Source organism: Malaclemys terrapin, chromosome 7 (genome assembly GCF_027887155.1).
Source record: "Malaclemys terrapin pileata isolate rMalTer1 chromosome 7, rMalTer1.hap1, whole genome shotgun sequence".
Classification (NCBI taxonomy): Eukaryota; Metazoa; Chordata; order Testudines; family Emydidae; genus Malaclemys; species Malaclemys terrapin.
Window position 1 is genome coordinate 35,066,081 of NC_071511.1, and position 72,089 is coordinate 35,138,169.

At 43.1% G+C, this 72,089-nt stretch overlaps 1 protein-coding gene across 4 annotated transcripts; it reads left to right on the top strand.

Annotated features, from left to right (window-relative positions):
* The first annotated feature begins 3,113 nt into the window (after window positions 1–3,113).
* PTPDC1 (protein tyrosine phosphatase domain containing 1) lies at window positions 3,114–46,695 on the top strand. Of its 4 annotated transcripts, none has more exons than XM_054036224.1 (11): window positions 3,114–3,183; window positions 4,134–4,214; window positions 27,834–27,926; window positions 31,180–31,351; window positions 32,153–32,233; window positions 32,457–32,575; window positions 33,358–33,495; window positions 35,699–36,903; window positions 38,327–38,512; window positions 41,657–41,767; window positions 45,985–46,695. In XM_054036224.1, exons 3-11 carry the CDS (start codon window positions 27,842–27,844, stop codon window positions 46,099–46,101), a joined length of 2,214 nt encoding a protein of 737 aa, XP_053892199.1. In that variant the 5' UTR covers window positions 3,114–3,183; window positions 4,134–4,214; window positions 27,834–27,841; the 3' UTR covers window positions 46,102–46,695. The 4 variants fall into 4 exon arrangements, with proteins under 4 accessions (XP_053892199.1, XP_053892201.1, XP_053892200.1 ...); XM_054036225.1 differs by having other exon boundaries at window positions 3,131–3,183; window positions 4,138–4,214; XM_054036226.1 differs by lacking the exon at window positions 38,327–38,512.
* The last annotated feature ends 25,394 nt before the right edge of the window (window positions 46,696–72,089 follow it).

Here is a 72,089-nt window from a genome sequence, read left to right on the forward strand (position 1 = left end):
TAAAAAGGCAATGTACTTACAGTGGTACAGTCAGTCAGTACTTAAAGGGGCAATCTACATCTCTCTCTCTCTCTCTCACACAGGGTGTGTGTCTCTGTCTGCCATGCTATCTCCCCTTCCTCCATTCATGCTGCCTTGTAGAGTGTGAGGCTACATTAACAACGTGTTAACCCTTGAGGGCTCAGCCGAATGCTAGTTCATCATTTAGCAGTGAAGCATTCCCTGGGAAATATTCCACCCTCTTCCACCCTCTAACTCAGGGGTTGGCAACCTTTCAGAAGTGGTGTGCTGAGTCTTCATTTATTCACTCTAATTTAAGGTTTTGTGTGCCAGTAATACATTTTAAGGTTTTTAGAAGGTCTCTTTCTATAAGTCTATAATATATAACTAAACTATTATTGTATGTAAAGTAAATAAAGTTTTTAAAATGTTTAAGAAGCTTCATGTAAAATTAAATTAAAATGCAGAGCCCCCCTCCCCCCTCCCTGCGACTGGCAGGGCTGCCCAGAGGATTCAGGGGGCCTGGGGCAAAGCAATTTTGGGGGGCCCTTCCCTAAAAAAAATTGCGATACTATAGAATACTATATTCTCATGGGGGCCCCTACGGGGCCCAGGGCCTGGGGAAATTTGCCCCACTTGCCCCCCACCCGGGCGGCACTGCCAACTGGTGGCCAGGACTCGGGCAATGTGAGTGCCACTGAAAATCAGCTCGTGCGCCGCCTTCGGCACGTGTGCCAGAGGTTGCCTGCTCTAACTTCACCACCTCAACCAAGCTTCACAATCATCATTGCTGTGTACAGTATTGTTTGTTTAAAACTTATACTGTGTGTGTGTGTGTGTGTGTGTGTGTATGTGTATATATATATATAAAATATAGTTTTTTGCCTGGTGAAAAAAATATCCCTGGAACCTAACCCCCCCTATTTACATTAATTCTTATGGGGCAATTGGATTAGCTTAACATCGTTTTGCTTAAAGTCGCATTTTTCAGGAACATAACTACAACGTTAAGCAAAGAGTTACTGTAGGTTTCTCCTGGTTGACAGCAGGCATTGATAGGGTAACCATGCATCCCTGGAAATAAATCTGAAGTGTCCCTGTTTTCAGGCCTTGTCCTGGTGTCCCTTTTATTAAAATAAAGTTTTGTCACAATTTTTGTAACCCTGCACTCTGCTCACCTGAAGCAGCCACTAGCCCAGTGGTGGCCAACCTGTGGCCCGCATGCAGCCCATCAGGGTAAACTGATTGCAGGCCACGAGACATTTTGCGGACATTGACTGTCCGTAGGCACAGCCCCCCCCCAGCTCCCAGTGGCCGCGGTTTGCCGTTCCCGGCCAATGGGAGCTGTGGGAAGCGGCAGCCAGCACATCCCTGCGGCCTGCCGCTTCCCGTAGCTACCGTTGGCCCGAAACGGCGAACCGTGGCCACTAGGAGCTGAGGGTGCTATGCCCGCGGACGGTCAATGTCTGCAAAATGTCTCGCGGCCTGCAATCAGCTTACCCTGATGGGCTGCAAGTTGCCCATCACTGCACTAGCCAGTGGGGACCTATACATACTTGGGATCACCCCTTCATCCCCAATTGGTATGTTGCTACACTGCCCTCTTCTGCACTGCAAGAACTCCCAGGAAGCTCCTACTCTGAACAAATCCTCAAACCAATCCTCTCATGAACATAAGGTGGTAGACAAGGTAAGGGACAGGGAACAGCTTGGCTGAGAAGAACACTCTGCTCTCTTCCCCAGCTGCCATAACTCTCTTGTGCAAAAACCTCAAGGGCCACCACTAAAAAACACACCCTCCCACTGGTGTCCAACTTAAAAACCTGCCTGTTCTGTGCATTAATCATATTAGTAAATTGAGGAAAACTCACAGGGACTTTCTCACTCTGTATGTTTCAGCCATCAAGTTGTGCTTGCTTGTGAATATTTAATAATGCACCTGAGGCCCTCAGATCCTTATCCTGCCCTTACTTGAGCCAATCAGAAAATTCTCATTAAGTATAATGGGAAGACAATTGCCTGCAAGATTCAAATGTGACTGGCTACTGGCTCAAGATGTTACAGACTGAAATAGCTCCATAGAGCCGAAGTTATTCATTTGATTGTATTTTTATCTCAATAGTTAATTGAGATTCTCCATGTTGTGACACAGAACATGTATAAGAGAGAGTCTATAGTTAAGGCACTAGCCAAGTTCAATTCCCTACTTCACCACAGACTTCCTATATAACCTTGAGCAAGTCACTTAGCCTCTCTGTGCCCCAGTTGTCCATCTGTTAAAAAAGGGGACAATATTACTTCCCTACCTCACAGGGGTGTTGTAAGGATAAAGATTATGAAACACTTCCGAGATCTACTCATAAAAAAGTACTCTATGAAAGCTAGGTATGATTATAACCACCTTCAAAATAATTGTGATTGAAAGTATAAAGGCTGTACGGCAAAAATTAGTCAAAGCAAAAGAAACAAACAGAAACTGTTAGGTAAATCAATACATTTTCAGTGTAATTATTAGAACTACCTGTTGTTGGGGCAGTATTTTATGCAAAGATGGTATGTTTGCGGATGGTGTGTGAATACATCAAAAAATTCTGGCTACCACATCTTCTTTTGTTATAGACAGTGTGGGAGAAAGCGGGTGGACTGCAAACACAAATCTTGTGCAAACTGGCCCCAGCAGTGAAGTGCAGGATTTAGGAATACCCCTTATGTGAATAATGTTGCTTTTTGATTAAACGGGAAGTTCAGAAGAGCAAGTGATCCAGTACGTCAGGGAAAACTCTGGTTTTCTTGTCTCTGGATATAGAAAAATCCATGGGGCCAGACCTGCCCTCATCCTCCACCCCTATATCCCCACCTTCACCCCAGTCCTGTCTGCCCCCCATGCTCCACCACCGCTTCCACCCTTTCACCCCAGTCCTGCCTGCCCCCCATGCTCCACCACTTCCCCCCCCAGTCCTGCCCCCCACGGTACAGCATCGCCCCATCACCCCCAGCCCTGCCCCGCGGTATCTCACTAGTCCCATACGCAGGTGTCCCTGGTCGGCGCATGCGCATTCCCCGCCTCCGGCCGGCTAGCGGCCCACCCCCACACGGCCCGAAGGCGGGGCCGCGCCCCCTACCCAGCCCCAAGCGGGGCGGCCCGGGCCCGCCTCGGAGCGGAGCAGCGGGAGCGGTAGCAAGGTGGGTCTGTTGCCCTCGCCGCCCCCTCCCTGTCGGCCGCCATCGGGACCTATCCCCCCCCAGCTGCCCCAGCCCCTCCCCAACCCCGCCCCCCGCGGCTCCCCTCATCCCAGGCCTAGCGCCAGCTCCACCCCCCAGCTGAGCCTCCTGGACCCCGGCCCCGCCCTTCTCCCCCCCCAGCTCCCCGGCAGCGGGGGGCAGCATCTTGTGGCTGCTCCCAGCCCACGAGCTAGCGCTCAGGCGGCAGAACCAGCCACCCACCCTCTGCCCCAGGCTGCCCTTATGCCCAGGGAAGCCCCAGCCTGTGTGGGCAGGGAGGCGTGTACACCGGGGTGCTGTGGGCATCCAAAGCATTTGGTGATAAAAAGCCAGGGCCAAGCCATCTCCCTTCCCTTCCCCTGGTGCTAGGAGCCCAGCCTGGCAGGCAGGGTACTTATCCCAAGCCTGACTTGTCAAATCATTCCCTGTACATCCGCCTCCCGGGGAGGGGGATTGTGTGTCTCTCTTTAGACAGGCAGTGGGAAGGATTCACCCAGCTGTCCATCAGCCCCCCAGCCTGCCGTGACAGAGTTTGTGGGGTTTGGAATCGAACACGCGCACAGGTGCACACACATACGCACTTGCCTGCATAGGGACAGTGTATGAGCGCCCGGACTTGTGGGCACATTCATGCAGACACGCTCACACAGATGGAGCCTGATAAATTAGCCAGTCATTGACCAGTTGCTTTATTGGGCCAAGCTGGGGAAAGTCTGGTATTAGAAAGCAATATAATAGATTTTTTTTTCCATTTCTAGATTTAAGGATTCACAGAAGTGACATGAAAAAGATCTGTTAGGGCCCATCTAATTAAACTTTGACTCCTTGGACAGTCTTGTTTTAAACATCCTAAATGTGTGCCTGTGTGTATATAAGTGTAATTCGAGGTTTTGTTATTGTTCTGTGCCCAGAAAGGCAGAGATCGGCAAGAAGAATGTGCTTGATATTCCACTTCCTAGGGAAGCTGCTGGGCTTTGCTCTTCATAGTTGAGGTAAGGAGATGGGTTCAAGAGCATTTTGGTTGGTGAAGGGTATTCAGCACCAGCAAAAAGCATTAAAGAGCAGTTACATCCAGGAAAGTGACTTTAGATGTGCCGTTGTGCAGCTCCATGCTTATCTCAGTGACATCAAGAGCAAATGTACTCAATGGCTATGTTAAAAGATTAATTTTGACTTCTGGCACTGTTAATTCCACCTGGGCTTCTAAAAACAAACTGTACTTTGTGGCTGGCAACTCATTACCAGGAATAACCATTTTTCAGCTGACCTTTCTGAAAGTGGCTGACAATTTTGTTGATGAAGCAAAAGTCATAGTAGGATCCAGCTTATTCTCCCAAGGGCCATAGAGTACTGGCTGGCTCTGTGGGGTTTAACAGGAACACAAACGTTTGTCATTCAAGTTAGCACACACAATGCTGTAGTGAATTAGACACACCCTGAGCAGATCTCTTGGATAAGAAGGCACCACTTTTATATGATTACTTTTCAGTCTATATCTGTACTTTAAATTGAAACCGGCTGTCCTCTTCAAACTCTGACATTTTCATTCCTTCTCTTGGCAGTTAGTTCCTAGAGTTAACCAATACTTATTTTACCCAACTCTTTTTAGAGAAACAACCTTTAGTCCCTTCCTCAGTTGAATTTGAGATGAAGAATATGCCAACATATTTTTCTTTTCATTTTACCTCAGTCCTGATAGTAATTTTTTATACCTAGTTGTTAGACTCTGTTTCTGTTTTTGCCAATAGGCTGATCTTAACACTTTGTTTATTGGATGAACAAATAAATAACAGAGTGATTAGCTTGCATGTTTATGATGTAGAGTTAATTGTTTTTCTTTTGAACAGCTCCCTTGATTATTATTTCTTAGAAGGAACCATCTGTTTTCAGGAGGCCTGCACCTCAGTCAGTGAAATTGGGCACCAAGTCTGTGGAGTAATTAATCCCAAAGTAATACATGTGAAGTAAGCTAAGTGTTTGCAGTTGCTCTTTATTTTGAAGTAATTTTCTCCATCTAGTTTTTGCATCAAGACATATATGGAGGCTCCATGTGTTAGACAGCATGAGAAAAGTAAATGAGAGGGATAATACTTGAGTCTTCAGGGTCTGGCACTGTCAATTTAAGATATAATTAACTAGTTGGTCCTTTCCTATAATTGGATTTCTTGGTTGGCAGCATAAAACCACTTGGATAATATTTCTTCCATCTGTTTTAGTGCAATGTCTAACAATTGTGAAACTGGTTTATTATACTGTATTGGTGACTTTATATAATAGCAAAATATGGTGACGGCTACAAACAATGAAGGATTGATCATGACTGGAAGCTGTAAAGTTTTACAGTAGAATAAATTCTTTGGGTGTTGGGAAGGTGAAGTTTAGTGGGATGATGTATAGAAATTAAAGACTTTTGCATGGTGTGAATAGTGTGCAGGATCATTTTTCAGCTGGGAATATATTCTGGGGGTTTATGGATGAGGAACATTGCTGAAGATTATTATAATGCTATGAACAGTGGAAAAAGCAAAATGATTTTCTTTTAAAAAGACACTTTCAATTCAAATGTCACTCCTGTCTGAAAATGTTTTACCGACAATTGATTCAAGTAACACCTCATGCTATTGCAACTAAAAGATAAAGGATTTTTTTCGGTGTGTGCATTCAACTGCAGAGTTATGCTTCTAGTCAATTTTCTATGTTTTTTCCTACAGAAAAAGAAGTGAGAAGTACTGTAAAGATTGGAAACTGTAATTGTAAAACCACAAAAATTGGCAGGGGAATTTAGGGGCATGTGTAATACCTGAAACTGTTTAACTTTTTTGATAGTGAATAAATTTTCAAGTTTTTAATATTAGCCCAGAATTCTAAAATCAGCAGTTTGAGTCTTTACAGATCTAAAAATATTTCTGTATAACACATTTTAAGCTATAATAATACAGTGAGGCAAGAAAATGTAGTTGAACTTGTTTACTTTGTGCCAGCTAAAAACTGGATGCTAAGCCATCAAGTTATTGGTTCACAGGCTTGTTTGTCCTCTAAGCTATATATAGTATGCTGAACTGCTAACATCTGTTAAGAGAGAGATAACTCAGCTGGTGATAGACATCAGTAAGTAGATCCAGAAAGTGGGATGAGAAATGCAGAGTGCTCAATTGATTTAACTGCTTAGGACTGTAATCACACTTCTTTAAACCATCCACGTAACATTAAAAAAAATTGTGATGTTTATGGCATTTTGTAAATCAGAATATTAAAATTCATGCAATTGCAGAATAGGTTTGCTAATAAAATTGAGATTTGTAAACTCAGGAGAGTTTAAATTTGTAAGATAAATTGTATTCCCAGCATGTCACTTCTCAAGCTGGATTGAGACCAAGTGTACATTGGAGGCCACATATGATACACATTTATGTTTTTTTTTTTAAATGGAAGGAAGGAAGGGGGTTTTACTAGACAATTAACATATAAAATCAATGGAAAGTTAATTGGGCAACTAAATCCTGTGCAAATTAACTTTGGTAGATAGGACTCCAGAGATATACCTTAAAACATCTCATGCCATAACCAGGTCATAAAACTGCAGTGTTATTGCCAACTGAATGAGAACGTAACCTGAAACATACACTTTGGAGCTTTCTTGATTTATAGCATAATACATGGGTTCTCCATTCAGTAAAAGTAATAACGTTTCTTTGTTTCAAGTAGAGTGGCCACAGAATTACAAAGATGCAGGCTGTTTCTCTCTTATTTTACCAAAAATTTAGTGATTTCAAGTCTTTCGCTTCTAAAAGTATGGCCAAACACCACCCTGTGTTTGAGATCAATTACTTTGCCATTGGCAAAAATCCTGATTGTGGAGCCAAATTGTAGATCTCTATTGTATATTCTGCACTCATTTCATATAGGAGATCTGAAGAAGAACAGGTAGTAGAAATATGCAATGTGTACCACAGAAAAGGATTTTCCCCTATTGTATAAATTTATACAAGTCTGTGAGTCCATACACCCACCACGTATTAGTCACTTTCCAAACAGAGGAAGACAGTCCTTGGACTTATACAATGTATAGTGTGTGTCAATCTATTTATTTCTTTATGTATGTATTATGTTTAGGTTTGCTTTCATAGTAGGTGACACTGCAGACTATAGGAACTCCTACACAAGGAATTGTGACTCACTAAGAAAAAACAAATTAAATTATGTGTGATCTAAGGAAGAAGCAAATCAATTAAAAGTTGAAGATAAGCTGCACTGCATTTATATCTTTTTAATTGTTTAATATCTCTAAGTATGCTAATGAATGTTTGGAAGATTTCTTTCCTGGTTTTTATACCTCTTGCAGTACTCAGTCTTAAGGGGGAAAAAAAACCTGCTTCAAGGACAGAAATTCCCTTAATATTTTTCCTGTTCCTCATTAGCGTAGTATGTCTTGAAGGGGGACCAAATCACGTTGTGTCCTCTTAATACTTTGCAAGTATCGTTCTCATACATTCAAACAAAGGATCAGATCATTAAACTCTTTCTGGCCAGGTACAAATGGCTGGAGTGGCATAATGGGGCTCTAAAAGCCTTGTATCTGATTGGAGGATGGGGGGAGGCTTCCCCTGGTGCAGGCATTGTAGAAGATAGCTGTAAGGCTGTCTTCAGAGGCTTCTCTTGCAAATCATGGCATGAGGGTGAGACGGGGCCAAGAGCAGTGTGTCGAGCCCACAGCATAAAGTGCTTTGACTAATAGGGCAGCTCAAGAAGACAGCTTTAATTTAGGTCCCGAGGGATATATCCAAAATGGTTTAGCAGATACAATCTTAAAACTAAAATTCTAGATACAGAAATAAGAAAGCCTTTCAGTTCTCCATTACTTACAGATGTTTGAGTCCCACCCCCTTCCAGCCGTTACTCATCAGCAAATCTCCAATCCAGGTCTTTGTGATGGTACTTTCAGTCCAGTTGAGGCTCTATAATGGCGGTTCCTAATCTTTTACCTATCATGAATCCTTTTTTGGCTATCCATAAACTTGAGAATTCTTCATTTCATAAGAATTTGTTAATATTAACTTGAGTCCCTAGTCACAGTTCTCATCCACCACTATACTGTTGAGATACCTCAGGCTGAAAGTATGTTCTAGGGATTAGCCTCACATAAACCAGATAAAAAGATACTGAGAGGCAGCCCACACAACACATGCTTATTATTGAAAAAATAAAAATAAAAGGCTTTTGCAGGCTGACCAGTTTTTCTGCCTAATAAGTTAACTTGCTATGAGTCTGAGAACTGAGACATTCAGGACAAGATTATGGATTGTTCTAGAGGAACAGAGCCCATTTATTACAGTGTTGAAATAAGTATAATTGTAAATAAAATAAAAGCAATGCATTTTTCACAATTGAGACATTTTCACTGAGTTTGATTTCTTCCATTTTTTCATAATATATCTTGAACCACATATAAAACATATCTCTTCTAAACAACATCAAATGAAAATTTTGGAACTTTTTATTGGAAAAATCTCTGAATTTTATTTCAAGAAGACTCGAACGATTATAATATTTGTACTATCGCATTGAATGTCTGTTGCTGCTGCTAAGACAGTAGCTATTGTACTGAAATTTCTACTTGCTCTCTGAGTTGATTACGTAAGTGTCAGATGGCAGAATTGTGATCTAAGTGAGGGACAGTTAAATGCGAAATGTTTTAGAAATTTCAAGTTGCCAAATGGAGACCTAGGAAGCCAGTACTGTAATTAATCTTAAAGTATTCCTGTCACTTAAATGGTATTATCCCCTTTTATGGATGGGGGAAATTGAGGCAGAGAGGTCAACTGATTTGCCCAGGGCCACAGAGTCAGTTAATGTCAGTGCAAGGATTAGAAGGTGGAAGTTCCTGGCTTTCAAAGGCTATGTCTACACTACACGTCATTAGCAACAGTGTACATGTAGCTACATGCTGCAGTGAAAAGCAAGCTGCATCCACACAGCATTGTGTAGCTACATGTAAGTGAAAGACTCTGGCAGAGGGGATGCAGTGGGGAAAGGCTGAGCCTGCCAGAGCCTGCTTCTCCACTGCCACTGCCTTTCCTGCTGCTGGAGTCTTTCCCTCCGGCAGGGAAGGGCTCCAGCAGTTGGACACTTCAGTGTTAAAACAGCAGTATGGCGAGTAAAGAGCCTTTTTTATGGCTAAAAAAGCTTGGGCGAGTAAAGAGCCATGTAGAGCATATACTCACGTATATACCCACACCCTTTCGGAGTGTCTTTACTCACCTGAGCTTTGCTTCAGATTCAACACTGCTGTTCATACCTGTCCTGGGGGGCTATGCAGATATGTAGACTATACTCTGCTGAAAAAAGCAGAGCGTAGACATACCCAAAATGGGACTCATCTTGCACTGTACTCAGTTCTAGGGCAAGGTGACTGGTGCAGGGTTGAGGGAAGAGTGTGGAACTGCAATGGAGCAGCTGGAGGAGGGAGGTATCTCTTCCTCCCGTCCCCACCCCAGGACCTAGTAGAGACTGAATTTTTGATTAAATGGGGAGGTTTTAGTTGCGACTTTCCTTATGGTTCAGTCCTCATAGCTAAGAACAGATTTCCTAGAATGTGTTCCTCTTACAAGAGTCATTTAGTCACCCTTACCAATCACAAGTTTAAACCATTTGTATACTCATTATGTAGTCACTCAGTACAACTCTCCATCTTTGGAAATCCTTTGAATTTAAATCCTCTCACTATTGTGCTACACCCTCCCATTATATTTACAACATTCCCTTTGGTGACAGCTTTAATTAATAGTGAAGGAAAGGAGAAACCAGAGGAGGGAATATGGGAAGATAGGACTGTCTGTAGAGGGACAGGGAGAATCTTTAAAAAAAGATTGCACTTGATACAAATACAGTTTCAAGTTTTCTATTGTTTCAGATGATACATTTATCCTTTATCACTAAGAATACATGCAATTTCTGAGTGGAATAATACATTTCAGACGGTGTGGTTGGCATGGCCTTTGGTCTTAGGCCACACTAGGCACCTAACGCATGTTTTTAGCTGAGAACTGCATTTTATTGTGTAGTGTGTGTGTTTGTTAGAGTACAGGACTGAGAGTCCAAGCTGGGTTCTCTTTCCTGAGTCCTGACTCTGCCCCTGACTTGCTGTGCCAACATAAACTGGATCCAAAATTAGAAGTTGTAAACAAGCTTTTATAAATCCTAAAACAAATACAAATGTTTCCCCAATATTTGAAATTATAATAAAAACACTTGTTTATAAACAAACACCACCCATGAGTCTAAACATCTCAACATTAGGAACCTGAAAGCAAAGCTGGCTTCATTGCTTTTCATTGCCCAAACAGAGAGAAGCAAAACGTAAATGAAGAGCATAGATTAAATTTCCAAAGCTGACTTGGAGATTTAGACACACAAGTCCCATTAAAATTAATATTAGCTTTGAAAATCTCAAATCTAAAGTGATAAGTAGATTGGATCTTTAGTGTTGTTAGTAATAGATAACGTGTGTTTATAATGCATGATTTTTAAGTTCCCAGTATCCCTTTATCCTCTCTGTTTGACTTTCTCCCTCTTATAAAGCATTTTGACATTCTTAATTAAAGGTACAATGTGAGAACATAATATTAAATGCAGTGCAGTTCCAGTGCAGTGTGTCATATTTTATGCTTTAACACAAGATAACTTGAAAGATCCTGTAAGTACCACAGTATGGCACCAAAAATAGATTTATTTTCAATTAGCTATATTATTAGATCAGAATGACACTTAGAAACTGTGGGGGATACATATCTTAGACATGCCAAGGATATAATGGAGACAACCAGACATTTAAAATAAATCAGACATTCACATTTGTTCAGTTCTCCTTATCTTAGTACATATTTGCATTTTCAGGATAGTTTGAAGCTTTGATTCTCCCTGCTTTACTGCATTATGGAAGTGTGTTAACTGTGGTGTTAACTGTAGTCAGAATTTTTAAACTTGCAGTTGTCCATTGGCCTAAGCAGATAAATTAGTTGTCTGGGGGTCATGGACAGGTGAATGTTAAGCCTCCTGTAATGCAGCCCTAAGACAGCATAGACAGTTCTAGTCACACTAGTTGCCAAACCTCTAGTGACCAGGTCCTGTTCTACTTACCTAAAATGCTTGTTAATGTGGCTGCATGGTTGGGATAGTTCGGTAGAATTTTCCAAAGTGCTTAGGATTCTTTTTTTATTTGTTTTTGTTTAAATGGTAACTGCTGAGTTCTAAAGGCTTCAAGAGTATTAATTCATTTGCCTGTGGCTGTGCATTAATTCTTTGAAAACAGCAAACAATATGGTTAACCCAAAAAATAACTCCTCAGCTGGCTCAAAACCTCCTAGCCCTAATGAAAATAGAAATGAAGTAATAATTGGTTTGAACAACTAGGCGTGACATTGAACCATGGCGCTAGCTAAACTCTGGCAGGTTACTAGGGCAAATGGTTCTTCAACTGAGAATGACCTACTGAGGAATACAAATCTAGGAAATGCTAGAGCAATCCAGCAGGTCATAACTTTTGCAAGTGGATAGAGCAAAAAGCCAAGCTCTCAACTGGGCTCCAGACCACCAAGTCTTGAACTGTACCTGGAAATCAACAGGTAGCCAGTATTAAGTTATGTTATCATTAGGAAAATTAATTATTGAAGTGCTCATTAGCTGTCATTCAAATACTAAAATTTCAAAGTTTCCAAAATGCATCAGTTCTCGCTAAGAAGCTCATCTAAATGTTTAGAAATTACCTTTCTTTGCCTTAAATTCAATTAAAAAAAAATCTCAAACTATTTACTCTGTTTCTTCTGAATTCAACTAAAAAAAACCAGCTTAACTTCCATCCTTTTCCCCCCCCCCCCCCCACAAAACACTCCATAAAGATATGTCATTTATTACCAAGGTTGTGGGTGCTGAGATTTGAAATATCTGACATACATACTATACTAGCAGGTCTCAAACAGTCATGTATAGAGCCACTTCTCTAACAATGGTGAACCATGTGTAGTTAAAACAAGAGGTGGTAGCATTACTCTAGAGAATTTTACTTGTGCTTGTGTCTTCAGTTTTTACTGTTTTCAAGCCTGATCCTGCTGAGCATGTTCAATTCCCAGTAAAGTCAAAGGGGTGACTGAGGGTGCTCAGAACCTGGCAAATTTGGATCCATAAAGTAGTGACAGTCTTGTTAGTTACAGCTAGGGGCCCCATCGTGCAAACACTTAAGTACATGAATAATTTTACTTACCTAAATAGCTTCATTGACTTCTAAGGGACCGCTTAAGTAAATGAAGTTTCTTACATAGTTAAGTGTTTGCAGGATAGGACCCATAGAGACTGATTTTTCAGATGTGCTGAGCTCCCACAGTTCCACCTGAAGTCAATGGGAACTGGAGGTGCTCAGTATTTCTAGAAAATGAATCCCAAAGTGACATACTAAAAAAGCAAGGGGACATGTTATTAATACTTTCTAAAGCGATTATTTTTGAAGTGTGAATATCTGATCTGGTCAGGTTTCTAAACAACAAAAGAATTTGGTTCTTGTATATTAACTATCTATAACTTTTAATTTTTAGAAACTGTTTTGTAGCTAGAATTAAGCACACATTTGAAAGAGCCACAAATACAATTTTGCCACTCAAATAGTTAATACTATTTTTATTATTTATTATATATATGGCATCTCAGTTAACTTACCAAGTTTCTGACCTTAAAGTTCGAAATAATGAGCCTCTTCAAATAGTTTTTTAATGGAATTAGGGTTTACTCTTTAACTGTATTATAGAATGTAGAAAACATGAAAATGAGCACTAATAACTTCCTTAGTTAAAGGCCTTATGATTTTGCCTCTCAGCAATTTATTCTATCATCTGATTTGTCACTACTGTATATAGCACCTTCAGTCCTAAAAATGTATTTTAGTATGCATGTTAATTACAGGGAACATTACAAGGGAACAGAATGAAATTATATGTCCTCCAGAATCTGTCAGTTATAAATAAATTATAAGTATGACTAGGGCAATTATTAGGGCATCCCTCATAGTCTATTAATATACTTCAGTGTTCTTTTGTCTGCAGAAATTTTAGGTACAATATCGAAAGTGATAGTAACAATTTGCCATGTGGTTAAAAACATTTACATTTATTTTTGAGTTATGGATCATTTCATTTAATATTTTTCAGCTACAAAAGGGAAAGGAATTGCAATGACATAGCCAAGAGGTTTAAAAAATACAATTAAAATAACTTCCCCTCCCTCCCCCGGTAAATATCTATTGCTTACTTGGACAGTGAATATTTGCCATTGATATTTCTAAAATAAAAAAATTGACTGGACATTGTAATTAGCCATGAAAAAATACAACTTGAATGCAAATTCAGTTTGTGTACACATCAGTTTTTGTGTTTGCAAAAATAGCATCTGTGAAAAATAGCATCTGCAATTTAAAGTTTGGCCCTATCGCTCTCCTTATATAAATCTTTGCATAAAGGAGCAGCTGAATTTTTTCATCTCTGAATTTTACTAATTCCACGGACGTTAGCCATCATAAACAGTTAAATCTGATCAGAAGAATGTTTCTAAAAACAGATCTAACAATTTAGCTCTGTTACCAACTCAGTGTCTCCTCTGACCAAATGAAGACAGGTCCTTAGCTGACACAATATTTTCCAAGCTTAATTGGGTTGTAGGCTTAACCCTTAGAACAGTTGTATCCGGATCACTTTGCTTGCGTAAATAAAGCAGATCTCCCTATCTCCAAGAAGCTTGTGTGAATATAGGCTACTGTGTTTTTAAGTAAAGGGGATGGGGGCAGAAAGGGGTGTCATGTTATGGTGAACTTTCAACAACTGTTACTTGCATTGCCAGCTTTTTAATAAGAGCTGCAAGAATCAGTGGAAACCTTTTGTATTGTCAACTAATGTTCAATGGTTGAAATTAACTTTGTAAAATACAGCAAAATATTTCCCATACTGTATATTTGCTAGTTGTTTGCTGATTCACTCACCCCAAAAAAATCCATATAGTTAGGCTCTTCCTGCTTTAATTAGGTATGCTGTCTTCAGAAGCACTTGTTTTTTCATTTTGTTGTAGACATATAATGTTTGATCCCGTTAACTTACAGTAGCTATACCTACATTAGTTATATGTAGGCTCCTATGTTAAAATAAGAAAGAAAATATTAAAAGAACAGATGAGATTCCAGAGATTTGAGCATGACATTATTCATTGTGTTTCAAAATTGATTTATTACAGAGTCCTCGTTTAATGTAACTTCATCTGAAATTATCTCTACATTGCCAGCTTTGTGTGCTTCAGTGGTTAACAAGCACATCTTATAAATACCTACCAGAAATGACAAACAGGTTTTGCTGGACAGTAATGGGAGCGAGATGAACAAAAGGAAGAGGAAAAGGATTCTGTTATTAAAATATCAGGTTTAATGTAGCCTGTTTGCCTCAATCCCTTTAAAATTTAAACCAGACACAGAAAGCAGTTTATGGGATGATTATCTGCATAGTCCCTTAGGTATTGCATATGTAGTCTTAGGGGGAAAAATTGATTGTTATTGGCTCCTCCCAGATTACCCTTACAAATCCAATTAACTGTAGTAAAAACTGCAACAACATTTAGGATTCATTTCTATAAACGGGTATTTTCATACAACACGCTACTTGTGCTTTGTCAGATCTGCAGTAATGAAGGGATCAACAGTCACCCAATCTTTTTTCTGGGTAACAGGTAAGGCGTTAAACTGAAAATATTGAAATTGCTTGTTAAAACTAATTTAAAATGAGAAGCTAACTCTCTCCGGTTCTGAGTGTTTGAAATTTGCAAAGGACAGATCTTTATATTCATTTGACATTGCTAAAGTCCAATTTTAAAGCATGTGCACTTGTGAGCATAGTTATATTAAAATTCAGTTGTCTATAGCATTCCAAGCTATAATGACAATCCAATTCACTCTTCTGTATGTAGTTCACCATGTAAATCAGAAAGAGTAGTCTTACTAAACATGAGATGCAAGATTAATAATATGAGTCACCAGTTTTGTTTGTAGAACAGTTAATGTATTCACTTTTACCCTGTTCCTTTATAATTCCCAGTAGTAATTATTGGCTGCCAGCCTGTTCAAGGTAGTTTAAAATAAGGTCTGTAAACTATCGTGCTAGCATTTACTGAAGAAATCTGATAGTGAATTAAATAACACTAATTAAATCAATTGTTAGACCTGTCCATCAGTTTAGCACGAAATTTCTTGCTATTTAATTTATGCCCACCTTCAATTAATACCCAGGGCTGCGACACCTACGCAGTGTTCTGCTGAATTGTATGTAGGCTTGGCAGAATTTGATTTTTATTTTATATAATTTTGTTGGATATTATTGATATTTATTTTTAAGCATTTTTATATATCTTATTGATTTAAATTTTCACAGTTGTGGAAAACTATGAGGAGGGCATCAGAAAATTATTTAATGACAGACATTGAGATTCAAAAAGTTAAAGCTTTATGAACCATGAAGACACATGGTCAACATCACATGTCAAAATATACAAAGTAAATATCCTGTAATTAAATCAACAAATTATATGTGTTTTTACTATTCATTTACTAGTCTATTTGTAATAAGCCTAATTCAAAAGACTAAATCACTGGATTTTAACTCTTAAGTTCTCAAACAGTATTGTTTTTTACTTTGCCTGTTTGCAAAATTCAGTTGTCATCAGTGGAAATATTTTTTGTGTGTGTTTGTACAGTGAAGTTGGTGTTTATCAACATTTACCCATAAACATCTAAACCTTCCAAACCTAATTATATGCTTTTGTTCCTTTTGTATGTTTATGATATACCATAAGCAGCCACAGTCCTGTGTAAACACTGTGCTTAATGATTAAGTCACATTCAGTTCTTACTGAAACAGATGGTGAATGTTGTTTTTCCTTTAAAAAAAAAAAAAAAAGTCCACGGAGGGAGGTACAGAAGTAACATACTTGTCCTAATCCTGTTCCCATTTCAATCACTGGGTGTTTTGCCACAGGTGTAGGATCACCCCACTGTGTAAATGTCATATGGCTAGTCTATATGAAAACAGATGTGTGTTGTTGTTACCTTGACCTCCATTTCTACCCCACCCACCATCTGTTTTTCATCCACCTCTTGTGTCTTGTTGCTAACCTAGTTTGAAAACTCCTTAGGGAATAATATTTTCCCTTTTTAAATTGTCATCACTAGGAATAATGCAACACGGAAATAAAAACATTACTTCTCTGAGCATCTTTACAAATTGTACTAATTTGTATTATTTCTGACAATGATGTTAGGTTGAGTTAGCAATTCTATTATAATTTTTTTTTTTTTTTAGTGACCTGTACATCTGGCTGAAAAGTCTTCTAATTGGCTACTTGTTAGCATATTTAAAAATGTTTTAATGTCAAAAACTCTTGATTGCATATTTGAAAATACCTGATTTAAAAAACTGAATTTTGACAAGTATAATTATTTCTCATATGGTGGAGAAATTGGGTAAAGGGATTTTTTTTTATGATCACGTTACTGTGACTTACTTTTTACCAGTGTAGGTTAAAGAATCATCTAAGGTTACTATAACTCAGGCTTTCTCTACCTTTCTCTTTCTGAGACCCCCTCAACATGCTATAAAAACTCCATAGCCCACCTGTGCCACAACAGCTGTTTTTTCTACATATAAAAGACAGGACCAGCATTAGGGGTAGCAAGTAGAGCAATTGCCCAGAGCCCTACCCCACAGGGGGCCCCGCGAAGCTAAGCTGCTCAGGCTTTGGCTTCAGCCCCAGGTGGCAGCTTTCTGCCCTGGGCCCCAGTGAGTCTAATTTTGGCCCTTCTTGGCGGACCTCCTGAAATCTGCTCGGGCCTCAGACTCCTGGTTGAGAATTGCTGCTATAACTGAAAGAGATTAGAGAAAACAACATTTAGAGATTGGAGAAGAAAACTTTGTGCAGTTTACAGAACTTTGTGTTGTTACTTTCCTTCCTTCCTGTGTTTTGGCAGGTAACGACCTGATCCTACACTTGTCCACATGACTAACTAGACAGGGGAGTAGTCCCATTGACTTCAGTAGGACCAGAGTAATTACTCATGTAAGATGTGTGTTGGCAGGAACGGGCCAGATTTTTTAAAGTATTTAGTGCCTAAAGACGTAGAAAGATGCCTAATGGGATTTTCAAAATGGACTAGGCACCTATCTGCATCTTTAGGCACCTACTTTTAAAATCTGTCCCTTAGATGGTTTTTGCCTATTGTTTATGTATGAAAGACAACAGGGGAAAACACAACCACCTTAAAAAAACAAAAGCAGGAAGATATGAACGTATCCACAAAAACCAGCAGAGGGACTGTGGGAGATATGTAGTGTCTGATACAACTGTTCACTCATTAAGTTGATTAGACTTCAAGTTGGGGGGAGGGATAGTTCAGTGGTTTGAGCATTGGCCTGCTAAACCTAGGGTTGTGAGTTCAATCCTTGAGGGACCACTTAGGGATCTGGGGCAAAAATCAGTACTTGATCCTCTTAGTGAAGGCAGGGGGCTGGACTCAATGACCTTTCAAGGTCCCTTCCAGTTATATGGAGATATACCTATCTCATAGATTATTTATTATTAAGTTCATTATGTCCCTTTTATATTGAGGTTGAAAATACTGAGTTTCTTATACATAGAGATTTTAAAATTGGCTACTAACTATGGCCCTGATATTGTAAGTACATGAGTAGTCTCCCTGAACTCCATGGATTTACTCACATGTACAAAGTTACTCACAAGCATAAGAGTTTGCAGGACAGAGGCCTTTACGTATTAATTTAGTTCAACAAAAATATGATAATGAGCCTTACCATGGGGATACTGTTCATGGCGCAGCTGAGTTGACAGAACTGGAGTCCTTCTATTGTAGAAAACAGAAACTTGTCTGCAAGTTTTGGAAATAGGTTCTGTAAGAAAAGGCAATAATTATTTGTATTTTTATGTTAAATGGCCATATTAATTACTTAAGGGATAGTCTTGTTCTCTCATTTCTTTTAGTCAGTGCAATTCTTTTCTGGGAGCCAGAATGTCAAACTTTATCCGTTTTTCTCTCCCTCATTCTCAGGCAAATACTCTGCACAACAGCCAGCTTGAACAACATCTGGGCGCCAGGCAGACCTCCCAGATAGCAGAGATGAGGGGAGAAGGAATCTTCTTCCACTCAAGGCAGAGTGACAGCAAAGCCAGTCATGGGACCTAGAGGAGTAGCTTCCATTGCCTGTGTGGTCCTTCCTTTCCCCCAACAGACATAGAGGTGGAATCACCAACCTCTTTCCTTAGCCACACGTACTGTTCCTGTTGCAGACTGATAGTTGTAAATAGGGAGTCCTCTTGTCCCCCTGTGCAGTCTCTCTCAATCTTGGGTCCCCCTTCTCTTCCCCCCCGGTGGCACAAAGTAATCACACCACTTCCTCTGCAAGAGAATTGTCTCTCTGCACTAGTGGAGTACCAGACAGGATTTGTCCTATGATGTGTAAGCCAGACTTCTTGTGCTACATGGTTTTGCTGTTGCTAACTTCAGTGACTTGGAAGTACTGAAGAGCATGGAGTGGGAGAATGACAGGCAGCATCTTATTGGATCATTATCCTAAATGGATCCATGCTTTAGAGTATCTACATTCATATGTTTGGACATGCAACATTTTGTGACTGTTACTGAGAAATAGCATTGAGAAGCTTCAAGAGATGCTTTTTCAACGCCTAATGAAAGCCATGGTACTATAAAATGGAAAAAAAAATGCTGCTTACAAAAAATAGTGCCTAAAAGAATACCTGAAGTTCTACTCAAGTTGTTTTTAGTTTCTTCAACAATTCATTTGTTAATAATCCAATTCTATAACAAAAATAACTGGAGGATAAAGAGCTACATTTTGTAGTTTTTTAAAAAGACTCTGTAGGTAGGAACACATTGAATAAATGATTTCAGAGTAATGGTATAAATGAAAAGAGGGAGTCTCACAAGATAGTAAGATATGGTGCAGTGACATGAAGCTAAAAAATTATTCATTTTGGCTAAGTAGTAAGAAAAGTCTTAGCAGCAAGAGAAACTGGGCAGTGAAATAGACTTGCCAAGAAGGTGACCAAACGTCATCAGGGCAGATATTTAAGAATTAGTTCAATAAGGTATTAGTGAGTGGTGGAATTAGCCCTGCAAAATGCTCCATGTAAATTTAAATTAACCTGATGGTTATTTCACTCTCAGCTATTCTAGTTCAATTCCAGATGACGGCTACTCATCTGTTATCAAATACATATTGCCCAAAATCATATAACCCATACTCTGTCAGTTTATTAATCAAAGATAAATCAGCACAATACAGAAAGAAATATACATTATCCAGTCTGGGGAACAGTTTTGTAGCAATCACAGCTTACTTCTCCAGTCTGTGTCTGTTCCAAAGTCTGAACACAATTCTACTTATACATATACACACATACCCTTGTTTATAACAAATAAAAGATTCCACAAATTTCACTGTATTACCAGGCCTTACACATCTTCTATTTAGCCCCATCTATGTTTTGCGAGACATAGAGATAGCTATACCAACCAAACCTTGTACAGATAATCATCCATACCTGGCAGATGGTGCATATTTTGCAAGCCTCAGAACATACATCTTATTTTCTGACAGATTCTACATGTACAAAAACAGAGATTTTAACAGTTTAACTACTAGTAGTTTTTCACAGTAAGCTTAATGAGTACCGTTCATAGTTCTACAACTTTGCATAAACACAAAGCATTCCAATAATGATACATTTTACTTGTTTAGAGTTAGCTACTTAGTTTAGTTGCATTACACACCTTATCCAATTACCCTTGCAATTACCCTTGCAGTTTACATATTTTAATTAATACATTTGTTTGTGAGAGTTGATTTCACAGTCTAAAGTAAAACTCTATTCCTTATGTAGTGAAATTACCACCTGCAGTCTCAGCTCTATAGGATACGTCTACACTGCGTCTGGGAGCAAGCCTCCCAGTCCAGATCCACAGACTTGTGTTAGTGGGGGCTCACTCTAGTGCACTAAAAATAGCTGGGTAGATGTTACAGCTTGGGCTCCCAAGCTTGGGTGGCTGGGCGGGCCTGAGAACCCAGGCTCCAGCTTGAGTTGCAAAGTCTACACAGCAATTTTTAGCATGCTAGTGTGAGCCCCACAAACACAAGTCTGGTCTGGACCTGGGTTGGGAAGTTCACTCCTTGATGCAGCATAGACATGCCCCTAATTTCTCAAGGAGTACTTTTCCACTTCACCTTTGGTCTAGCCCTATAGAGCATAATGGGATTTTGGTTCAGTTCAGTCAACAAAAGTGTAGATCAACATAGTGACCAGCAGGCAGCCAGCAAAAACTTGTGTTCTTTTTATTTGAGGATCAGTTTTCTTCAGGAAGGGGAGAAAATACCTGAAAAATCTATACTGACTGGCAACATGGAACGAGCAATAAAATAATTGTCTTTGGTGCAATATTTCCCTCAGTCTTTGGTATCAGACAGTGTACGACAATTCAGGAGCCATTTGCGTCCCTGGGCAATACTACATTGCTGTTTCCTTCAGTTAGTCAATCGGTGTATACTATTACTGTACTACAGTTCCATTAGCTATGTTATTTATGCAGACTTAATGGCACTGTAATCTGTGGTTGATATGTGGTTAAATACAAGAAGATGGTCGGTCACCTAAGATTCTGTCTGTCTGTCTATCTAAAGATTAAAGACCTCCTGCTTTGCTGTCATGGCAATAGAGGTGTATGTCACATGGATAATGTAGTTAATCTGATTACTGTCATAGAATGATTGCTTCAAGACCTGACTTTTTTAGCTCTGCAAGAGAATTAGGAACATGGTCTAAAATAACATGCTGGTTGTTTGTTTGTTTTTCTCTAGCATGTGCTAGGATTGAACAAATATAATGAACAAACTGGTGAATAAGGCCTTTAAGGAATAAAACTATATTTTAAATGAAAGAAACAGAAAATGCTAATCTCTTTCCAGGAAACGCCTTCAACTTTGATCCTAACTGCTTAAAGAAAACTGCAGCAGCTAAACAGAGAATCACAAGTCCCTTATTCTCTTTCCACTCCCATGGCGTTTATAAGAATCAAGTGAGCAGTTGTTACTCAAGCACTAGTTTTACTTTAGCACTGTCCTTGTTTGTGTAGCAATGCAAAACAAAATCCGTAACCTGAATCAGTTTACTGTATATACTTACAATACTGTAATGTTAAATATTACTTCCTGTTCCAAATCACAACACATTTCCGCACTGTGAGCCACATTTTGCCCTTGTTCCAAAAAGAGCTATTTTTCTATTTAAAGTAAGTCACAATCCCACTTAGCTTGTTTTAAAAAATAAATGCAGACTGAGTATTGCTCATATTACTAAATTCAGAATAGCTGTCATGTAGTAAATACAGCATACTCATGTTTGAAATGAAATGCTACAGCACTCCTAAAACAAAGAAAATATTGAAGTCCATGGCACTGCTCAAATGGGAAAGAGCAGTAGGATTGGTCTGGGTTCTGGAAAGGAATTTCAGGGATGTCCAATTCCTAGGCAAAAAAATTCCTGGGCAAATCAACCAACTCTTATCGCTGTATTATTTAGAAAGAGCTCATTAGCCTTCTGCAATTCTGTAGCTACACAATTTTCTGCAATACTGCTTTTTCTTAAAATAAAAGAGATCCCCTCAAACTTAACTGAAGTTAATTCTTAAAAAAATATGAAATAGTTTTGGAAAACACATCTTCTCCTGAGTACTTCTGCCAATTTTTGCGGTTTTACCACCACATCTTTGTTTTTTATTAATTTATTTTACCATATTATATAAACGAACAACACAAAATTGAATGTATGGTAAATGTGCATACACAAAGTACTGTTATGCACTCCCCTCAAACAAAAAAACATATTTTCCTTTAACCTCATTCAGTTACTGTACTTTCATATGTTAATTGTAACAAAAGTAAGTACAAATTTTCAGACAGAAAACTTTCACAAATATGATTAACTTGACAGTGTCCCTGTAGCGTGCATCTGGAAAATACAGTTTGTTTTCCATTCTCCTTTTGTATATGGACAAGTTTAGAAAGTATTTTTGTATGGAAATTTGTGCCGTTTATCCAACATCTCGAGAATTATTTTAATTGTTAAATGTATTGTTCAAGCAGCTGCAGCAGAAATAATTGTGTGAATCAGTAGCTTGAGTTAAGTAGCCTTCTAGCTTATGGTTAAATAGCTCTAATAGTAAAATCTCCTATTGTGATGAGCAGTTTCAGTGCCTGCATCACAGCTAGATATTCCCATTATGGACTATGAACAAAAGAGTTCTAAAGAATCAAAATGTGTTGAAGAACTAAGACTTGGTAAGTCTTAAATGAATCCAATCCTAACGGAAATAATATTAAAAAAATAATTTAATGTATTTAGTAAAGAGACAAGAATAAAGTGATCAGATTATCATTAGCATTTGACACACACATTTATTTTGTCTCTGGCAATTAAATATCAAAACACTAGGTTAAAAGAGAATTTTGTAGGTTGTGAAGTCAAGCATTTGAAAGGTAAAAATGCCAGATTTATGGTTGCCCCTGCAGCCTTAATTCTAACCCCTTGTTCTTCCATTCTGTGCACTGAGTAAGGCAAAGGTCCTGTGGAAAAAACAGTATGTAATCGTGTAGTTAAAACTGGATCATAATGGGCTCACCACAGCTGTATGCAGTGGGTCCTTGTCTGGCTGGCAGGAAGAAAAGGGGTTGTTGCCCTTTTTTGGGCTTCCTCTTCAACTGGTACCAGAGAAGGAGGAAAAGGGAAAATTTATCTGATGAAGTAGGAAGTGGCTGGACCAGGTGTGTGGCGTAACTACACTTCCAGCTGACTGGAAGAGTAGGGTGGGTATTTATACACTGGACAGTCTGGAGAAGCCTTCTTTCACCGGGATTGGTCTGGCAGCATCCATCCTGCCACCCATGGAATCTGAGTAAGGACCGGGTTTCTTCTTGATCCATTGTGGCCATCATGCTAGTTGCCCTTTTCCTTGGGAGCTGGAAAGGAATTTTTCCCTCACTGCCAGATTGACCAAGATAGGGTGGTTTTTTTTCCCCACCTTCCCACAGCAGGTTTGGGACGGGTAGGGTGGGATATGGGGTTAGGTTACAATATTGCAACTTACTATGTAATATTTGGGGCAAATATCCAGTGCAGGTACTCGTTATGGAAAGGCTATGGTTATTGGAGCAAATGGATTGGAAGGGGATTTAGAGGAATGCAGTCCTTAAGGGAGCCAAGGAAAAGGGTTTGGGGCTCTGACATCTGGTCCAATGAGGAGCCAACTCCCCTCCTTTACTAGCCCCCTTAACCCTCCTGTGAGGGGAAGGCAGTGGGGGCTCAGCAATGGGATGCCTGGGATCAGGTTGGGAAGGGACAGTGCTGACAGCAGCCCTCAAAATTAGGTGGAAATTATTAAGGAAATGATGACCAGCTGCACTGTACAACTTCTTGCCGGATACTCCGGATATTTTAAGTGAATAAAGTTGCAGCCTAATTAAACCATGTCCATTTTCTCCTGTCTTTCCTCTGCCATCGCCGGACAATGCATACTCAGAAGGGGCATAGTTAAGACTGTATGAGCAGCCATAAGTCTGGTATTTTCAAATTTTCAAGTGCTTGACTTAGCAACTAAATCACATTCTTTTAACAGTTTTTTGGACGTAATTTCAAAGGGTGTTGTTTTCGTTAGAGGAAAAAGGTAAAAATAAAATTATATTATGTACAATTCAACCAACATGTACCATCATCTGGTGTGAACCGTGACCATCAGCACTGCAGTGCAGACTTTGGCCACTTGCGTTACAGGACTGATTGTAGTAGGTGGCAGCAGGAGGAGGGGTGAGGTGGTTGGCTGGCTCCATATTCTGGGTCCAGGGGTGATGGGGGAGAGTCTAACCCAGCCCAACAATCATTCCTTCCTCCCACCACAGTGGTACCTCCAGAGTGGAGAATGGGATGGCTAGAGGAGATAACTGGGGAGTCCAATCTGGCTGTCTCTTTTCCCCTATGGGGAGGTTGGGGGACTCTTGCCCCCAGGTCATGCCCTGGGGATAGGAAATGTGATGTCTTGGCCCTGTGCTGGATCAGTGGAGCCCAACCTGGCTTGACTCAGCTCTCTCCCCATTCCCTCCGTCCTGCTACTACAGCTGCGCTAGCAGCTCCCAGGCATTCCTAGTACAGCATGTGGTGGTGGTGATCCTGCTGCTTTAAACGATGGGTAGCATGGACCTAAATCTTTAGAATGTTTGTGTGTTCAATTATAATTTTGGCAGGCTGCCAGAATTTTCCTGAGGAATACAAGTGAGAAGGGAGAGGGTGATTTTTTTAAAATAGTTTATAACTCAACTGAACCTGAATGGAATTTTATGAGACAAATAAAAGGCATTTCTTTAGCCTGCTGGCTTTCCCCTTGCTGAATTCCAGAGACCCATTGCAATCAGTGAAAATGTTAGCGCTTCTGAAAAAAGGGCACAAGCAACTCTTAAAATGGAAAGTGCTAGGCTACCTAAATATAGCTGGCAGCTACCCATATAATGAAGGAATTTGCAGCTAAAACAACAAAGTCAAGGGTCAGCATAGAAAACAGTTCAGATACAGGTAACTAACTTTTTTCTTCCTTATTATGCAATGCACTTCTTGGAATCCTTGAAGATTCTAAAAGCTCTTTGTTAAGATGCTTTCACTTACATGAAGGTACATTGTGCCTGATTCTTATTGTCCTGGAAACACAGAAAAAAAGAGAAGATGTGGCTTAAGTAGGCTGCAACTGTATTAACTCATCTGGGAAGTAACTGGCAGTAATCAGTGCAATATTTCCTTCCTTAATCACTTCTACCTGGTAGAGGGTTGCCATCAGCCCTCCATAGCTGGTGGTTGCTGGCATCCCACTGCCCTCCCTTTGTATGAGAGTTAAGGGGCTGGGGAAAGAGGTTGTCTCCTTGCTGGAGCAGACATTAGGAGCCCTATCTCTGTTCCCTAGCTTTCTTAGGGGATGCTTCCCCATTAGCAGGGCCGGCTCCAGGCACCAGCTTACCAAGCAGGTGCTTGGGGCGGCCACTTCAGAGAGGGACGGCACGTCCAGCTGTTCCGCGGCAATTCGGCTGATGATTCTTCACTCCTGCTCGGAGCAAAGGACCTTCCGCCGAATTGCCGCCGCAGATTGCGATCGCGGTTTTTTTGTTGTTGTTGTTTGGCTGCTTGGGGCGGCCAAAACCCTGGAGCCAGTCCTGCCCATTAGGTCCACTTCCAGTTCTGGTTTATCAGTGACCCAGATCCCCTATGGAATGAGTACCTGCACTGGACTCCTGCCACACATAGGCACCAGCAATTAGCATGACTGCCTCCTCTCCGCCAACCCGGTTCCCAGATGAATGGTAATTTCCTCTCTCATGTTGGCCAGAAATACATCCTCTCCTCATCTGGCAGGTGTACCCCATTGTCACTGAATAACAGACATAACCAATATATTTTCGTGGGTAATTACCAATCCTCCCCATTCCCCCTTTAAAGGATCTACTACCCCTTTTTTCCCCGGAGTCCAGACAAAGCACTGCCAGCTTGAGATTGCAGGGGTTGTATTTGCACTAAATCCATTTTACACTGCTCTGTCATTAAAGGGACCTTAAAATGGGTGTAAATGTAACTTATGCCCACTCTAAAAACCCTGAACAATGCCAGAGCAGTGTAAAGTGGCTTTAGTGTAAATGAGAACCAGGCCCATTGTCTTCATTGGGGATATTTCTGATTTACTCCATCATGAAATCAGACAGTGCTACGTTTTGATAAATGCGCAGTGAGGGTGTTTTAAGTCTTTTGAATTTTTAAAAAACAATTATACAAAAATATGGCTAAGTTAAACACTGGGTAAGGAAAAAAAAAGCAATTAATGCCTTACAAACACATAGCCTTCTCACCCCCACAACACCTTCTTAGTAATTTTCCTGTACCTTGAGGCAGCTTGCTTAGTGCTGTTGAATCCTAAAAACATTGTTGCAGAATTTGGTACTCAGGCTTGTCTGCATGGGAAAGTTTTACCTGTTCTACTGATATAACCTCCTCTGTGGATGCTCTTCTTGTTGTTTAAAAGTGCCTTCTTATTTATTTAAACCACTTCCTAGCACACGTAAGCTAAATGGGAAAAGGATACTCCGACACTAGGATAAGATTCATAGATTCATAGATTCTAGAACTGGAAGGGACCTCGAGAGGTCATCGAGTCCAGTCCCCTGCCCTCATGGCAGGACCAAATACTGTCTAGACCATCCCTGATAGACATTTATCTAACCTACTCTTAAATATCTCTACAGATGGATTTCAGAGTAGCAGCCGTGTTAGTCTGTATCCGCAAAAAGAAGAACAGGAGTACTTGTGGCACCTTAGAGACTAACAAATTTATTAGAGCATAAGCTTTCGTGGACTACAGCCCACTTCTTCGGATATGCATCCGAAGAAGTGGGCTGTAGTCCACGAAAGCTTATGCTCTAATAAATTTGTTAGTCTCTAAGGTGCCACAAGTACTCCTGTTCTTCTTTCTACAGATGGAGTTTCCACAACCTCCCTAGGCAATTTATTCCAGTGTTTAACCACCCTGACTGTTAGGAACTTTTTCCTAATGTCCAACCTAAACCTCCCTTGCTGCAGTTTAAGCCCATTGCTTCTTGTTCTATCCTTAGAGGCTAAGGTGAACAAGTTTTCTCCCTCCTCCTTATGACACCCTTTTAGATACCTGAAGTGTCCCTATGGGAGTTTATACTGGTATAACTATCGGTTTAAATTCACACCTTAGGTTATACCAAAAGGCCCTTCTCCACGTTGTCAAGATCTCAGATACCAGACTTCTAAGTGGAGCAGTGTCCCGCAAAATATGGTTTCCATAATTGCCAACATGTCAAAAATAACCTGAGGTTTTGAGGCTCATCACCTGATTTGTATGCTTAAGTATGGTGATTACACACGCTATTGTAGATAACTGCACACATTCATGGGTGTCTCTTGAAAAAAATACAAAGTAATCTAAAATTGTAAATATGAAGTTTCCTATCCAAAAACAGTGCTGCCACAATGATTTAATTAGCTTCTCCTGGAAAAAAAGCATTTTTGCAAGATTTCTGTTCTACAATCTTGTACTCTAGATCTAGAGAGTTTGATGAAATCAAGATGGCAGTGCATTGAATATTCTAGGACCTTTGTTGAATGACTCATATTCGTATAAAGGGTCCAGCCCTGAAGTCCTTTTCAGCAGAACTCCAAAACTAAAACTGCAGGATGTATGAGCTTGAATTTTCTGGGACAATCTATCACTTCCTGCATTTAAATCCACTGTGTAACAATGAGTACTACTGCCAATATCTAACTGCCCAAGGCCTCTATCTCACTTTATACTGCATGCAACTTGCTCAGCTATATTTTTATAATGCGTAGGTATCCTCCAATGATTTTTTTAAGTCTCCCCTGATATGTGTACAATAAACATGTTGCTGTTTCAACAGGTACTGCCATGGCTGCAGGGGTCTTGCTGCAAAATGAATTGCCTTATTGTTCATTGGTAAAGAGCAGTGCATATCTTGCAACTATGAGTTCAGGTAATCATTTTCTTTAATATGCCCTTTAAAAGAAAGTTTTAGATGAGTTTTTTGAAAAGGAATCATCTCTGAAAAATAAAAGCCATATACATCTGTTATGGCTAGGTTGTGGGGATAATGTGTGTGTATATGCAGTACAAATAATTCAGTGTGTTACTCAAACATGACTATGACCAGTAACCACCTTGACATGTTTCCCTTCCATTTCGCTTTCTGTTTCTGTTAGGTTATAAATTCTTATGGACAAGGACTGTGCCATCTTTTGAATTCGGGAAGTGCTTAGACATTGTGGGGTGCCACAAAAAAAATAAATAAATAGTAACAATTTTTACAGGCAATAATTATGATTCACCACTTTGGCTGAATACCTCCAAATGGCACTGAAGTCAATGAGAGAATAATGACATTCAGCATTTTGCCTCCTTCAGTCTCACCAACTGCTGGCTGCACTTTAACTTTTTTGAATTTGACATATATAGAAGAAAAATGTTACTGACTTATGAAGATCCATACAGAATTACATCTAAGGAGGCAAAATAACTGATGAGCAAAAGTTTGGTATAATCAATGGATGTAGCCAGCATTTGAACCATCTCTAAAAAAAAATATCCCCTTAATCACAAATGAACTTAAACCTCAGCACCCAAGAATTATCCAAACAAAAATAACTCCTAAAATTCCAAACATTTAAGACAATTGCAAGGCCTTGGAAACAGATTCAGAAGTAAAACTAAAAAAGCCTATAATTACCCCATAACAGACACCCCAAAAACTTGCCTTAGCAGTCCTTCGGGTCTAGACATCCACTTAATTCAAAGTGCTAGTTTTTCTTTTTTGAAATTGATAGTAACATGTCAGGTTTAAAAAAAGGGTTTGTAGATAGCAGTAGCCCAGTGGGATGAGGGGAATGCTATTTTGTAATCCTCAATTAGCATGTGATTGGTTGAGGAAGGCATGGCTTGGTAGCAGACACTCATGGGTAACAGCCATGGAGCAGGCTTTAATACTTTCTCTCCTTCCTGACATCAGCATTAGGGTTGGAACAGGGTAGCAAAGGCTCTTGGGCAACAGCAGCACCCAAGGGACTAGATTTTAGATGTTCCTCTTCCCTCCTGCCATCACTGGCAAGTGGTAGGGCTGGGAGCAGCATGAAACCTCTCTTGTACCCTTAGAGGCCAAGTGGTACATCTGTTCAAAATCTAATAACATCCTTCCTGTCTGCACCTAGAAGAAAGAGATTATTGCCTGAGGTTTTTAAACTGGAAAAAAACACTTTTTACTTACCCGGTTTTGTCATGCAAGTTCCACTTAAAGAGGTATCGACTTCCCTTGGTGTATGTACGCAAATCCCAATGACATCAGATGGTAATCGCATGCCCAGATTGAGATTAGAACATGGCCCTAAGAGAGGGCAACAGGAGTAACATGCTTATTGGGTCAGGTTATACTGATTTTTCTTCTATCTTTTCTTTTCTCTACCCTGCTTGTCAAGATCTATAAATTGCACTCTAACAGAGAACTGACAAGATGACTATTATTTTAAATGGTTTTTACAGCCCTTACCCCTGCAAGTGACGGTTTGGCCCTGTGATTTTGAGAGTGCTGAAATCTTTCTGGCCAGCTCAATCTCCCTCTTTAGCATGGAAGCAAAGAGGGAGGCAGCTCATAGCCTGATACCTATCGCTTGAAACTTGGAGCAATCAAATTATATGGCTACTTCTCCCAATAGTCTGCTTTACCTCAACCCAGTAGATCCAAGAGCTTTGGTTAATAAAAACCTCTGCTCTGAAAAAATAAACCTTTTGTTTTCAATAACAAATTGTGTTTTGTTAGTGGATATGAATGGTCCATGAGTGAGCAGTCTGCAATTCATCAGTGAACAATTTCAATAGCAACACACTAATCCCAATCATTACAGAACTAACAATGCATTTTGGAGCAGCTAAGTGGAGGGCAAAAGATGGCAGTGGACTGTCAAACTAATCAGTGGGGGAGTATAGCGTATTTACTTACAGATTTATAGAAAAGCAGTACCCCAAACTACATTTTGATTGTATTTTGGTATATAATATACTGTGTAGTATGTTCTGAATGTACAATAAGTGCAATTTACTAAAATACTCATTTTGTTTCGGAAAATCATCCCAGTCCAGTTGCAGAATTACCTACTTGAAATGCAACTATTCTCATTAGCAGTGGAACAGTTTGTCCCAAGCAGAATCAATTCATATAGAATTTAGCTGCCACAAGGGTAGCTGGCATCAGTGGCTTCATTGTTTGTTACTATGGAGACTGCTCAGCCTATCCTGAATAGCTGTTAGATCACACAGAAAGATACACATCTCTGAGTAACTTCAGCATTGAGCAAGTTGGATTTCAGATCCAGTTTGTTTTCTACGACATTTGTAAAGTGTTGCAAGGGGGTGATCGATCATGGAGGCTTCACCCAGGAGGCGCTCAGCTGTGAATATTTTTAGCAACTTTTTTCAGGGTCGGAGGCATTCTTCCTCTGATCCCTTTCTCCGCATACTTCAAAGGCGCCGGAGCTCAGTTGTAGAGGTCCTCTCATCATCCACACACCGTGTTATGGTGGCCATATCATCTGTAAGCCCTGCAGAGCTGAATGCAACTTTTCCTGAGAAAAAAAGTGAAGTATTTTTAGATTATTGCCAAAAATCATACTTGGGTTTTATAGCTATGTATTATATAACGTGTACTAAAGGTGTATAATCTTATTCAGATGTTTAGATGTATATAAATATATATGAAATATTTAAAATCATTTTATAGTGTTATTGTTTTATTATATATAATTGTATTTACTGATATCTTACTCAGGGCTTAATCTGTGCTTTATTTTTAACTTGTAGAGCATTTCAGTTTAAAACCTTGGTTTCAGAAAATAATTAAAGCAAAAGATAGCTTAATATGTGTTTGTGCAGGCATGCTGTACATTTCTAGATAAAAGGTGACCGTGATATTTGCTTCATCATGGAGGATATCACATACCTAGAATTTCATGAAGAAGGAAACTAAGTTGATGTCATGAATAACAGCACTAATATAAGCTTCAGCACTAATATAAGCAAAGAATGGTATTTTTATTGTGAATCCTTGCTGCTTAAATCTCTTGAAAAATCTTTAATATACTATAGTTTTGTAATTTAAACATTTAAAAGTTTGCTGTATTATATTTTAGGGTAGCGATGATAGTTTGCTAATCTTATGTATTCTGTTTTTCTTTCTGTTGTAGGAAATTCAAGGCGTCCAACCGCAAAATATACTAAAGTAGGGGAACGTCTTCGCCATGTCATTCCTGGTCATATGCAGTGTTCGATGGCATGTGGTGGACGTGCTTGCAAGTATGAAAACCCAGCTCGATGGAGTGACCAAGAGCAAGCCATTAAAGGACTTTACTCTTCCTGGTAATATGCAGTACTCAGTTTCACTAAGCTTAATTGTATTAGCTCCATTAGAGAATTTAGGGTAATAGATTCATATTGCATTTTTCTACCAAATATAGACTGCCAAGTTAAGTACAGTATGTACTGGAATAAAAGGTTAGTTAAAAATTAATACTTAGCAGTAAGCTATAAAGGGCTCCATACAAAGCCCATCAAAGTCAATGAAAGACACACATTGTCTTCAGTGGGCTTTGGCTCAGATCCAAAATAATAAATACCTGTTTACAGATTACATGAATGTTCTAAACTACAGACGTTTTCCCTTGAAATTTAAATACAGCTGTTAAAATATGCTCATTGGTTTAGATTAAAATGAATGAAAACATTTTATTGAAGATAAAATAATATTATATCAATAATAATATTGAAAGCATTTTTTCCATCTGTATGGTCACTGGAATGTATTTTTAAATTAATATTGACATTTTGTAAAAATGAGTTAAGAAGAAACATGTAAAATGTTTCTGAATAGAAATACAGAAATTGTGATCTGGGTAGCCATTGTCTACTTAAGTTTTGTATCATGCTCATCACCATGGTATTTGAGCACCTCTCATAATGGTATTTTGTTATATAACTTAATTGTTTCAGTGGGATTTATAAAGCATGTAATCTGATGAAAGAATTTTCAAAAAAGGTATAAATGCACATTGCTAATTATAGATAGCTCCTGAAAATGGAAAAAAGGTGTATATTTTGGTAGATTACCCATGAAATCATCACAATGAAATATCCATCCAAATTATTAATTTATTTTTTCAGGATAACAGATAATATATTGGCCATGGCTCGACCCTCAACAGAAATTATTGAGAAGTATAACATTATTGAGCAGTTTCAAAGGTAATGAATTTTATTGGTAATGAATTGCTCTAGATCTTACTGATATAATCCCTGATCCATTTTTTCCCTCCTACTTAGATTTGGATTGTTGGTAAAGATCCTTTAATTTAGCAATATGCAGGTAAGCATCCATTCTGCACTTAGGAGAAATGTATGTTTTAGAAAATAAGGGTTAATGAAATTATTGCTGTATATAATGTGACTATTCTGTTCCTTGCTTAAGGTGTGACATAAAAACAGTAATTAACCTTCAGCGTCCTGGGGAGCATGCTAGCTGTGGGAATCCGCTGGAACAAGAAAGTGGCTTTACCTACCTTCCTGAAGCTTTCATGGAGGATGGAAGTAAGTTCACTCCTGCTGCTTTTCCTCATTAATTATTGAGTACAGTACATGCAGATTTTCTGTCACACAGCTTTTGGATTAAGAGCAGTTATATAAGGAATACTATTCACAAAATATAAAAAATTAAATTTATCAAAGTCCAACCTTGGATAATACATTGCTCCCTCTCTCATGTTACTGTTGAGTGAGGTATGTGGTTGGTGTGTTACATTTCAGTAGAATGAGCAGCTAGAGTAGATAGAAGACTATGCCTGGTAAAAAGACAAATGGGAAATGAGCAAAATAATATAGAGCATATTAACTGTGTTTCAGACATGTTTGTGAGTAATGTTGCACTTTGCAAAATGTCTGTTTCTTTGATTTGAAGAGCTTTGTATCAGCAATATCTTTATTTTTTCATACTGCACTGAGTGTATCTGCTTAAGAAAGTTAAGAGCCATTGAATTAAGATTTGCTTTTATGCCCAAACAGAATGTTACACTTTTCCTATATATAGCTCAGTAATTTTAGTATGAATCACTCAGATTTGTTATACCTTTTCCATTCCAGCTGAGCTTTAGTCTGAAACATCTTAACTACCTCAGCATGTCCATGAAATTCTCACAGCAAGCTCTTTCTGAAATGTGAAAATAATCTGTTTCAAACAAATATATATAGTCAGGCCTATTCGGATTATTTTTATTTTTTCAGTACTTTCATTTAAGACTAGTCATTTCTCTTCTGCATATGGAACAAAAGATTTAACATTGTGTACTAAAGAAAACAATTCTCTCTCTTTTTAGTTTATTTTTATAATTTTGGATGGAAGGATTATGGCGTGGCATCTCTCACTACTATACTGGATATGGTAAAAGTGATGGCTTTTGCCTTGCAGGAAGGGAGGGTAGCTGTTCATTGTCATGCAGGACTTGGCCGAACAGGTATGTGTTCAACTTAAAAAATTAATGTGAACTTATTTTCTGTAGGTACAAAAAAATGGCAGATATACAGTTTAAACAAACCTATAATGATTTATATTTATCACTCTGAGGAGGTATACTGTGAAGTGATTAAACTTGCAAACAAAATTTATTTGTAAAAAATAAGAGTCATTCTGTCATAGGCAGCAAAAGGACAAAGTTAACAATTATGAGCTGTGAACCAAAAGGTTAGAGAAACTTTGAATCCACGTAACAATCTCCCAGCAATATTGAAACTGTACAGCCTCCTCACCTAGGCAGCTGCTACTCCACATAGTCTTCAATTAAGAAAATAATTCACCTTGTGCTTTTCTGGTCTTGAATAGAGTTATCTATGGTTACCCTCCCAACTCAGACCTTCGGTCTTTGGAGCTTTTTTCTTTTGGGTTTGAGGATGTTAAAGGTTGCACTTACTTCTGACCCCTCCCCATATATGTCTCTTTGCTTGGCCCCATCTCTGCAATAGGCACCATTGCTCCATGTGGGTGTGAGGAGTTTGAAAATGATGCAACTGTGCTGCAAACGCAGTTGAGAGAGAAATTGGCATTTTTTTAAAATGTGTAGGGAGGCTGAGAAAAAACCTTTAAGCACTCAGAGATGGCATTTAACAAAGTTAATACAAGCTAAGGGGAGATTTAATTTCTTATTTAAAAGGGGGGAAAAGCCCTAAACCTTAGTCTTCCACGGAGTAGCCACCTCAATTTCAAATTCTCTTACATCCACCGAATGACCGCAATGGCTGACCTATATCAAAGTAAGGGAAAATGGCTAGGAAGGAGATCAGTGAAACAGCTGCAGGCCTCAAATCCTTGCAGCCAGAAGAAAAGATCTCATTTTGGAGATCTGAGATACAAACAGCTGTATATGCAAGAAATAATAAAATAGGTAGGCTTAGAAAGCAAAAAAAATCCACCTGTGGCTGCCGGAGCCTCTCAGGGAACAGGGAGAGCAAAAAGCTAGGTGCTATGGCTCACCAATCTCCTTTGTAATAATGATGCTTCTACATTTTGAATATATTTTAGATTAATCGGGGGGAGGTGGTTTGAGCATTGGCCTGCTAAACCCAGGGTTGTGAGTTCAATCCTGGAGGGGGCCACGTAGGACTCAGGGGCAAAATCAGTACTTGGTCCTGCTAGTGAAGGCAGGGGGCTGGACTCAATGACCTTTCAAGGTCCCTTCCAGTTCTAGGAGATAGAATATCTCCATTAATTTAATTCAAATTTAATGAATTAGCACCAGTGTGTAGCTATTAGAGAAAACGGGCTTTTCTCAGGTATGCTAATAGCACAAGGTATCCCCCTGATTTATGCATATAGAACTTCCCCTATAAGGACTACCCTTGAAATCAATCAATGGGAGTCTTTACTTTATTGGGAGGTGAATGAGGCCCCATGTTGTCTGACAGGCACATACTTTGTCAAGGCTATTCTTATGTTAATTTCTTAATTCATTTGGGAAGATTTCCACACGTACTTTTGGGTGCATGTACAAAATTGAAGTAACTTATAACAGAGAACATAAAAAGCCAGAAACATGACCTCATCCCAAATCCACACATTAGTGACTCCCTCCTACCACCTAGTGTTACCTACTGATCCTTCTGTCCCACAAAAGCTTGGAACAGAAGACTAGTTTTAGAGTATGATTTGAAGGCTAACATTCTGGTTCTGGTGGGCCAAAAGTGGAAGTGAATTCCAGAGAACCCTTCACTGAAAATGCGATTTACATGAGTATCCTTTTACTGGTGGATAAACTAACAGTGGGAGTCAAGTTTAATTATTTCCCACTGTACGTACCAGGTACAGGATCAACTTGGGCAGCCAGCAGCAACAGGGGAAACATAAGAGACTGGAAAGTGGTTGAGATTCAGGGAGGAAAAAGCAGCAAAAGGAAAAGGAGATGGCACAAGAATGGTCAGTGTTGGCCATCTGGGGGATTACCAGTAACCTAGTACTAAAGCAGTTAATCTGTCTTATCGAGACAAGTGCTTATCTAGTTCTTATTGCACTCTGATGCTTGTATTATGATGCAAAAATTGCATATACACTTAGTTAGACAATAGCACACTATGAATTGGGCATAAAAATTACATCCTTATGTGTGTGTATTAATTTTTATTTTATAATGTATTAACATGTTAACCATTTGTCTTTACATTTTCTAGGTGTTTTGATAGCTTGTTACTTAGTTTTTGCAACAAGAATGACTGCAGATCAAGCAATTCTTTTTGTTAGGGCAAAAAGGCCTAATTCTATTCAAACCAGAGGTCAGTTAGTGTGTGTAAGAGAATTCACTCAATTTTTGATCCCTCTAAGAAATGTGTTTGCTTGCTGCGAGCCCAAAGCACATGCAGTTACTCTGTCCCAGTATCTGATCCGTCAGAGGCATCTGCTCCATGGCTATGAAAGTAGACATCTCAAGTATGTGCCAAAACTTGTTCATCTAGTTTGCAAGCTGCTGTTGGACTTGGCTGAAAACAGGCAAGTGATAGAGGAGGAATTGTTAGATATACCAGATCTCTCTTCTGAAATTGAAGAGGCTGTTTCTCAGTTGGACTCTACACAGCTAGATAAAGAGTTAACAAGACAGAACAGTGACACATCAGAGCCATTCTCCCACTCAGTAGTGGGAAATGTCACTTTTGAGACCCAGGATTCTGTTCTCTCCCATGAGCACAAATATGATCCTCTTTGGAAGAGGCGGAATGTTGAATGCCTTCAGCCTTTGACTCATTCAAAAAGACGTCTAAGCTATAGTGACTCAGATTTAAGGAGAACTGCATTTCTCTTGGAACAAGGAGAAACTCCATGGACAGTGCCTGCACAAGTACCACTCTTTGACAAACTTAAGCAGCAGAACACTAGGGAACATTTTCTCTCTTCAGGCATTCAGACTCCTCAGCTGGATTTAAACAAAGAGGCCTTAGTTCGTAGTACATTTATTTTCTGGAGTCAAGGTAAATTCAGTTTAGATGGACAAAACAATTTCTATACAAAAAAATCGCCAAAAGAAGTGCAGCGTAGTAAAACCTTTTCCTCAGGTTTTGAACGTGTACACAATGACAGGGAAGCAAGAACACCAAAATGTAGTTTTGCAAAGGAAATTGGTCACAGAAAGAAGCGAGAGACTAATGTGTATGGCAGAAGAATTTGTGCATCTGAGGACTCTGATAATTCTGCTTTAGAAGAAGAATCATCTATTGGATATGAAAGTCAAGATAGTAAAGACCTATTGGAAGCAGTTCCATACATTGTTTTGCAATCAGAATTAAGTCTGGAAGCACGAAGAATTTTGGCAGCTAAAGCCCTTGCAAATCTGAATGAATTTATGGGAGAGGAGGAAGTGAAACAGAAGGTAGAAATGTGGCAGGTATTACTTTTTCTAAAATATTATTCAATATTGTGTATTTATTACATGTATATTTAAAGTATAAACAGCAGCAAAAATTCCACTGCTAGCTTCTGAGAGAAGTCTTTGACACCTGTATAAATTATACACATGCTCTGATATTGAAATTGCCAGTCACCTAAATAAAAGGCTCTTGCTTCAACAAAAATATTATATAGTCAGAGGCTTGAGGTTTGACAACAACAACAACAACAACAAAAAACTAGCAAAATTTCACTTTACTGTTAACATCTAACAGAAAGGTAGAAAAATTCTTTCTGTATGTGTTTATTCAGTCAGTTTAAAATCAGTTGATAGCTATAGTCGTAACATTGTTGGTAACATAAAAGTGCCTCAAGATTTTAGGTTAGAGCCAGGTCAGAGCTTTCTCACAGCTTGTCACAGGATTTTGTGTGTAAATGAGTAAGAGAATTTAGTAGAAATTTAACTGCTTAAAATCATCAAAACCATATCCTCCTGAACCCATTTGATTTGAAATAGGAATCAAAAGCTGTTTCATATATTCCACGTATAATTGGAGGGCACTGGACTGTACAATGTGCTATTCGTGTTGCCGTTTTGGTCTAAAGAGCCACTTGCATCGCAGCCAATTAATGTTGACAGTTTTGTAAAACAGTACCAGCCCTGATAGAGTTAACAAGGGTCTGAGAGGCCAGTTGGGTTACCTGGCATCACCTACAAGAGGGAGGACCAAGATTAATTAAGAATGAAGCCCAGCTAGGGAAGGGCTGGAATAGCACTATAAAGCCAGGAGGGATAGCAGAAGGGAGGTGCAGTCACTCCCTGGGATGAGGGAAGTTGTCAGGGACCAGGAGGAGAGTAAGTCCTGAGATTCTGCCCTGGAGTAAGAAGTCTAGCAAGTCGGCTCCCATGGTAAAACCAGAAACAGGCAAGGGAAGGCAAAAGGCTGGGTAAGAGGGAGCCAGCAACTGGGACAGGGACTGATTAGACCTGGATTGCTGGTTTTAAGGTCTCTCTGGGCTGGAATCCGGTATAACTCATGGGTTCCCCTGCCAGCTGCTGGTATAGTGGCTCTTGAGCCCCAGGCTGGGGTTGGACACCATCTTAAGAAGGCATTTGGAAGTGGTCCTGTTGGACTTTGTAATCCTGGAAAGGGGTGGACTAAACAGTGACCTCGCTGGAGGGCCAACGTACCAGAATAAAGACTATTGCAGAGCGAACAGAAGGGGTGACCTAATGCTGTGAGATCTACTTTCCCAGTTCTAGGCAGGAGAAGGTACAATGAGTGGGAACCCCATTATAGGAGGAAATATATTCATGAGGCTGATAAATGTCTCTTTTGTGCACAAGTCTAACAAGTGCTGCTAAAAGCAAAGAAAATCTTAGCAAAAGTAAATAGATGGTGCATTTTTATTTTTGTTAGAAAGAACTGAATTCTCGAGATGGAGCTTGGGATAGAATTTGTGCCGAGAGAGATCCTTTTGTCCTTTGCAGCTTGATGTGGTCCTGGATAGAGCAACTAAAAGAACCTGTTATAACCAAAGAGGATATTGACATGTTGTCAAAAAAATGCACAGAATCACCAGAAACTCTTAATTTACTAGCAAAGGTAAACACTATATATGTCAATTCATTATTTTACTGAAAAGTACAGTTTATTAACTCAAGCTTTGCATCAGTGGCCCTTAAACAAGGAATTTACATTTTTAAAGGTAACTTGCAATAAAACAAATTTCAAGCTCCATAAAAATCAAATGAAAATGTATCTTGATAGTTCACAGTAAGTTTTAATCAATGCTTAGATGCTCTGGTGATGGGTGCTTTAGAAAAATCCAAGATAGATAAAATCTTAGAGCTCTAGTCAATAGAAACTTGATTTCCATGTGTGCTGGCTGGAGGTACCACAGCCTGCTGCAACTTGAAATTCAGAGAGACAGAAGGCAAGAAACTCTTTCCCTTTAGCTTTCCCTAACACCAGGTCTGGCAACAGTGCTTAATATTGACCACATTATAGTCCTATGCATCTTCAAAGTGCTGTGCAAACATCTAATCCTGTAGCACTGAGAGGGTTGGTGCAGCGGATGTGAGGAACTGACAAATCCAAGTAGTAAATGCTTCAGTAGTCTGGCCAAGTTCCATTACATAAATCAAAGTTCTGGACTTCCATATTCTCAAATCATGATGGGGAATGTGTCATTCTGCTCTGAAACATTTGCATTATGTTTTCTATAAAGGGATAAATATATCCTTTTAGCTATTCTCCCTTTTCAGAACATTTCCTTATGAAGCGAGTTTGTGTTCTAGAATTCTCAGTCACATGACAAATCTTCCAGTACTTTGGGTGTTCTTTTTCTTTCTGGATTATTTGTGTAGAAAGTAGGGCACATTCTAATACCCCCCTCTGCTCACAGTTACACATTTCCTCGAGCAGCAGGTGGCGATTGCCTTCTCTGCAGTCCACTTCCATGACATTCAGCTTCTCTCAGTTCAGGGTTTTGAAATGTCATGCTTCTTCCTGAACTCAGTTCATCAGGGTTTTATTATTTTGGCTGAAGAAAAGATAAAGTAACCACTTAATTCCTGAAGGTAAACTAACCATCAAAATTAATTATTTTATCTTACCCATTTGTTGTTTATCTTTCTACATTAGTTGTTGTAATGTATGTTTCCCCTTAAAAGCTGCCTGCCCAAGTGGAGATTATCTCCCCCAAGATCTGGTGGCAAGCCTAATGTGAAAGAGGAGATCAGCTGCCTTCAGAACACCGTTTCCCTCATCCACCCAGACACTTTTTTTGGTACCCCTCAGAGACCCTTCTGTGGGGTTGTGATCCACACTGGAAAGGGAGTTGGGCAGGCCAGGGGTGGGAGTGGGATGTTAATTGAGGAGAAAGGCTTAGGAGTATATACTTCCCTGGGCCCTATAGTCTTTCCTAGGAAAAGATAATACTATCTGGCGCTGTATAATTTTTTGTGCCCTTTCACAATAGGGATTCCCCAAGTTAGGGGGTGGAGTCTAAGTGGACAGCCATGGGTAGGAGAGTCCATAGTACCATGCATCTATTGGAACGGTACTGTCAAAGAGTGGGGCTTGGGAAACCTTGGGGGGGGGGGGTGGGGAGAGGGGGAGAGGAAAGCCTGTGCATGGATAGACCTGATCTCCTAGATGTTTCAGAGGATCCATGGGGTTTGTGTCACAGGGCAACCCACGTTCTGCAGGAGAACTGTTGCAATAGTTGCGCCTACAAGTTTTACCCCAATTGTGGTCTCAGTTGTAAGAAGTGAGTGAAAGTTCATAAAATGTCCCAATAACCTATAATAAACATTGATGGAGAAAAGGTGCAGAAGGGAGACAGACTGAATTAGTCCAAACAAAAAGGCCTACCGAAACAACTCAAGAATTGTGTTACGATCATGTCTCATAACAAGAGAAGCATGGGACCAGATATCAGTGAACCAAAATTGTTGGAAATTAGGCCTAATTGGTGGGCAAAAAAATAGTAGGATGGATTATTCTACTCATCACTCCCTTTTGGAGTCCTTAAAAGATTTTGAAGGAAAGTTGGGATGGACATAAACGTTGGATGACTGAAAGAGAAAGGAAGGGGAAGAGTGAGTTTCATCATGGTAATGGCTGCCATTCCCACCCTCTCCTGAAATATCAGGATCCAGCGTGACACCACTGTGCCTCCTTCATCCTAATCCTGAGAGATGTTCTGATCATACTGGCCCAGAGAAAGGGAGCCAGGTGACATTGGCACCTTCAGTAACTCTGGCTAAAGACTGTCAACCTCCCTCACTCCCGTTGTCTGTCCTTTTCCTTTCCCTCCTTATTTCGTCTCTTTCCTATCTCTTTCCTTTTTCTTTCTGTTTAATAAGAGCTGGGTTAGCTGGTCAAGACTATATTTCATAACACTCCTGTAAGCCTGTGGCCAGAAAGAGGCAGCTAAAAGCAATTTCCTGAACATCCCAATGCTAGTACAAGTTTACCAAGTCTCAGAAAGGCCATGTGCTGTGGCCTTTATTTTTTCCAGCAGTGAGATTACAAGCAAAAGTTGACACCAGACTCTGGTGACCAGAGACAGAAGCTGCATTTTCTATCTTTGCTATTCTTCTCTCTTCCCTCTTGTGTGTGTTTGTCTTGTTTTGTTTTTTAGAAAATGGGATCAGACTTTAACAGCAACAACAACAATTCCAGCCCCTCTGAATTAACTTCTTTTTTTCCCCAAAAAGGACAGTTACCATTTCTATCATCATCTTAAAGACTTTCAATATGGGTTTTTCTTTCTAAAAATTCTCTACAGTTAAAGGGAACAAGAGAGATCATTAAATGAAAGCTTTAATACTTTACATTTCAAATGCTGTAACAGTTTCTCTCCCCACCCCACCCCTTTTTTTTTTTTTGGTGTGTATATCTTTAATGGTGTATTTGCCATGGTACTAAGCAGGCTTAGGTCTCTGTATACCAAACCCTGAACTTTGCTTGAAACTGTTTAATATTGGACTGTTTCAGGGTATGTTGACACCTTTGGCCCATATATTTCATCAAAATTAACACAACAGAACCTCCCTTCCCATTATTGAACAATTATGTAAGAACTCTGCAGGAGAATCCTTGTGGAATTTATTCCCCTGGATTTTATTGCAAGTGCGGGTAATGTGGTCTACAGTTCTCGGAGTACTTTTAACAATTATTTAAATGTTTTCCTTGAAAATGTTTCCTTTTTAATAACTTTATATTTCTTTTACCCACTAGGAACAATATCAGACTATTCTTTGTATTTTCCATTGTGTAGTGAATTTACAGACAATACCAGCTGATGTGGAGGAAGCCTTATTTACCCGGGCCATTAAAGCTTTCACTAAGGCAAGTAGCAACTCGCCCATGAAATTGTGATTGTGTTGCAGATTATGGAGGATGAAGTAATAGTCTTAGCCAAAAATTTTACTAATTCATTAATAGTTATTATACTGACACTTATCTGCTTCAAAGTATAAAAGTTTTGTCATAGCAAATCCTCTCCTAAGCACAGAAAAATACTCCACACAGGTCAACTGTGGGTGTTGAGTATTGAATGGAGTAAAAATAGTGCCTTCGAACAGTATTTCTTTATTCTCTGGCTTCATTTTTATGTCTTGCTAGGCCACTTCCACTGGATAGAAGTTGAAGTTAGACTATTTCAAACTGGAAATAAAGCACACACTTTTAACTGTGAAGATAATTAGCCTTCTTTTGTTTGAGTCTCCCCCAGTACCAAGGTGGAGATTTACATGGCTAAGACTATCTCTGGGCTTTAAAATCTGCCCTGCTTTTGAGCAGCTATAGTTGTGAAGGATGGACATGTTAAATATATTTTTTGTTTAGGAGAGTAACAAATTACAGACAAATGTTCAATTTACAAATCATTTTCTGAGCACACGCAGAGAGCTTATGCCATGTTTGTTTAAAAATGTTTGATGCAAAAGTCAAATCAATGAAGAGCTTTTTGGACTCTGAAGGCTCTTCTTTAAAGCAATATGCTGCTTTAAAATCAGCTTGTGTCTTTGGAGGCTTCTGACACTGCAGCTAGGACAATGGCTACTGCAATAACTATATGCAGAACATCCTGGCTGCAATAGTAAGGAATTCCAAAAGAGGGTCACATCATAGGAACATAAGAACAGCCATACTGGGTCAGACCAATGGTCCATCTAGCCCAGTGCTAGATGCTTCAGAGGGAATGAACAGAAGAGGGCAGTTTCGAGTGATTGGTCCCATGTTGTCCAAGCCCAGCTTCTGGCAGTTGGAAGTTTAGGGACACTCTGAGCATTGGATTGTGGGTGACTGAGGACCTTCCTTTTGAGGGCCACGATCTTTTCATCTTGAAGACTGATTAGGTGCTTCATGCATTGAAGAACTCGAGAGCAACCTTTTGATCTTTTGGCCTCTGTATTGCATACCAGAGGAAAAAGGAAACAAAACCTCTGACCTTCTCAAAACAGAGATTTCCATCTTCTTATTCATACCAGCAAAGAACTTCTGAATTGTACAAGGGAAAAAAAACTCTTTTAAGAAGAGAAAAGCCCTCTATCTACTATTAATGTGCATTCATCATAGGGCCAAAGGCTGCGGGTTTGATGCCAGGGTCAAGAGTTGTGAGCTAGTTTGTTGAGAATCTATGCCCTTTCTCCCCTCTCTTTGGCAGTTGCCTTGTTTGCAGATGCATGGGCTTCAATTAGTACCAACCAGTGCGTCTTAGAAGTTATCCTGCAAGAGTATTCAATTCAGCCCCAGTCTATGCCAATTCTGCATTCTCTTCCCTGTCTCTTTTCAGGGACACTTAACACAATGGTCTGGTACAGGAGGAGATAGATACTCTTCAGGGTGTGATTGAGATGGTGCCTTTAGGGTTGTGTGGCAAGGGCTTCTATTCCCACTACTTCCTCATTCCAACAAAGAAAGGAGGGTGGTATTCTATATTAGATCTCAGAGGGCCCAACAAACTCATCTGGAGCTTCAAATCTCAGATGACCACCTTTTTCTTCAGTAATTCCTTCTCTAGATCCCATGAACTGGTTTGCAACTCCTGACTTGCAGGATGCTTACTCCCATATGGCAAAACATCCAGCTCTCAGGAAGCTTCTTCATTTCATGGTCAGTGGACATTATTGCCAGATCAGAGTCCTTCAGTCTCTCAACAGCTCTGAGTGTGTTTGCCAAATGCTTTTCAGTGGGAGCAGCTATGCAGAGGAGACAAGGCATTCACATGTATCCCTATCTCATTGACTTTTTATGGCTTTTGGTAGCAAATCTAAAGGTCATGCTGTATCCTCTGAGGCTCTTGAAGTGGGTTTCAGACTATATGAAGATATCCTATGCATTGAATAAACTACCCCTTCCTTCTAGCGTTAGGGCATACTTTATTAGAGCTCAGTCTACATCTGTAACTTGTTTCAGGGGAATCCCTGTTTCTGAGATTTGTAGGGCAGCTGCTTGGAGTTCTGTTCATACATTTACCAATCAACGTTTCATTGTGGTAGCCTCTAGATCAGATATCCAATTTGGCAAGGCTATCCTAGTTATTTTAAATAGGACTCCTATCACTCACCTCCTTGAGAGGTAGCTGTTAGCCAGTCACCTACAGTGGGAACTATGTGGACAAATGCTTGAAGAAAGAGGTTACTTAACTGACAGCAACTGGAGTTTAAAGTGCTTTCCCCTCCTCCCCCCATGGATCCCATTTCCCCCCCCAGATACAGAGTCCTTTACCAGATAGTCTATACTAGTGAAGGAACTGAGTGGTGGTTGGGGCCGCTTTGCTCTTTATAGTCTCAGAGGGGCATAACTGAAACTGTTGGCTAAAAGATTCTTGGCTTGTATGCATGGGCATGCAAACCTACACTGGGATCTGTGCATACAAAAGCATAGTAAATTTCAGTTACTGTAATGTAAGTCACCTCTCATTGTGTATTGGCAGGCCTCAAGCAAAAACCAGGTAGAATATTCATTTTCTGCTCATGCTTTTTCCTTGGGCATATTTCAGCCTCCCTTAGGGGAAGTTAAGCTTCACTAATAAGGCTGGCATCACTGTTTGATTCGGTTTGGATTCCCCTCCCCCTCCCCTACCCCCACTTCCACCCCCACTCCGATAAGTCTTCCCTCCTCAGTAATTAAGATTAACATTGTCCTCAACTTTATCTAAACTAACTAAGATGCTTTTTTCCGGCCCATGACCTAGTGATTATGGAAGAGTTGTGTATGTTGTTCCTGTAATCAATTAGGGTGGTGCCTGCAAATTATCTAAGTATCGCTGAAGGAATATTTGGTAATATTATAGTTTTACAAATGAAGGTCATTTGCACTAACTATAGAAACTATAGCCCCAGTATTTCAGAGCCTCAGTGTGTATAATGTATAGAATAGAAACCTGTTCTAGTCAGATCAAAATATGGTTTAGGTGAAATAAGATTAGAAAAGGAGTAACAATGTACACTTGTTAAGCCCACACACCATGAACAGTAAAGCTAGTAGTGTGCACAGAACTCTGCATTTAGTGGGTCAGATCCTCAGCTGGGGTAACTTGATGTAGCTCCATTGTCAAATACTGGTTATTTTTTGTAGGGCCCATCCTTCCATGCCAGTTATCATGGAGGGCAGAGGAAACATGCAACATGTGAAATCTATAACTATTACTGTTTTGTCCCCCTGGCCAGGAACTAAGGCTTCCAAACCATTACCTGTAGATCATCCAAGAACTGTTCACATGGATTTGTCTGGTCTCCAATCTGCCTCCCAGATTCACCATTTTCAACTAGACCCTGGATAGTATGGTTTCATAACCCATGCTCTCAAGCACTCCATGTGCTGCAACAGCCTTCTGAACTCCCCTCACATGAAGGAGAAAGTAGTGCCAATGAATAGAACTCAAATTGTATTCGTTTGTGCAATGTTCTCTTGCAGGTTTGGGTGGAGTGAAAGAATCCAGAGCCTAACAATTTCTCCCAATCTTCCATGTCCATGGAACTAGAATTCTGCTGGGTAGGGATACAAAGGGGAACATGTAGCAGAAATGAAGTCCCCTCCCCCGTTCCATGGATGCATGGTCTCCATCCACATACACAGGTGGTGGGGAGCATGGGATATATACATATAAACAAGTGATTAGAAAAGCAGACATAAAGGTTTGTGAGGGTTAAATATAGTCATACGGTGGGTTCGGGTGATGGTGAACTCAGAGCATCTTTCCTCTGATAAAGTATTTGAAATAATTTGAAAAGAAGGATCATATATAACGCACAGCCACGATTCAGCTAGTAGCCATTCAGACTGTAGACATGAGCATGACATCTCTCCTCCTAACTCTTTTATTTCTAACTGCCATTTTGTTTTAACCTGTCAATAGATAGAACTGAAGTACTCTGCGATAGTTGTTCAGACCTGTAGTGATTTATGAAAAATACCTGTTTCCTGGTTTAAAATAAGTATATGAAAATGCATCTGGTACTTTGTATTTTAAAATATGTATTATTTAGTGTTTTCTGTCTGTATTGTGCCATGTCATACAGTACTGTAAAACATTAAAATTAATTTCTCCCTTTTCCTAGATAAGTTTGGATTCTGAAAATGGACCACAGGTTTACAACACTCTGGGAAAACTATTTAAACAAATACTGGAAGCAAAAAGAAAGGAGGCCAAAAAAGAAACAGATAACCCCTCTTGATGTTTACACAGTTATGCTGGGGATTTCAGTGGTCCTGTCAAATTATCTTTCATTTACCAGCTACAGTATTTTGTGCTAATTGGCATGTACTGACCAAATTTTAGTTTTAGTTAAAGAACTTTTTTAAAAAAAGGGAGCTGTAGTGAGCCTTATTCCATTTACAGATTTAAAAGTTGATATTTTAATGAGCTGCTACTGTGTGATTGTACTGTAGCATTTGGTTTGAAGCAATATGCTTTTATATTGTGAACTCTGTTTTAAAACTATATTTATTGATTTAGAAGTCTCATCAATAAGCTATATTTTTTTATGTTAAACAGTTGCCACAATGTCAGTGCCATGTTATATAATGATTTAATGTATTAATATTTATGTATTAATGTTTACATTAATGATATTTCATTTTACTTTACAGTGAATAAATACTGACAAGATTCTGATGTATTTATTGGGTTCTTTGGAAATCTTAAAATAAGATTAGTTGTAATAGTAAAGAAATTTGTAGGAAAAAAATCCTTTATAAATAGGCTGTAGTAAATCACCACATGTCTTAATGTTGTTTTCTTGTGTGTCTTAAAAAAAAAAAAAAAACAACCCTAACAAGCATTTAACTTTTCAGTGTATGTTGCTTATTTACCAACTTTTATATATTTTTTAGGTATTTTAATATAAAAGGTTTCTGAAATTTTATTTTTAATGGAAAGTTGAATGTATGTTAAGGTGTTTGAAAGGAAAGAGTAATCTTTTCCAACTGGCTAAAGAAACCTATAGATGGTTACCTCATTTGAAAAGTTATTTAAATTTGAAACCTTATCCAAAGGCCTCATTCTTTACTCACGCTGAGTCATAACTTACATGAGTAACCTATAAAAATGAAATCAATTAAAACCTTAAATGTAAAAAGTGTATTGCAGATGCTAAAGTATTGTGTTGCTTTTTTGTATCTTTGAATGAGATGTCATTTTCTATTTCTTTTATTAAAGACATCTGTGTATATTCCAAAAAACAATTTCTGTTTATGGATTAGGATTCAGGTTGGTTCCCCAATTTGCAGGGTTACAGCTCATATGGTAAGATAAGCTTAAAAAAATCCTTTCCTGTTCTAAAATATTTAGCTATACAACACCATCAGTGACTGCATATATTCAGTTAAAAATAAGACTGTTTGCTATGTTAATAATTTATAAATGCTAACTGCAAGATAACTCCATAAACCAAATTCAGAGCCAAGCAAAACAGTTCCTGTCTTTATAGAATGATCTTAAAATGTGTACATGTGAAAGTAAAATACTGTATAAGAATCACACCCAAAAAACTTTGTAAACTAAAACTCTAGAAAATCACCAGTTAAGGCAATACTAACATCCAGAATACCCTCAATTTACATGCCTTTATCATCGATATATAATACCCAAGTGCATTCACAGGTTTCACAGCTCCACAAGAAATTATTTTCAACTTCCAGCGTTCAAAAACTTATAAAGTACAGATCCAATTCCTCAGTATCACATGCCTAGCCTTCATTCCAAACTCAGAATGGTTTAGGTTGTAGTAACAAATTAGTTATTTTAAACTTAAATGTCTATTAAGTTTAAGTTTAAATAAGTCTATTCAACTTATGTTCATTAGTATCAGAGGGGTAGCTGTATTAGTCTGTATCCACAAAAATACCTTAAAGGTGCCACCAGACTCCTCGTTTTTATGTTCATTAGCTATATTAACCTTTCTGAGATTGATGTTAAGGTTAGGCACGTGTTTGAGGAACCAGATGTGTGCACTGTGATTGGCTGTACGGTGGCTGCAGGCTTGCTGGCCACACCTAGAGGATGGTTGGAGGAGTGTGGCTAATTACCACTGTGCCCCCTACTGAAGGCCCCAGGAGTAAATTGTGGGGGCACTGGGTGGAGGAAGTGTAAGTATGGTTACTGTCTGAATGCCCACGGCAGAAATGGAAGAGATGAGATGGAGGACAAATTTTTGGGGAGTAGGGCTCTATTTGGGGACATGGGGAGGGAATCATACAGGAGCAGGAATCGGGTGGAACAAGAGGGAGGACAGGTCCTGGGAAGCAGGGCTCAGTCAGTTGGCACAGGAGGAGAAGAGGAGGGGGCTTTAGCAATGTGGCATAATGGGGTAGCTGATGAGGGAGCATTAGGGCCCTGTACCATGAGCACAGTAAGAGTGACACTGTGTCAGGTAGGATGCGCAGCGAGCAGGGCTCTGGTAGGTGAACCTTTGGGTTGAGGGGAACATAGTTCTGGAGAGAGAGGGCATACTGTGCACCAGCACAAGCCCATGCAAATCTCAGGTTGAGCAAAGACCTGTATGAGTACAAGAGGGTTACATTTCTAAATGTTTACCTGTATGAAAATGTGTGCTTGCCCTGAATTTTATGTGGACTCTGCTGTTGGGGAGAAGGGAGGCAGGCAGAATGTAGGGGTGGGAACATGATACAGTAGGAATAATGGGGAAAAGGGCAGCTGTAGATGTACAGTGGCAGAGATTGAGGTGTGGGGGGTGTAGGCTGTAGAAGAGTTGAGGTTATTTGGTGGTGCACTGGGGATTATGAAGTAGCAGAATTGGTGTGGGGGGAAGGTTTGGGACAGTGGTGGGATTTAAGGAGACCAAGGGGTCATGAGCTAATAGGAGTATAGCTAGTTCACTGACCAAAGCTCTGCTTCTGAGCTAGGCAGCCAGCCAGCCCTAGAACAGAGCTGCTAAGAGGCTTCTGAAGGGGTTGTCAGCTAATTAGCCCACGGAGCAGCTCAAGGCCTGCGTTGCATCTCCTGTTCTAGTACTGGGCCATCCTTGATCCAATCCCTTTCCCTGTTGGCTTCAAGGAGGCAGCAGAATCATGCAGCATTTTCTAAAAGGTTAATTTACTGACCATTTTACAGCCCATTTTCCGGAACTCAATTTCAATACCTACCTTGAGGCGAAGCTTTGTGGTGATAGGAGATTTTGTTGGTCAGATGGAGGGAAACAAACATGACATAATTAGCAAAATATATTAAAATGAGCCAATTTTTAGGTCCTTAATTTTCAGAACTGATCATAGTTGCCAATAAGAAAACAGTGAAAATGTAGAAAGTATAACCCTTATGCTAGCAATGGGGCAGCAATGAGGGCCAGGTTCAAATAGCTAGGAGTCCTTCATAAAATGAACAAACACGACAGGCTTGAGCCCGTCCCTTACCCACAATTTTTAGAATCACTAACTGCCTTCCCTCTGTGCTCTTAACAGGCAGTACTTTCCCATTTACAAGCACTGAAGCTAAGATGAAACAAGGAAAATGTTATTAGTGGGAAAGGGGACACAGCATCAACTTGGGGAAAACACAGCAACACTGCATGTAACTAAATGACAAATCAAGCACTTCCCAATGGGAACTTTGGCAGTAGTCCATTAACTCTGCCTATTGGACACTCACACTGGGTAAGCAAAGACGACCAACTAACCTTTACCCCATCTGTTAAATGTTACCTCCTCTTCCTGCATCTGTTAAATGCCATGATGGTTTGGTGTCAGTGGATATCATAGTTGCAGAGTCCTGAGGCGCATCTGAGTGGACTTGTCTCCAGTCTCTTGGGAAGTGCTGCATGGTCCTGAGGCTCCCCCACCTAAGACTGATTTCAGTTTTAGTTAGTGGTGGGTTGAAGGGACCTCACTGGAGTTCAAAAAGCCTTCTCTAACTTGTACTCAGTTAAGGATTTTATCTCTCCAGTTGCAAAGCTCTCTGTAACAGCTCTTGTAGTGAAATCCTCAGTCTACATCATGTTTTACCTGAAAAATCCCTCTCCAAAACCAGAATTCTCTAGAAAGAAAAAGCAGGAGCACATAGGACCTCTGAACAGAAGCCTTACTCATAGCTAAACTCTTTGTTCTCCCAACTTATAACAATAATTTTTTAAAAAGATTTCTATTTTCCCTTTGAAATCAGTTCCATTACCCTAGCAATTCTGACTTTGTTTGCAGTGATGGTCACTCTCAAAATGTTACAAGAGGAATTCTGGATAGAAACCATATGCAAATGAAGGTCTTGCTCTGTAGCTATCCTTCCTCCTGTTCACTAGCAGATGGGTGCAGAGACCGACTTACTCCAGCATCACAGGCCACAAGGCTTACAAAGCACGTGGGGGGGAGGGGCTTATTTACAAGGTAGCTTGAAATAGGTATAATCTGATGCTACATGGCTGCAACACTCCATAATGCAGTGGAAGTGATTGCTAAGTGGGAGAGGGTTAGGCTTGCAAAGTTGTGATTTTAAAACTAGCTACTGGGAAATCTCCTGGCCCCAGTCAGCCAGTGACATCTTTCTAGTTTTCACCTGTGTGATAAAGGAGATGCCTGGCTCTTTAAACCTTACAGCAGTGTGGGCCCCTTTGGGGTCTCCCTCCCCAGGGGACACTTGCAGGAAAGCAGGCACGTGATACCTGCTTCGCTTTGAGGTGCCCACAGCTCAGAGTGCCCCAGAATGCACGGCAGGGCCTGGAGCCAGCAAGGGAAGTTGCCTAAGCCCTACCCAGTGTGGAACTTCCCAGCAGCCTGGGAAGCATGGTGGTGAAGGACCACCCCGAGTCCTGGGTTGAGGCTGGGGAAATTTGAAGATCCTGAGAGGGGGTTGGGCTGGGCAGTTCCCTCCCTTCTCCTGGCTGCCTGGGGTGTGTGGGTGTGTGTGAGAGAGAGAGTTGGGTCTCCAGGAGTGAGTCTGGGCACGCATGGTGCAGTTGAATTTGTTTTGGTTGCCTGGAATGAGCTTTTGGAGGGTGGGGGGGAGCATTGACTGGGTTATGGTGTCTCGAGTGCATTGTGGGCAGGGCTGACTCTAGGTTTTTGCCACCCCAAGCCAAAAAAATTTTTGGCTGTCCCCCGTCCCAGCCCTGGGCTCCTTGCCGCACACCCCTGCTGCCCCAGCCCTGGGCTTTCCCCCCCACACACACCCCCTGCTGCCCCAGCTCTGGGCTCCCTCATTCCCCCCCACCATTGCCCCCCACACACACCTCCTGCCGCCCCAGCCCTGGACTCTCTCCCACCCCCACCTGCACCCTCCTTCCACCGCAGCCCTGGGTCACTGGTAACTTGGTCCCACGGCAGGTCATTCAGCAGGAATTTTAGATGTGCACAGAACACAGACAGGATTGTTTCCCGCATAGTTACAGAACTGCAGTAAAGTGGAACAATTTTCAGCTTGTGTGATTGGAGGATATCTGGATGCATATTATAAGACTGTCCTACATAAATGAGGAAAAGTTGAGGTGCCTTTATTATTCTTTTGTTCCACTCTTTCTTTCTACGGGGAATTTGCCAATGCAATATCACTGTCTTCCTTTTAAACAAACATACGAACAAAAAAAGCAATGGCTGTTGAAAATAGCAATTCCAGTCCTAATAACCACTGGGAAGCATTTCTTGCTCAATTTTATCCTACTTTTTCTACAGCAAGTTACAGTGGATCAGTATATTTGATTTGGGAGAAATGAAGTAACAACTGCCTAAATTAAGCTTGAGCACTCCTGAATTTTGAGGTGTTCAAATCTGGAAGGCAGGTGCTGGGGGGGGGGGGACTGTGGCTCTGCGGGGGAGCACGGCAGTATGTATGCAGCAATGTGTCTGGCACTGCGTGGAGCCAGACACGCTGGTCTGAGTGGCATGGTAAGGGGGTTGGATGGGGCGGAGGTTCGGGGGGGGCAGTTGGGCAGTCAGGGGCAGGGAGAAGGGGGGGTTAGATGGGTCAGGGGTTTGGGGGGGAAGTCAGGGGACAGGCAGTGGTTGGATAGGCATGGGAGTCCCGGGGGTTTGTCAGGGGACAGGTAGGGGGTGGGGTCCTAGGGCAGAAGTTGGGGGGGTCCCAGGAGGGGGCAGTTGGGGACAAGGAGAAGGGAGGCTTAGATAGGGGGTGGGGTCCCGGGAGGGGGCAATCGGGGACAAGGAGCAGCGGCGCTTAGATAGGGGGTTGGGTCCTGGGGGGCCGTTAGGCAGGGCCGGCTCCAGGCACCAGCTTCTCAAGCAGGTGCTTGGGGCGGCCACGCTGGAGAGGGGCGGCACGTCCAGGTATTCGGCAGCAATTTGGCGGACGGTCCCTCACTCCGCCTGGGAGTGAAGAACCTCCCGCTGAATTGCTGCTGCAGATCGCGATCGTGGCTTTTTGTTTGTTTTGTTTTGGCTGCTTGGGGCGGCCAAAACCCTGGAGCCGGCCCTGCCGTTAGGGGCAGGGGTGATTAGGGGACAGGGTTGGATGGGTTGGGGTTTCTGTGGGGGGCAGTCGGAGGGAGTGGATGGTGGCAGGGTGGGGCTACCCTCCCTCCATGTGGAGTGCCCTATTTTTTTAATGTTAAAATATGGTATCCCTACTCACCGCGCAGCTCTCCATTCACAGCAGGCTGCAGCATGAGGTCTCAGCTACCTCACTCCCTCCCCCTCTTTCCTGTTGGTAGTGGCCAAGGGAATGCTGGGAAATGTAGTTCTTTCCCTGCTCCAGGGCTGGCTCTATAGGCAGGGAGCTAACCAAGGAACTACAGCTCCCAGGGCCCCCTGTTGGTTCTCAGCTCCCATGCTGGATCCTGCCGCCCCTGCAAATGGGCTGCCCCAAGCACGTGCTTGCTTTGCTGGTGCCTAGAGCCGCCCCTGATTGTGGGAGGAAGAAGTAGAATTGCTTTCAGTCCCCAGGGTTCCTGGGAGCTGATTGGACTTCTGATTGCTGTGTATTGGGGGCAAGGGATGTTGCGGGAGGTGAATGGGTTTGGGTTGCTGGGATGCATTGACAAGAGACGGTGAATTGTTTTAGTCACTGAGGTGCATGCGGGGGCGCTGAATTGCTCTTGGTCACAAGGGGTGCAGAGAGGAGGGTGGTTGAATTGCTTTTGGTTGCTGGGATGCACTAACATGATTTGGTCACTGAGGTGCACTGTGGGAGGAACTGAGATGATTTTGGTCGGGGGGAGATTGTGAAGGGGCAGAGCTGAGGTGATTTTGGTCACTGGGGAGAGAGGTTGAATTGGTTTGGGTGCTTGGTGGGGGAGCGTCCAGGAGGCTTTTCACAGTCTCCCTTTTCTCATGCTAGTGTGCTGGGAGATACAGTACTTAACACACGCTTTTCCCTCCATCTCAATGTGCCTGCTGGGATGTTCTTCATGCTCCCCACCCCCCAGCACTCAGGCAGGGATATGGGAATGTGATAATGTTCTCTAGCCAAGATGTGTGTGCTTGGTGGGAATGAGGATTAGGTTGATCCAGCCAAACCAAGTAGTCTCTGACAAGACTGCTGGGATTCTGTACAGGAATTGAGGTGCCCAAGAAAGCTAGAACTAATGTATGCTGATGTCATGGCCATAAAGCAGCCAATCCATCTTTAAACTTTTTGTGTGTTTGAGGTTAGGATCACCAGATGTCCCAATTTTATAGGGACAGTCCCGATTTTGGGGGCTTTTTCTTATATAGGCACCTATTACTCCCCACCCCCATCCCGATTTTTCACACTTGCTATCTGGTCACCCTATTTGAGGCTTGTATTGATGGTTATATTCTTGGTTAGAGGAGGGGAGAAAAATAGCTACTGTTGCCCTCCTGGGAGATGCTTTTCTTGTTTGGTGTAGAACCACTGATTCTTAATAACTATCACATACTATGTGGAGGAGAAAGATCCAGAAAAATATTTAGATTTCAATTTCTCACTTTATTTTATATATGGATTTTCAGTATGGGAGAATGGTGCTGTTGGAGCTGATTTCTTTTAAGAAGGCAGCTTGTAAAAACCTACATTAGAACCCCTGCACTTGAGAAAAAGTACAAAATGGATCATTCAGGAGCACAAGTGATGAGCCTTGACTTGTGAAGAAGGCAGCAAAAGTGAGCCTCATTTGGAGAACACATTTCCCTTGCTACTTCCTTTATTCAGCTCCACGTATCTCTTCTGAGCAGAGGGAATATTGTTGCTCTAGGGAATATTGTTGAATTTTTACACTTGTCTTTTTCAGGATGTCCACCTCCCTACCTACAAAATAGCACGTGAATGCAGAGCTGAGCCTGCACTATGCCTCAGATATGAAGCCTGCTTGTTCACACCCTGGACCTGTCAAAATGCTACGTGTGTGTCTATGTGCCTCTTAGGCAGGGGGAAGAATGATTTTGCTTAGGTCTCATGTTTCATTTTGAGGTATGTTGTGAGATTTAGTTAGCTGATGTTTCTGAAGCACTTTGAAGATGAACATTGTTGTGATACGTGCTTCTTCCTTGTGCTTTGTTGTTACCAGCAGCTCAGCAAGAGCACAAAAAAAGGGAATGAATTACAGATGGATCTGCTGATGCCCCAACTTCCCCAGTTTACTGCAACGTTCACAGTTGTAATGCAATGGGAACAATGGGGAGTGAATGAGAACACTTTCCAAAGCTCAGGCATCCTTACAAATTCAGCACACATATGTAGGGAGGATGTATGAGGAAAAAGGCAAACTCCAGTAGCAGAGCAAAACAGAGAAAAGCCAGAGACGGAGGAAAACAAGTTCTGTTATATTCCAGTACAGTACAAGACACAAGACAGTAATTGCACCAAGAAGCTCACAGTATATCAGCTATAAATAAAACTTTTCCATTGCAGATCCTGCCACCAATTATATGGGTCTCACAGGAGAGATTCCTTATTGATGGACATGCAGCCCAATGGTACAAGATCCACAGGAGATGTTTTCAATAGATGAAGCTATGGCTGGTTGTATGGGGGTTTACAGAAGCTTAATTGGGACTGAGGAAAAAGAACAGGGCGGATGTGGAGGAGAACATAGGAGACATCATCTAAGTAATGGAAGCTGCGGGGTTAATCCTTGCAGTAGAAGATAGGAGCAGATGATGAGGAAAGTGGGGAGAGAGAATTTTCTAAAATTGATCTTACTGCTACCTGGGATCTGGGTAGGGTGACCAGACGTCCCGATTTTATCGGGACTGTCCCGATATTTCCTTGTTTGTCCCGCGTCCCGACCGACACTGGACAAACAAGGAAATGCCCCGGAGCCTAGAGCCCGGAAGTGCTCGCCCCGCCCCCCCCGCCCCCTCCTCCCCCGATTGGCTCCCTCCCCGAATCCCCGCCTCTTCCCCGGGCTCACCCTTCCTCCCCCCTCCGCAAGCGCTGGAGGGAGGCCCGAGAGACTCAGAGGAAGCGCGGGGCCGGGGTGAGTAAGAGTCCGTCCTGGCCCCGAGCAGGCAGGACTCAGTTGGGTGGTAGGGAGAGGAGGGGGGTGGCCCGCGGGGCCAGGCGGCGGCTGTTGTTGTCCCCCCGGACAGCGGGACTCGGGAGCAGCCGCTGCTGCAGCTCCCGCTGCTGCAGCTCCCACTGCTGCGGGGGGAGGAAGCGGCCATGGCGCTCCGCGGCTGCGGCGCCTCCGAACCCCCCGAGCTGGGGCCTGCTGCGGGGACCCAGTAGCGCGTACGCTGGGCCCAGCCCCTGGCCAGTCGCGTCTGGCCTGCTGCCCAGCTGGTGCAATCCCGCGGCGGCCCCGGAGTGGGGGCAGCAGGCCCCAGCCCCCCCGTCCCGCAGGGGAACGAACGGGGCTGGGCTGCCGATGCCTCCGCCCCGGGGCCGCCGCGGGATAGCACCAGCTGGGCAGCCCAGACGCGACTGGCCAGGGGCTGGGCCCAGCGTACGCGCTGCTGGGTCCCTGCAGCAGGCCCGGGCTCGGGGGGTTCGGAGGCGCCGCAGCCGCGGAGCGCCATGGCCGCTTCCTCCCCCGCGGCAGTGGGAGCTGTCCCCGCGGTCCGCCCCCCTCCTCTCCCTACCACCCAACTGAGTCCTGCTTGCTGGGGACCAGGCCGGACTCTTACTCACCCTGCGGAGGAAGGGTTTTTTTTTTTTTTGGCCCCGCCCCCACCACGCCCCCCGCCCCCCGCCCCCCGCGTCACCCCTCCTCCCCCCGCGTCCCGATATTTGTCTCGGGTGATCTGGTCACCCTAGATCTGGGATGCAGCTGTTCCAGCATAAACCCAGATCAAAACAGCTGGTGATGAGAAAATCAGCCTTTGTCAGTGTTTCTGCACCTTAAAAAAAGAAATGGAAAGGAACATGCAATATTATAATCCTCCCATAGGAATGATGACTCTTGTAGCCAGGCACTGTTATTTAATATTTCCTTGAAATTTTAAAATGCATGGGGCAGTGTGAAGAAAACATATCAGACATGGGGTGGTCACTGACCTTTTCTAGACTTTAGCCTACAAATACCTATAGCTGGAGCCTGTCTGACAGCTGTCGTCATCTTTAAAAGATAATCACTAAAGAACTAAAACTACTAAGAGCTCAAATCACTGAGTGCTATGGGGGAGCCTGAAGATATGTTGCTGAGTGGCTGGTGGAGCAGAACAGTTTGTGGGATGGCTGGAGCAGCTCATGGGACAGCTAATGGAGTGGACAGGAGCAGTTGCGGGACGGCTGGAGTGGCTCACAGGCCAGCTGGTGGAGTGGAGCAGTTTGCAGAATGGCTGGAGCGGCTCACGGGACACCTGGTGGAGCGGCTCACAGTGAAGGCTGCAGCAGACCCCCATGGAGAGGCAGGGCAGTCGGCCTCGGACCATTTAAGGTGCCCCTTAATACCCCCGTGTGCCCCCGCCCCAAGGTTGGGAGGTAAAACTCTGCAGATAAACTTTTGAACTCTGGGGATGTACTGACCAGGGACAGAAGACTTTTGGGTTGTTGGACTTTTGGGTGATTTTTCGGTTGCTGGACTCAAGAGACTTTTGGGACTTGGGGTGATTTTTTGGGTTGCTGGACTTAAGACCCTGAGGGGAAAAGGACACTACCAAACTTACTTGGGGGTGGGTCTTTTGCTAATGGCACTGCTCTACAGCCAAAATGCTTCTGAAATAAATGTAGTCAAACTTTACTAATTCTGGGTCACTGAGAATGAAAATGATGCTTAAAATTGTTGATTGGCTCTAGTTTTCAAGATATGCTATTGGGTCAGTATATACGACCCTTGACTTGGGAATGGCGGAGGATAAGTGAGTTATAAAGGGAAGGGATCTCAATTTAAACCAGAAATGACTAAAATACATCTTTGACTGGATCTATGAATAAATCTATGACTGGGTTTGGACAGTACTTGCTTTTTAGGCAAAACAATGAATGATGCAATCTGAGGTATTGCGTCATACATGATATGAATTGCATCATGTTATTCCTAGAAGTCATGGATGATGCAATCATAACGAAGCTTACATCACTCTGCTGAACAAATTGCCCTATATCAGCTCTAGAAATCATACAGTGTTATGCTCTCTTATTTGTCAGTGTTTGATTTTGCAAAGGGACACATTTCTGTTTAGCTAAAGTGAGCAGAGATGCCTCGTACTTGTGTGAACAGTGCAGATAACTTCTGCTATGTTTGTGGTGAAGTGACTTTTGCATCACAAAAGCGCAGTATAACCACTATGGTTAAGAAAGCCTATCACCTTTATTTTGGCTGCAAAATTGGAGATCAGGACAAGAGGTGGGCCCCACACATATGCTGCAACACTTATGCAACAAATCTTCGCCAGTGGTTGAACAGGAAAAGGAAATCTATGCCTTTTGCAGTGCCAATGATTTGGAGAGAGACAACAGATCACACCAGCAATTGTTACTTCTGCATGGTGCCTCCAGTTGGGAAAGGTGTGTCAAAGAAGAAAAAGTGGACTGTGCATTATCCAAACATTCCATCGGCTATACGCTCAGTACCCCACGGAGAAGGACTGCCGGTTCCTGATGCACCAGAATCATTCTCACTTGAGTCAGATGAGGAAGAGGAAGAGGATGAAACTTCTGGTCCTGAACCATCAATGTCACAGGACCCACATTTTCTCCCATCCTCCTCCTCTGAACCACACCTCATAACACAGGGTGAACTGAATGACCTTGTCAGGGATTTGGAAATACCCAAGAGTAAGGCAGAGCTGTTGGGCTCCAGACTACAGCAGTGGAATCTCCTGGAAGGTGATGTTAGGGTTTCCATGTTCCATGACCATCAAAAGGATCTTGTCCCATTCTTCTTCATGGAAGGTGATTTTGTAGCCTGCAACAACATCGATGGTGTGATGGCAGCCTTCAACATCGTTCACGATCCAGATGAGTGGAGACTGTTCATTGATTCATCGAAGACAAGTTTTAAAGCTGTTTTACTGCATAATGGCAATGTTTTGCCATCAATTCCAGTTGATCATGCAGTCCATATGAAGGGAACCTATGACAACATGAAACAACTTTTGAGGTGCATAAACTATGACCAACATCAGTGGCAACTTTGTGGCGATTTGAAGGTTGTTGCTCTCTTGCTTGGTCTGCAGACTGGATACACAAAGTACTGCTGTTTTCTCTGAGAATGGGATAGTCGTGCAAGAGATTCCCACTACATCAAGAAAGATTGGCCACTCTGACAGTCATTGGAGCCTGGGAGGAAAAGTGTTCAGCATCCACCACTTGTTGAATCAAGGAAGCTTTTGTTACCACCCTTACACATCAAGCTGGGTCTGATGAAGAACTTTGTCAAGGCCATTGACAAAACACAAGCAGCTTTCAAGTACCTCCATGGAAAATTTCCAAGGTTAAGTGAAGCTAAGATAAAGGAAGGTGTCTTTGTTGGTCCTCAGATTCGTGAACTTCTTCGAGATGATGCATTTGACCATGCACTGCATGGCAAGGAAAAGACGGCGTGGAAAGCCTTCCAGTTAGTGGCAATACATTTTCTCAGAAACAACAAGGTTGACAACTACAGGTTGTTGGTGGAAAACCTCCTCAAGGTATACTCATAGACTCATAGACATTAAGGTCAGAAGGGACCATTATGATCATCTGGTCTGACCCCCTGCATGCTGCAGGCCGCAAGACCCTTCCCTGGACTCTACCGTTGAAGTCCCCAATCCTGTGTTTTAGTGACTTCAATCGGCTGAGACCCTCCTGCTAGTGATCCCTGCCCCATGCTGCGGAGGAAGGCGAAAAACCTCCAGAGGCCCAGCCAATCTACCCTGGAGGAAAATTCCTTCCCGACCCCAAATATGGCGATCAGTAATACCCCGAGCATATAGGCAAGAGTCTCTAGCCTGACCCTTGTTGGCCATTATGCTGTTCATGTACCATTGCTTGGTTTTCATTGGCTACTATGTTTTATCATTAAACCATTCCCTCCATAAACTTATCCAACTTAATCTTAAAACCAGACAGGTCCGTCGCCCCCACCGTTTCCCTCGGAAGGCCGTTCCAATATTTCACCCCTCTGATGGTCAGAAACCTTCGTCTAATTTCAAGCCTAAACTTCCCCCCGGCCAGTTTGTATCCATTCGTTCTCGTGTCCACATTAGTACTAAACTGGAATAATTCCTCTCCCTCCCTTGTATTAACCCCTCTGATATATTTAAAGATAGCAATCATATCCCCCCTCAGCCTTCGCTTTGTCAGACTAAACAACCCAAGCTCCTCTAATCTCTTTTCATACGACAGGTTTTCCATTCCTCTGATCATCTTAGTCGCCCTTCTCTGCACCCGTTCCAGTTTGAGTTCATCCTTTTTAAACATAGGAGACCAGAACTGCACACAGTACTCCAAATGAGGTCTCACCAGCGCCTTATACGAAAGCCTTGTTTGCAACATGTCACTAAAGATACATTTTTTGCACTCTCATCTAGATTTTTTTCCACCGAACTGCGGAGCAGTGAGCGACAAGCACGGCAAGCGATTTCACCAGGACATTGCAACAATGGAGAAACGCTATCAGGGCAAATGGAGCCCATCAATGCTTGCAGACTATTGCTGGACAGTGACAAGAGATGCTCCATTTAATGAATACAAGAGACAAGCCAAGAAGCGCCGAGTAGACACTGAATAGGACTAAACTATGTACATAATAGTTTTTTGCCTTTTGTTTCATAATAAATTTTATTTATATAACCTTTTTGCTGATTTTTAAAGTGTTACATAAACAGGACAGATGAAATATTATCATCTAAAGCAACCATAAACACATGAAAAGACCTAGGTTTACAATTTATGATTAAACCTCTACTATCTACACAATATACATAGACATAAAATGTAAAAACTTAAATATCTTAGAAACAGTAGCCAATCAGTTGTTTTAATTGTCATATTTGAATTCAGCACATCAAAATACATAATAAATAGCACATTTTATCTCTGAAACAGACGACTTTTCAAAAATTGTAGACCAGTGTGGTTTGTGTTATGAATCCTGTTTGTGGTGTTTCCCCAACATAATGCTGCATTGTTTCCCTCCTTTATTACATTCAAAGGGGAAGTATTGCCTCTTAGAGGTGCCCAGGGGGTGGTATGTACAATGTAGAGACCCCCCCAATATCTCACTTTTCCACCGTCTCTTACAGAAGTGACTAGGAGTGGACTAAGGCAGAGGCACTGGGGAAAAGCCTAAATACCTCTCACCTTTTCAGAATGTGACCGAGAGGATAACAGCCACAAGGAAAATATTATTCTTTCCTTTAACTACAGACAACAATGGCAGAAGCCAGAACAAATAGACACATGGCCCTTTGAGAGACAAGTAGCTTCTTCTTTGAGTGATTGCTCATGTGTATTTCACAATAGGTGTGCGTGCTCACCACGTGCACTGGTCCGGAAGTTTTTCTCCTAGCAGTACCCATAGGAGAGCGCCCCAGCGACCCCTGGAGTGCTGCCTCCATGGCGCGGTATAAGGGGCGCTGCACGCTCCCCCCACCCTCAGTTCCTTCTTGTCACCAGTGAAGGTGCTTCGGAACCACTCTGCTCCAGCTTTGCTGTAGCTCATCCCTGAAACTGCTTGTTCATTCAGTGTATGGTACCTGCAGTTAATTAGTTGTTTAGTTAGTTTACTTTAATAGAGTGCCCGGGCCAGGGCATGCCCCGTGCCCTGGATTTGAAGTTGTGCGACACTTGTAGGCAATCTATGCTACTGAGTGAGCTGCACACGGACTGTCTACGCTGTTTGGGGGAAACCCATCTCAGCGATCGCTGCAAGATTTGCAAGTCGTTTAAGCCTCGGACCAAGAGAGAAAGCGCCATTAGGTTCCGGGCTATCCTGATGGAGTCGGCGCTGACCCCGGCTCTGGTGCACCGCTCCGAGTCGGCACCAGGCATCATCATGTTGGTGTGCAGCGACCCTCCGGCACCACTGACTAGTCAGCACCGCTCCCCATCCACAGGGCATGCCAAGAAGGCTAGGAAGAGGCCTTCTTCACCACCGCACCGGAGTAAACCCAGGACAGAGGCTAGACCCACGTCGGATAGTCCTCAATCCCCACCGGCCTCTAGGCCTCCGACTCAAGTCGAGCGGAGTAGCCCAGCCCATTTGGAGCAGGCCTCCCCGGATGTCCGGATGCCCTCCACACCGGAGGCCCTGCAGGTGGCCTGGGATGTTATGTCCATGCCGGTACCAGGAGCAAAGTCAATGTCGGCCCCACGCTCCAGAGGCAAGCCGCCACTGGGATCTCCGCAGTCACCCCCAGCTCAGTACTGGTCTCAGTCGAGGGAATGTTCCCGATGCCATTCGCCACCCAGTGACCGTTCAGGGTAAAGTCCACGTGGATCGCCCTCAATACCCACCAGGCTGTCTGGTTGGGTTCCATCTAACCGAGACTCTCAACACCGCTCCACCTCGAGGAGAAAACACCAATGGGAGCGAGGCAGACGATGCCAAAGGTCCTCATCTCAGAGGGGTTATCGCAGCCGGTCACGGCACGAACGTCGATGTCGACCCTATTTGGCATCCCGCTCCAGGACCCCGCCACAGCACCGCCTCCACAGCCCTGGGGGTCGATCACTGGAGTGTCGCCGTTGCAGGTCCACCCGCCAGAGCTGATCGCAGAGCAGCTGTTACTGATGGTACCAGTTCTCCACGTCAGGATCATGGTCCCATGGTCAGGCATTGCTCCTGGCGCCGCCGCTCCTCCCAGTCCAGGGACAGCGCTAGGTCATATGTCAGCCCGGCCTCCCTTCGTAGTCATCTATCGATGGGCCAGCCAGGCCAAACAGCCGGCTCCGCCAGTGCCACAGCAATTCAGTGGGCACTGTGGCCCCCGACACAGCCCCCCGGTGTGGGCTTGCTAGTGTCTCAGAGGGACCATCGGCCTCCCTCTCCAGACCTCCAAGGAAGGAGTCGGTGGGACGTACATCCTCGGCACTGTGCCCGGAGACCGACCAGGTGGTGGACCCACCAGTGCCGGTGGACACCCACAGTACCGCGCCGGCTTCCTCACCCTCTCCAAATGAGGTGATTACAGCCCCTCCTCCCTCCGTCCTGGAGGAGGACTTCAGGGCCCATCAAGAACTCTTAAAAAGGGTGGCATAAAGCCTCCACCTCCAAGCAGAGGAGATGGAGGAGCCCTCGGACTCCCTGTTTAATGTGCTGTTCTCCTCGGCACCGGCAGGGTGGTCTTGCCTCTCCATGAAGGGGTGGCGAAAATTTCAGATGCCCTGTGGCAAACCCTGGCCTCATTGGCCCCCATCTCTAAGAGAGCGGAATGCATGTTTTTTGTACCCGCCAAGGGGCATGAATACTTATACACCCACCCTGCTCCTAACTCCCTTGTGGTCGAGTCGGTTAACCACAGGGAACGGGAAGGCCAGCCAGTCCCTACCCCAAAAAATAACGATTCAAGGAGGCTGGACTCTTTTGGAAGGAAAATGTATTCATCCTCGAGCTTCCAGTTACGGGTGGTGAACCACCAGGCTCTCCTGGGCCGGTATGAGTTCAATCTGTGACGCTCCCTGCCCAAGAGCGCAACAGGAAGGAGTTCAAAACGTTGGTGGAGGAGGGCACAGCGGCTGCCAGGGCAACCCTGCAGGGAGCTTCGGATGCAGCAGACACGGCCATACTGTCCATGACCTCCGCGGTGTCCATGAGAAGGGCGTCATAGCTCCTGCTCTCTGGGCTGTCCAGCGAGGCGCAGACCTCCCTACGGGACCTCCCATTTGGTGGCAAAGCTCTGTTTGCGGAACAAATGGATACAAACTGCATGGCCTGAAAGACTCACGCACGACTCTCCAGACTCTGGGTCTCTATGTTCCGGTTCCGGTTAAACCTAAGTTCAAGCCGCAACAGACTCCCACTCAGGCCACCCACCCCAAATATGAAACCGCTTACAAGAAGTCGCGGGACAATAAGAGGCGCCCACAGAGGGAGTCTCGGCCTGCCCCCCAGTCTGGGTCCTCCAAGGGCAAGCAAGCGGGGAAAAGGCGGTTTTGACAGGATGCCCGGGGGCACCCAGCCAGTTCTCATTAGGGATCCACACTCAATAAAGCTTCCCTTCTCCAATCGGTTGTGTGCTTTCCTACCAGAGTGGTCGTGGCTGACCTTGGACTGATGGGTCCTCAATACCATCTCCCAGGGCTACACCCTCCAGTTACTTCCTCCCCGCCCAACTACCCTCTGTCCCGATCCCTCCCGGGGGACCCCTCACACGAGGCTTGAGCAGGAGGTGGGGTGGCTCCTAAGCCTAGGAGTGGTGGAAGCGGTATCCAGGGAGTTCAAGGGCAAGGGGTAATACTCCCGCTATTTCCTTATCCCGAAGACCAAAGGGGGGCTCAGGCCTATCTTGAACCCACGAGGCCTGAACCAGTACATGGTGAAACTTAAGTTCTGCATGGTCTCCCTGGCCTCCATCATCCCCTCCCTGGATCCCGGGGACTGGTACACCACCCTCAATCAGCGGGACGCGTACTTCCACATTCATATATTCAAGGGGCACAGACGCTTCCTCCATTTCATGGTGGGCCAGGAACACAACCAATTTACGGTCCTCCCATTTGGCCTGTCCACTGCCCCCAGGGTATTCACAAAATGTATGTCGGTGGTGGCGGCCTACCTCAGGAGCCGAGAGGTCCAGATCTTCCCCTATCTGGACGACTGGTTGGTCAAGGGCAGCTCCTGGTTGCAGGTGCGGAATCATGTGGCGCTCCTTCTGTCCACGTGCACCCTTTGGGCCTGTTGGTAAACAACACCAAGTCCACGTTAGTCCTGGTTCAACGCATTGAGTTTATTGAGGTGGTCCTGGATGCCTCGTCAGCCATAGCCTGCCTCCTACCGGACAGGTTTAAGACCCTGAAGGGGCTCATCGACACGGTCACAAGGTTTCCGGTGACAACAGCCAGAGCGTGCCTCCAGCTCTTGGGTCACATGTCAGCGTGCACGTATGTGGTCCATCACACCAGACTCAGGATGAGTCTCCTCCAGCTCTGGTTGGCCTCGGAGTTCTCCCAGGCCAAGGACAAGATGGACAAAGTCGTCACGGAACCCGAGCCAGTGATCACCTCCCTATGGTGGTGGTCCTCCCCGAGAAATATGCTCCAAGGGGTCCTGTTCAGGGCCAGGCCCCGTCGCTGGAGCTGGTGTCCGACACATTGGACATGGGATGGGGGGCCCATGTGGGGAACGTTCAGACCCAAGGTGTGTGGTCAGCTCAGGATCTGACTCTCCACATAAATGTCAAGGAGCTCAGGACAGTACAGCCGGTGTGCATGGCCTTCCACTCGCACCTGGAGGGCTGGGTGGTCAGGGTCCTCACAGACAACATGGCTTCGATGTTCTACAACAACAGGCAAGGCAGGGCCCGATCCTCTGCCCTCTGCCGCAAAGCCCTCAGGCTGTGGGATTTTTGTATAGCTCATAGACTCATAGACTTTAAGGTCAGAAGGGACCATTATGATCATCTGGTCTGACCCCCTGCATGCTGCAGGCCACAAAGCTGTCCCTACCCCTTCCCTTGACTCTGCTGTTGAAGTCCCCAAATCCTGTGGCTTAGTGACTTCAATTGGCAGAGAACCCTCCTGCTAGCGATCCCTGCCCCATGCTGCGGAGGAAGGCGAAAAACCTCCAGGGCCTCTGCCAATCTACCCTGGAGGAAAATTCCTTCCCGACCCCAAATATGGTGATCAGTAAAACCCCGAGCATGTAGGCAAGAGTCTCCAGCCTGACCCTTGTTAGCCATTATACTATTTACCTGCCATGGCTCGGTATTCCTTGGCTAAAATCATGTTTTTCCATTAAACCATTCCCTTCATAAACTTATCTAACTTAATCTTAAAACCAGACAGGTCCTTCGCCCCCACCGTTTCCCTCGGAAGGCTGTTCCAATATTTCACCCCTCTGACGGTCAGAAACCTTCGTCTAATTTCAAGCCTAAACTTCCCCACGGCCAGTTTATATCCATTCGTTCTCGTGTCCACATTAGTACTAAGATGGAATAATTCCTCTCCCTCCCTTGTATTTATCCCTCTGATATATTTAAAGAGAGCAATCATATCCCCCCTCAGCCTTCGTTTTGTCAGACTAAACAACCCGAGCTCCTCTAGTCTCCTTTCATATGACAGGTTTTCCATTCCTCTGATCATCCTAGTGGCCCTTCTCTGTACCCGTTCCAGTTTGAGTTCATCTTTTTTAAACATGGGAGACCAGAACTGCACACAGTACTCCAAATGAGGTCTCACCAGCGCCTTATACAACGGAAGCAGCACCTCCTTATCCCTACTAGATATACCTCGCCTAATGCATCCCAAGACCGCATTGGCTTTTTTCACCGCCATGTCACATTGTCGACTCATAGTCATCCTGCGGTCTACAAGGACCCCTAGGTCCTTCTCCTCCTCCGTTACTTCTAACCGATGCGTCCCCAGCTTGTAACTAAAATTGTTGTTAGTCATCCCTAAATGCATCACCTTACACTTTTCACTATTAAATTTCATCCTATTTCTGATACTCCAATTCACAAGCTCATTCAAGTCTCCCTGCAGAATTTCCCTGTCCTCCTCCGAATTGGCAACGCCTCCCAGCTTCGTGTCATCCGCAAACTTTATCAGCCCACTCCTGCAATAGGTTCCGAGGTCAGTAATAAATAGATTAAATAAAATGGGTCCCAAAACCGAACCTTGAGGAACTCCACTGGTGACCTCCCTCCAACCTGACAGTTCACCCTTCAATACGACCCGCTGCATTCTCCCCATTAACCAATTCCTTATCCACCTCTGGATTTTCATATCGATCCCCATCTTTTCCAGTTTAACCAATAATTCCTCATGCGGTACAGTATCAAACGCTTTACTGAAATCAAGGTATATTAGGTCCACCGCATTTCCCGTATCTAATAAGTCCATTACTTTCTCGAAGAAGGAGATCAGATTTGTTTGGCACTATCTGCCCTTCGTAAAACCATGTTGTAATTTGTCGCAATTGCCATTAACCTCAAGGTCCTCAACTACTTTCTCTTTCAGAATTTTCTCCAGCACCTTGCACACTACAGATGTTAAACTAACAGACCTGTAGTTACCCGGGTCACTTTTTTTCCCTTTCTTGAAAATAGGAACCACATTAGCTATTCTCCAGTCTAACGGAACCACCCCCGAGTTTACAGATTCATTAAAAATTATCGCTAATGGGCCTGCTATTTCCGGCACCAATTCCTTCAATATTCTCGGATGAAGATCATCCGGTCCGCCCGACTTAGCCCCATTAAGGTGTTCAAGTTTCGTTTCTACCTCGGATACGGTAATCCCCCCTCCTGTATCCCCCTCTGTCACGCTGCTAGTATCCCTAATACCTTCATTGGCCTCATTAAACACCGATGCAAAATATTCGTTGAGATATTGTGCCATGCCTAGATTATCCTTAATCTCCTCTCCGGCTATAGTCTTCAGCGGTCCCACTTCTTCTTTCTTTGCTTTCTTCCTATTTATATGGCTGTAAAATCTCTTACTATTGCTTTTAATTCCCCTCGCAAGGTCCAACTCTACATCATGACATCTGCCTACAGGGCTTCCATCTGCCGGGTGCCTGGAACGCGCGGGCGGATCGCTTGAGCAGGGATTCTCCTCTCAGCATGAGTGGTCTCTCCATCCAGAGGTGGTGCACAGACTTTACCAAGTGTGGGGAACTCCCCAGGTGGACCTGTTCACAACTTGGCAGAACCGTCGCTGCCCCCGGTTCTGCTCGGGGTGGGGGGCTGGGATGGGGCGCTATCTCCAATGCCTTCCTCCTGTCCTGGTCAGGCCAGTTTCTCTATGCCTTTCCCCTGTTCCCACTGATCGGCAAGGTCCTGGAAAAAATAAAGAGGGACAAGGCCCGGGTCCTGATTGCCCCAGCATGGCCCAGAGAGCATTGGTACGGGACCCTCACAGGCCTGGCCGTCACCCTTCCGTGGCCGTTGCCATCCAGCCTGGACCTGCTCTCCCAAGACCAGGGCCGCCTCCTCCATCTCAACTTAGTGGCACTCTACCTCACAGCGTGGCTGCTCAATGGTTAGGTAGGGAGGAAAGGACGTGCTCGGAAGGGGTTCAGCGCGTCCTCCTAGAAAGCAGGCGGCCCTCCTTGCGCCACGCCTACTTGGCAAAGTGGTCTCGGTTTTCCAGATGGGCGGACGAGCAGGGCGTTTCCCCGGTGGCCGCCCTGATCCAGCTTATTCTGGACTACCTCCTTCACCTTAGAGCCCAGGGCCTGGCGCCCTCGTCAGTCAAGGTGCACCTGGTGGCCATATCGGCCTTCCATCCGCTGGTGCACGGCCACACAGTATTCTCCCATGCTATGACTGGCCGGTTCCTTAAGGGGTTAGATTGCCTCTTCCTGTATGTTAGGCCCCCTGTCCCACAGTGGGACCTAAACTTGGTGTTGGCCCGTCTCACGGGGCCCCCATTTGAGCCGCTAGCCACATGCTCCTGGTCACACCTCTCATGGAAGGTGGCCTTCCTGGTTGTGATCACATCGACTAGGCGGGTCTCGGAACTCAGAGCCCTGACCTCCAAGCCACTGTACATGGTGTTTCATAAAGATAAAGTCCAGCTCCGCCCACACCCTTCGTTCCTCCCGAAGGTGGTCTCCACCTATCACATGGGTCAGGACATTTTTCTGCCAGTCCTCTGCCCCAAGCCACATGCGTCCAGTGAGGAGCTGGATGTGAGATGGGCTCTGGCTTTCTACCTGGAGTGGACTAAGCCGTTTAGAAAGTCCTCGCAACTGTTCATCGCCTCGGCCGAGTTCATGAAAGGTTGGCCAATCTCCACTCAGCAGCTCTCCAACTGGATCACCTCGTGCATCCGTACCTATTATGACCTGGAGGGAATCCCTCTGCCATCAATTGTGAAGGCGCACTCGACTCGGGCGAAGGCTTCGTCGGCTGCCTTTTTAGCCCATGTCCCCATTCAGGACATTTGTAGGGCTGCCACGTGGTCTTCAGTTCACACGTTCACCTCGTCACTATGCGATGCAATGACGCAGGGTTCGGCAGGGCTGGGCTCCGTCCCGAGTGTCTGTGAACTCCTATCCACCTCTAGCAGATACAGCTTGGAATCACCTATTGTGGAATGCACATGAGCAATCACTCGAAGAAGAAAAGACTGTTACCTTTTCCGTAATTGGTGTTCTTCAAGATGTGTTGCTCATGCCTATTCCACATCCTGCCCTCCTTCTGTAGGAGCTGGATTTTATAATGTACTATGAGAATTAATGTATGATTTGATTTCATCCGGTCAGCCACCCTTTTTGAATAGCAGAAAGGAATGACAGAGCAGAACAATCCTTATGACTGATTATGGTCACCCTTTTGTTTTGAGATAAGTTATAATGTCTACTATGGTTTCCTATATGTATTACAATATAGGCACTCTAGTTAAATATACATTTCTTTGTTTTAAGGTTTTAGTAAGTAAGAGACAGGATTCTCTATTGTGTCTATGTTAAGTAGATTAGAGGAACATTGAAGGCGTGAGTCTCAATGTAAATTGTCTTGGTTATTGATTGTAAAACTTATCAAGATTTAATTTGCAATGCCTTTTTGCTTGATATAAAATACTACTGTTTGTATTTTCAATCTGTTTGTGTGAATGAGGAATGTATGCATCAGGAAAAGATAAGGTGTGAAGGCCATTGTTATAGCCAGAGTCAAGGAAGAAGGAGTGAAGAGACTTAAAGGACATCAAAGAATTATCAATGCATATCCATAATGAAGGGCAGATTGACGACCCTGAGGTGAAGGCTGGCACCCCTAAGGACAATTGATTAAATTGGAACAAAGGACAGGATGACCCTCTCGAGATGTATTGGAATATTTACACCAATTAAGAAGTAACCGGTCACAAACGGACACAACAAAATCCATAGGCTTCAACAGAGAAAAAAACCTATAAGAACAGGGTGGTTGGCCATGGGACTTTGGGTTCATCTTGCCACACTCCAGGAGCATTGGATCGCGACCAAGAGAGCCCCGCTCCCCTCTGGGACCAATCTGGCTGGCCACTAGATTGATCCAGACTCTGGACTGGTAACTATAAACATCACTGCAGGACTCTCTCTCTCTCTCTCTCTCTCTCTCTCTCTCTCTCTCTGTGTGCTTTGTATGAGCATAACACTTCCCCTATATCAGAGTTGTCTGGCAAGAAGGAACTGAGGGTGAGCAGAGCACGCAACGCCCCTTATACTGCGCCATGGACGCGCCACTCCAAGGATTGCTAGGGGCGCTGCCCTACGGGCACTGCTAGGGAAAAACTTCCGGCACCACTGCACGTGGCGAGCATGCACACCAATTGTGGAATGGACATGAGCAACACATCTTGAAGAATGCCAGTTACGGAAAAGGTAACTGTCTTTTCCCACCACATTGATGATATTATGATTGAGAAAAATCATCTTGAAACCCAGCTCTTTTGCACTACCTCTCTGGATTGTGCAGTGGAAGTTAATGATCCATTGCACTTTTTAAAACCCAGCAGAAGATAATTATAGTGTCTTGGCCCAGCATTTCCTTCTCACCACAAAAACAGCTTCTAAAGGAAGGAAGCACTAAAGAGAACTGCAATACTCACTTTAAGCCGCTTTCTGGATTAAAAGATCGTACTCAGACGTCACAGGGTCAGTCAAGAAGCCGAGAGCTGATAAATTGCCAGAAGCTGGAAACCTCACCCTAAAAAGAGAGAAAAAGAAATAAAATATTTAGTAGGAGCTGAAAAATCTCATTCCGTGCCCTATATATGCCTGGAACCTGTCATACCAGCTAGATCTTAATGACTCCTCACTCCTAATAAAGTACAGGAGAAAAATGCACAGTCTCTCTGCCCACAGTGGGGCAGAAGCAAGCAAGCAAAGGAGTAATGGGTAGGTGTAGCGGGGTGGTCACTCGCTCCGGCCTTGAAGGGGTTAAAACAGCCCTGGGAAAGGGCTGCCCCAGGGAGTCAGAAGGCTAGGCTGATGGGGGAAGCAGCCACAGCTGGGACCATGCCCCGATCAGGCCACAGCTGGCCCTATAAAAGGCTGTGGGCCAGACACTCAGGCAGTCTCTCTCTAGCTATGCAGAGAGATGGGCCTGGCTGCTTGGGAGCTCAACAGGGTACCTAGAATGGAGCAGGGCTGGGGAAAGGGCTGGGGAGTGCCAGGCTGGAAAACCCCCAGGCTGCAGGCCTTGGTAAAGGCCAGGAAGGGTACTGAGGTTGCAGAAGTGCAGCCCAGGGTAGGCAAAGGCAGTAGTTCCTAACCCCCTTGCTGATCCTATTGGGATCCAGGAAGTGTACCCACTGCTAAAGGATTCCCCTCCCCCCCAGCCTAAGGGGGGATCCACAGGACCTGGAGACCAAAAAATTATGGGGAACAACTAATAAAAGAACAGGGACAGGAGTGTGGTCAAAGGGTCAAAAGAAGCGAAGCCCCCTTGCTGATGATGAGTGGTTTATAGACTGTAGTCTGCCCCAGAGAGTGGGGGCTAGATGATCACTGACAGTAGCCACTGAGGCAGGGTGGGGATAGAGGGTTGGGGGTTCTCCTGGGAGGAGAGACCCAGAGACTGTGGGGTACTGCAGAGGGCAGAACCCTGAGGTAAGGGGCACTGGGGTCCAGGGAGGATATGGGAGCCTGAGGCAAGTGGAATATCGGCCAGCAGAGGGCGCTCTGCAGCTGGAGAGCTAATTCCCAGGATGACCAGCAGAAGATGCTGTGCCAGTGAGTCACCGCTTTGCTACAGTAGGCAGCAGCAGATGCCTACTGTATCTTGCACTGCTTGCATTCTTGCAGGGCAATGAGTGAAGACCAATGACATGCATGTCCTTCCTTCTAGAGAAACCCACAGGGGACAATCCAAGGAACCTGTGGCATAAAACTCTAATCCCAACTCCAAAGAATGAACAGTCACAGACCAGATGTGTTTGGAAAGGAGGAGGAATTGGGCACACAATTCTAGCTATGATGTAACAATACATTTCTGTTAACAGTGGAGTTATCTAGTCAATAATAAAAGGCAGCAGTCTTCCATACCACAGCCAAGGAGTAAGGGAGCATGTATAAACATTGCAGAGATATTAATAGTGTGGCAATAGCAGGCAGGCAAAGTATTTAGTCCCATTACATGAGAATGGTCGAGTCTGGGCATAGGTCAGACAATGCCTTGAGTGAGTCAGAGTTTGGTGCCTCCTCCCAAAGCCTGTAGGGGTCTAATTGTTCTGAATTTTCATCTTCAGGAAGAAGGCTACCTCATTGCATGCCAATGTAAGGGGACTGTTGTCCCCTTACTAAAACTCAGTGGGGGTGTTTTGGTTGGCTAGTTCCCAGTACCAAAAGAAAGAAGAAGGGTCAATGGGAAATTAGGACCCTGAGACTGACAGTCCCCAGGAATGGGGAGAGGCCAATGCTCCAGGTCAGTCTGATTGACAGGGCAGGCAGGCTAATGAGGTAGTCAGGAGGCCGGGGGGGTTCCGTCCTCTGACTGAGCTGGAATTGCCTGGGTCAGACAGGGTGAGGACAAGGTAAGGAGAGAGCAGGGGCCCAAGCTGATCTGGGGAGTACCCAGAGCTGTGCCAGCCAGAGAAGCAGCCCAGGAGGAGCAGGTCAGTGCTGGGAGCAGAGCCACAGAAGCAGCCCAGAGAGCAAACCTGTGCTGGAAGCAGAGCTGCAGCAACCAGAGCCAGAGGGGCCAGAGAAGCAGACCAGGGAGCTGGAGGCAGAGTGCTGAGGCAGAGACGGGGAGCTGGAGCTGAGGCTGGAACAGTCAGGAGCCGGGT

Excerpts from the sequence above, each read along its gene's own strand:
- PTPDC1 (XM_054036227.1), top strand. The coding sequence starts at position 30,360 with ATGGAGGCTTCACCCAGGAGGCGCTCAGCTGTGAATATTTTTAGCAAC. Across the intron at positions 33,496-35,698 it reads TGCAGGACTTGGCCGAACAG|GTGTTTTGATAGCTTGTTAC; the intron begins GTATGTGTTCAA and ends TACATTTTCTAG. Across the intron at positions 36,904-38,326 it reads AGAAGGTAGAAATGTGGCAG|AAAGAACTGAATTCTCGAGA; the intron begins GTATTACTTTTT and ends TATTTTTGTTAG.